General features: G+C 35.8%; 1 protein-coding gene and 2 long non-coding RNA genes across 4 annotated transcripts in view; 1 reads left to right on the top strand and 2 right to left on the bottom strand.

Annotated features, from left to right (window-relative positions):
- Positions 1–17,730, top strand: part of LOC310897290 (uncharacterized protein) — a 65,458-nt gene extending 47,728 nt beyond the window's left edge. Inside the window, exons 7-12 of the mRNA XM_083830728.1 lie at positions 7,874–7,944; positions 10,153–10,283; positions 14,143–14,260; positions 15,462–15,674; positions 15,755–15,869; positions 15,961–17,730. Coding sequence (XP_083686854.1) covers positions 7,874–7,944; positions 10,153–10,267 — 186 coding nt within the window. The 3' untranslated portion in view covers positions 10,268–10,283; positions 14,143–14,260; positions 15,462–15,674; positions 15,755–15,869; positions 15,961–17,730. The remainder of the gene's footprint in view (positions 1–7,873; positions 7,945–10,152; positions 10,284–14,142; positions 14,261–15,461; positions 15,675–15,754; positions 15,870–15,960) is intronic.
- A 9,278-nt stretch (positions 17,731–27,008) lies between these two features.
- LOC310897291 lies at positions 27,009–38,880 on the bottom strand. 2 transcript variants are annotated; one of them, XR_014582200.1, is made up of 3 exons: positions 36,651–38,880; positions 35,547–36,062; positions 27,009–34,657 (listed from the first exon to the last, which is right to left on the bottom strand). It is a non-coding gene; the product is annotated as an uncharacterized lncRNA (long non-coding RNA). The 2 variants fall into 2 exon arrangements; XR_014582201.1 differs by having other exon boundaries at positions 35,547–36,781; positions 37,471–37,614.
- A 5,799-nt stretch (positions 38,881–44,679) lies between these two features.
- Positions 44,680–51,521, bottom strand: LOC310897096. Its single transcript, XR_014582072.1, has 3 exons — positions 50,969–51,521; positions 46,245–46,326; positions 44,680–45,571 (listed from the first exon to the last, which is right to left on the bottom strand). It is a non-coding gene; the product is annotated as an uncharacterized lncRNA (long non-coding RNA).
- Between the last annotated feature and the right edge of the window lie 5,737 nt (positions 51,522–57,258).

Raw genomic sequence — 57,258 nt, forward strand, 5'->3', positions numbered from 1 at the left:
CAACTTCAGATGACGTTCAAGATAAGTACTACATTCTACCTTTAATCTTTCAAATACAATTAAATCTTTATATACTACTGCTTTCATAGCAATATTTTCCTGAAAACTCTTTCACTTTTTCCTCTGTCAAGATGAGCTAAGGTTACTACCTTATCTGCTTTTCCTTAATAATGGAATGTACGATTTGACACAGTGAAGTATAAAATAGATTTAAAGTTTTATAACACAACAAATTTTCTGTGTCATAACCACAATTACGCTCAAAGAAGTTGTGAACTGGAGTGCCAGAGTACTACCATATAGTCACATATTTTTAACTCCAGCAGCTGAGTTTGCATGTAACTCGAAGATCAAGAAGAAAACTGAATGTACTGTGAAGATACATCTGTGCCACAAAATGAAAACTTTCCTCAGCTTGCTTTCTGCAAGCTTAAATTTTTCCATATGAATTGTACAAAGGATAGTTGTAGCAACTCAATGTAATTTGTCTCTTCTTTTCAAAAAAATGAGTCATGAATTGTAAAGAAGGAATCATGCATTACATTTTTAGAAATATTTTTGATATTACTGCTATTTAGTATTTTTCCTTGCTAAATGCCTGTGTAATAAGATTGTAAATTATAATCTAGGCTAAGTGAAATTACAGCTGTAGACTAAACAGAATTTTCAGTTACTACAGAATGCAGATTCTTCATTACCTAAAGATGGTCTTTCAGAAGAAACACAGCTTTTTGATGGTTACTAGCTTTTCCTTAATTTCCAGATATCTTGGAAAGTTTTCTAGTACCTGATCCCAAAGTTTAGAAAACAGTATACAATCTCTGAAACTATCGTGAGGAGGTCCTAAAAAGGATGAGATTAAAAAATAAATGGTGCTCTTCACCCTTCACATTTCCTTTTATACCCTCAAGTATGTACTTGGCTCTTTTTTTCAAATGTTTCTCCAAGTGGTGTTCATTTTAAGTCCTGTAAACTGAGACAGCCACAGAATCTTTTCCTTTCACCACCTGTAGTTTAAGGAATAATGAAAAATAACTGAAGAGGAAAAACTGATAGAGCTCTGTGAAGCTATTTTGCAACTGTTGAGCATTGCTCCATCAATGAGACTGTCAATATCCTGGATGATGTTAGAGAGAGTTATAATTAAAGTCACAGTCAGGATCCTTAATGCCAGTGTTAAGGAATGAGTGAGAATAGGTACTAGCTGCCTTGAGGTGCAAAGTAAAGCATTGTGTTGTGATAATTGTGGACAGCTTTCATAGCTCTTTCCTCTCTGAAAATAATGCCATATAAACACATTTGGAGAGCTACGTGAAAGTGTGATTGCAAAAATAATAGTTAACTTCTGTTTAGCAAAATTGGTGATATCAGCAATAACTCAGGATCTTGACTTCACCTGGACTACAAGAGTAAATGCATTCGGAAAATCACCAGAATTATGCTTAATAATTGCTCATTGCTATGTCTTCTTTATTAGTGGAGCCCACAACTAGGGAGATTAAAGCCAAAAGAGTGATGTTAACTATGTTGTAGGCACAGGGTAGTGGGTTTGATAAGCTTAGTTTTACTCTAAAGAGCTCATACTCTAAGAAACGTTTACAGGAATCTCTTAGAAAAATGTTCCTTTCTAATAACCACTAAGGTGTAAGGGTAACTATGCCCATGAGACACCTACATAGATAATATTTAATTAGATTTAGTAGCCATTTTTCTAGTGAATTGAAATCAATGTATGCCATCTTTATTTTTCTTGAAATAATTAGTGCTTTGTTTATACAGCTTTTCTGTAAATACCAGTTTATAAACGAGACAAAAGTTGGATGTAGCATTCAAGCTCTGTCTGGACGTGACAGGAACTATTTTCCAAAGGTCTCAAAAGTTTTCAAAGAATCTTTTGATTGAACAACGCCAAAATATTTTCAGGACTTATCATTGTACAGATTTCTGCCTACTAGGACCAAACTGAATCAAAACAGTACTGTTTGGTTTTTGAAGGCTGATATAATAGAGTTGTCAAAAATGGAAATAGAACAGGCATCTGGGAATGTGATTGCATCTGGACTTGCTTTTTTTTAAAGATGCTGGAAATGAAAAGTTGAGTCCAATGAATGGGAAAATTCTCAGTAACTTCTGTAAGTTTTGAATGAAGATCTAGATTCAAGTTTACTTTTCTGTAGACACAATAACATTTTCACTGCATTAAAAAAAATATCCTTAGTAGGCCATGGTAATATATTTACGCTTTGAACAAGAAAATAAAATGCCATTTCTTGAAACTTAGCTGTGCTCAGTGTGTGTTTCAGCTTTCCTCAGGTTTATAACAGTGGGTTCCTAAAAAAAAAAAAAAAAAAAAAAAAAGGAGCCAGCTGGGCATATTAGAAGAATTACAGAATTACAGGGAAAGTCGCACTGAGGAATCTGCTGGGCAAAGAACTTTGCTTCTCTTCCACTTGTCTGCATCTTCATTCTTTGATTTAAACTAACAGGTGAACTAGCCCTAACATATTAATATAATCATTGGGATAAATAACAGAAAAACACAAAATAAGCTCTGCCCTTTCAGGAAAAAAATAATATATTGAAATACTTCATGTTGCACTGATTTTTTGAAAGCAGCACACTATACATGCTGTGTTTTATACTTAAAAGTTAGAAGAGAACAGTGAAAGGGGAGTAAAGCTTTAAAAGCTGTTTGAGTGACGGGCTAAATTTTGAGTTCTATGACATTGTTTTTGTAATTATATAAAAGATTTATTATAAAAGTAAATGGTATATAACCTTTGCTCAAAATGACATAGGCACTAATCCCTATGAGTTAGGTGCCCTTGTAGTGCTGGTGATGTGTTGTCCAGATTTGACAGGGTTGTCTGCTACACCCATGTTACTTTCTCTTTGCTGAAGCCTGTGCCAACTCTGGATGCTTTCGTGGCTTTTTTTTTTTTTTAACAGACTTACTAAATAAATGGAAATGATGTTAGAAAACTTTAAGTGAAACTTAAGGGTATCTTCTTGTTGTGATAGCTGTGCCATAGCTGTAGCTGAACAGCAAATCATCTCCTGGATTGCTTGTTTAGAAGAAGGGAACGTGCCTTTACATTTGCTGTTTCTCTGTTTAAATGTCATGTGTAGTGTCTCAGAGTTCAGGAAAAAAATATTTTTTGGACACTAATTCTGTAGATATTTTTTCAGAGAGGTTGCTCAGAGTGTGCAGAAGGTTATTAAGAATGTCTTGTAAAACTCTTTTTCTTACTGGTTCAGCTTTGTTTGCAGCACGTTTCTCTCTAATCACCTAGGTGAGTTCCAACTGCCCCAGACCCTGGAGTTTTTATTCTTCCAAAGTTAACTTCTGTTTATGTTGCTCCCACAAGCAATATCCTATCTGCAGTCCTGCTGCAGACTGACTCCTGTTTTCTATTAATTTAGTCAGTCCTTTCACTGACCTTCTAGATAAATGTCAGGCAATGCTCTTCTTGTGCTGGATTGCTTGCTTGTTCCCTTTTACTTAAGGAGACTTCCTTGTTCAGTTTTATAGTTTACTCCTTTTGATCAGTTTTCGTATTTTAATTAGTGAGTGAATTGCTCTTAACACGTTGCTTCTGGCACTTGGCTACTTTGTGCCATTACTAATGGGTCTGTGAAAATACTGATTTTAATTTCCACTGTAAAACCAAAAGAGTTGTTAAAAAAAAAAAGAAAAAGTCAAAAGATATTTGTTGATTTCATCTTTTTGAAGGAAGGCCATGAGATAAGGCACTTAATTTAATATGAAGTGTTCCATTTAACTTGAAAAGCAAATAAAATGGGTCTTGATTTGCCAGCCTTCTAGAGGAAGAGAAGGTTATAATTCTTTGGTCTAACAGCTAAAGCAGTCACATTATTTCTGGGAAACTCAGGTACCAAAATATTTTGTTGAGTTAAATGTTTTAAAGACTGTTCTAAAACAACACCGTCAGTCCTGTCTATTGGAAATGCTACTCTTTGAATGGGCCATAGCATGTGTATAGAGTAAAAGGGGGAACTTAAGTGAGATGAATAGAAATGTAATAGAGACAATTTTGGCTCATATTGCCTCAGATATTTTTAGATAGTGTGTATATGTAAGCATACATATATATATATATCTGTGTACAAACATAGATAAAGACATATGCACTTACAGTTACTTCTATGTTGCATGATAAGTAACATTTTATGACGATTCATGTGAAAGAAGAGAAGGAAAATCAAGTCCCCCTCTTCTGAAGTCAGAATTGCTGACAGCTTGGGAATGCTACTCAAAGTCTTTCCAAGGTGGGAGATGTAGGAGCTGACATCTGCACTCATACTGAGTGCTTTGATAAAGAACCTTTTGTAAAAGTGAGAGAACCATTCTTATGCTTTTTAAAGTCAGGGGGGAAAAAAAAACGCATTTTCAAATAAAGCCATGTCAATACTGCTGCACTGGAACATATCCTCAGTTACTTGGAAGGAACAAGAAGAGCTGCCACATTCTTTGTCTTTCATTTATTTATTTATTTAAATTTCATCTTAATCATTTTCCCTATTGCTTATTTTGGGAGTCATTTGCTGACCAGTCTTTACACACTCTATTTGTCCTCACCCACTACACTTGAGTTCCCACTGTTTCATCCTATTGTAACCACTCCTGTCTGAGTTTTTAAAGATCTTTTCTGATGGGAAAATCTTAGGTCCCTTGTTTTCTTTCCACTTTTCCTGATCTCCACTGTTTCTGTCTTTTAAGTTTCTTACTTTTAAGCATCCCTCCTGTAAATCTTCCTTCTGATTTGTTTTCAGAGGTTTCATCATCTTCTCTATCTTTAAAACTAAGAGAGTTATTTAGTAACTGCTCTTTGTACCTTCTTCTAGGTTTAAAATGATTTCCTGAAACATGGGACTAATTGCTTGCTTTCAATGTACCCGAACTAGAATGTTTCCTTTAACTGCAAGGTATTACAAATGAGCACTAACACTAGAAAATGAGTCATTAATTTTGCCATTATCATACTACTCTTTCAAATTTTTCTCTTTAGACACAGAATCTTTAGACTTGTGTGTATGAATATTGCAAGTGCCTCACATATAGTGAGAACTAACAGAATGGCATTAGTAGTTTGTAGTCACTGAACCTGTGCAGTTCAGTGTAATTTACCACTGTTGTTATATAATACCATTGAGTAGACTGGGAAATCTAGGAAGCAGAGTTTGCAGTAACATCTGGAAATATTACCCAACTTACATTACTTCTGTGAGCATGTGTTCATATAACTTCTGTGACAAGTAGTTCCAAAAAAGTACTGTACTGCCTAACAGTACCGGGTGATGGTTTGCTGACTAACAGGTGAATTTAAGAGAAATCTAACTGCCCTGCTATCTTTCTGGAGAAGAAATTGCCGTGATATTAGTTTTGCAAACACCATGAAAACAGAATATGCTCTGAATGAAATTACTACAGCAATTCATGACTCAGTTTTGCTTTTGAGGCAATGAACTACAGCAGCAGCACTGCAAGGTTACCAGAGGCACAATGCCTGATAAATTTCCAAGAAAATCAGACTGGAGATGTATGCTCTGAGGATGGTGCTCTGAAATTTGAAAGGTCTTGATTCAGTTTCTGGCTCTGCTACCGATTTATTCTAGTCATATCACCCGCATCTTGCTGTGCCTCAGTTCTCCATCTGTAAAAAAGAGATAACTTTTTCCAGCTTCGAGAAGGGTTTGTGAAAATCAGTTCATTAATGTTTGAAAGGTGCAGTGCTGGAGAGAGTATCACTGTCTAACAGGTTGGAATTACAGCCTCAGAAGTACCTCCTGAAGCTTGAGAAGGGGATGAAATTTTTGGGAAAAAATGCCCTGTTTTCTCTTTCCCATGTTGGTGAGAATATCTGCAGTCTTTCCACCTCAGAGAGAGCATAGGCTGGGGAGTACTTACAGTGAAGGGAATTGTCAGAACATTTACTTGAAGACTAGATATGAAAGGAATAATCTTTCCCATTTTCTTAGTCTTGATTCTATGAAGATTATGCTCTGATTTTGCTATTGAGACTTTTTGATATACAGAAATAAATGACTGTTGGAAGTTTATCTGCTATCCCTCATCTCCCCCCCATTTGTTTATCCCTGGAAGAATGCAGCAAATGTTGCATTAACAAACAAACAAATGAAAAAAATTCGCTTCCCTAGCACTATTTAAATAATTTTTAAATGACAGCATTTTTAGGAACTGTAAAACTGTGGAGAACAACAAGATTAATTAAATTAATATTATCTGGGCATGATGGCTCTAATATACCATATGCCCTGTTTTACATGCATAAATGACTAAGCAAAATATTACATCTATTATCTGTTTTTATGTTCCAAAGATGAATTTCCAAATCCCCCTTCTCTGTTTTAGTCCTTTGCCCTCAAAAGCAGATAAAAATACTTGATGTAATTTATCAGAAAAATCCATCCAGATGGAGTGTGAGGGATTGTAGGTCATGGACATTTGTGGTGCTTTATGACAGTGATTTTATACAAAGTAGTATCAAAAAATTTCTGACTTGTATTTGTCCAAAAAATGCCAGTGAGCAATGAGGTCTTTCAGTGCAGTATTTTTTCAAACTTCCCACTTAAACAATGCAAAAAATGCCAGGTAACTGTAGAGATGAACATGAATAGATTTTGACCAAAGTGTTAATTAGTTTGAAGAGAAAATTACTAGTAGAATGCCAGCACATGTGTTTTCAATGTTAGCTAGCAACTTCTCTGGAAATATTCCCTATTTTCCCTTCTAAAAGAAGTCCCCAGATACCCATTTTTCAAAATGTATGGATTTTGCATCTGTGGTTCCAAGAGAAATTACTTTAAGGAAATATAGTAAGAAGAAAATTCATTGTTATAGTTCTTAAATTCCTTGCTTTCTGTAAAAAATCTTCATAAACTATTATATAAAGAGTCATGTGCGAAGGTTGGAGAACATCTCCTGTCTATTTCATTAATCACCTAGAGGAATAAATTCTCCCAGAACATCAGTCTCCAGACCTTGAAAATGCAGTTCTGCATATAATTCTTAACTCCCCATTCATTAATAAAATATCAGTGTCTGCTGCTCATATTAGATGACAAGATAAATATCTATCAGCTACATTTCTTCCTCCTTTTTTCCCTTAACTTTAACTTTTCTCTAAAATGGTTTAATTAAAATCAATGGGAATAGTTGCAGAATGAGGTGCAATTCAATGTGATGTGAGAACTGGAGTTGATATAATAAGGGATAAAGGGATATCATAAGAACAAGCAACTTTTCTGTCCACCAGTGCACCAGAAAGCAAAAAGGCTGAAGAGCTGTACTGTGTTCCCCTTGCTTCTCTCTTCTGTAGCCACTAATCAATCTTTGTAAAAGTAAACATAATGAAATCATGTTGGAAATAATGCAGTATGGGATCCTTTCTCTGCAGCCTGGCTTCTTTTCAACACATAATTTGGCCACTTCCTATTGGGTGGGAGACAGGCAAGAACTCCATGTTTTCTTAGGAAAACAGAACAAAGACCCTGATGTTATATTTCTTCAGTTGACTTTTGTGTTGTGTATGTATTTCTCTGTTTTTATAACCGTTGCTAGTTACTCTCTTTAAAGTAAAAAAGAAGTAAAGTTTAGTCAAAAAAAAAAAAAAAGCTGTTACCAAGGTCTTACACAAACTACGTTAGACAATGAGGAAATGGTGTTTCTTAGATATAAAAATGGAATGTATTTGACATATATACATGTATATGTTACAGATATATAACTCCACAGAAAATATCAATTATTTGTTCACAGATGAAAGTTCAATATGAAACTCTAACATGGTGTCATAAAGCCTCCTCACTGGGGAAAATTGGTTTCATTTAGGTTCCAGGCAGAGGCATACACATGGGACCAGAACCACTGCCTAGAGAAGAGCAGGAGGAGCAGCCCCCCAGGTACTGTGAGAGCTATACTGAGGGCACAGTATGCAGCTCATCCAGTAACAGAGGACCTTGGCATCTATGAAGCCTACAGCATAGTCTTATAAAAAGGATGCCAGTTCTTGCTCTCAGCCAAGTGCTAAAATGAAATCCTTGTCAACAAAAGCATCACCTTATTATACAAAGGTAACAGAAATGTGTTAAATAGATCATGCCCATAAAGTGTCTTAAGTATTCATATGTTGCTCAGTTATCTATCTCTCTGTGCACCTGGGTCTCAAAGATGCAGTCAGAATTTATTTAACTCTAAACAAGTATCTAGCTAGTGCCCCAGTACCTGGAGATCATAAACAAGGCATATACTGCATATCTTTCCTGCTGTTCCATCTAATTTAGTAAAAATATTTGGAGAAGGTTAACTAGCTTGGGCCTTAGACAAGTCACAGCTAGAGTAGGGGCCTGTGGTGATAATCTTTCTCCTTACTTCCTCCTCAAATTCAACAGACCTGCTATTTGCATACTCAGTTTGGCTTGGCATTTTCTTCCATCAGACGTTTTGATCTGAAGTCCCCATGGAAAAGCTTTAAATGAAATGTAAAGGACTGGACACTACAAATCTTCTAAATGGAAAGTGTAATTGTAGCTAGATAAGAAAGAGGAAAAGAGAGTGTAATTCATTAGCTTAACAGGTTATGATGCCTACATGTGTTTTGAATATACAACCCAATGACTTGTGCCTGTCATTTTATTTATTTATTTTTCCTTAGGCACAATAGCTATATTTTTCTTTTGTCAATAGATGACCTTTACTTAATAGACATTGCTCTATTTCCTGTGTCTTTAAAGAGTCTCCAACTTAACCATTTACATACAGACCTGCAAAATAAAGAAGATAAAAAAAAAAAAAAGACAAATCAATCTTTCTTCTCTAAACCTTGATCAGTTGCTCTTGCATTTTGACAAATGAAGCTTCTACTGAACTTGGATGTATGTTGGTTGAACGTGTCCTAAATGGTAAAGATGTAGAAAACTAGGGAAGCAAATGTGCCTACTGAAAGGTTCCTGCTCACTCACTTTTGTCAGTTAAAAGTAACATCCGTTAATGTTCATTTACATTAATATTAGCCTACCTAAGTGGACTGTTTGGGAATAATATGTTGGAGTGTACAAGTCTGAAAGTGAGCTATTGTGTTTCACTGATGATCTGTGAAGAATTATGTCGAGTATTTAGATTAGCTCACTTGCCTAGAAGTCCGCTTGAAGTTCTAAACTCACCTTTTCTTCATTTTTAATTCATTATAATGGCTTAATCCATCTACTTGAGATTTCAATAAATGAGCTTCTCAAGCATCTATTTTGAGACCATGTCATTTATTATTTACATGTTCCCTATTGAACAAGTTATAAGCAAAGTATTTTTTCCAGTTCAATTTTTTTTATATTAATGAGTTATCACTTAGAGATTTTTTAAAAGTTACTCATGCAAATGTGGTTGTTTCTACTTTTTTTCACCATTAGTTTTTTTTTTTTTCTAAAATATAATATAATAGAAACTGTCATTCCTTTCCACTGAAACATTTTCCAGAGGATAAAATTCATTTCATCCACCTAAAAAATGTGTAATATAACATTTCAAACTTCTGACAGTTTGGAAATTTATCCACAATACATTATAAACGTCATTTTGCTCTGTGAATAACATCCCAGCACATTCACCTTCAGTTATAACCTTCGCCTGGCAGGAATACATAGCATCAATCCCTAAGGAGAAAGATGACTCCACAAAATAGGGTCTGAGGGCAGAGGATGGGTATCTTCCCGAAGGTTAACCACAAACAGAAACCCTAGGGGAACCCATTCTAGATATGTGTGCTGTTGGTGTGGCACTGAACTTGATGGACAGTTTTCACAGAAAACCACATTAAAGATGGGGAGGGGAAACCACTGCTGAAAACAATGGTCTTTCACCGGTAATCTGATGCAGATATGACAGAAGCAAGTTACTGTGTGAGCAAAGAGGCACAGAGATATCTGTTCCAGGCTGGACTCCTGTGTTGCTGTGCCTTTATGGGAGCTGCTGGTGGGGGATTCTGGTGGTGCAGGGTCTGTTACCCTATGAGGTGGGTGTGGGGATTATCTGGGCAAGGATTTGTTCAGGCTGCTCAGGGAGGTGTGGCACTAAGTTTTGGTGAATATATCTCTGTCTCTGTCACACTTTGCTAGAGCTGGACAATGTAAGTGCAACTGCTGGTTTCTGGGTGATCTCTATGCCACTGAGGAGGAAGGAGTAGAGCTTTCTGCTGTTTTTAAGGCCCACACAACAAATGAAGTTCTGTGACAACATCTGTTAACAGGTATGTCAAAAACAGTATTAACCTTGTAATAGAGGGAAAGAAATAAAAATCCCTGGTAGCAAGAGAAAAGAAGAAATGTGCATTGACTTCAATGGCTTACCAAACACAAGTGGGGCTAAAACAAGTAAGAGTGGTCAGACATAAAGTGGATACTCTGATGAACACCTGTTCCTCAGGTTAAGTGATCCCATTTACTAAAGAGAAGTAGTTTTCTTCATGTATTCACTTCATAGAAAGGTTTATTTACAAAAAGACCTTCTTCATGTTTATGATATAAATAATTGCTAAAAATGCTCAATCACTTATTATATAAGGAATAGATGATACTAAATATAGCTGTACAGTTTAATGTTTATATAATTACCCATCTAATACTTCTGTGTATTTAAGTAATTCTTTCCTCAAAGGGCTTATAAAACATCAATCTGTGAGATCCACGTGAATTTTCTTTGGAATATTTACGAAGTGGTTATTGCAAAACAGTAGGACTTCTAACTGGGTCAGCTGCCTAAGAAAGTCATGGGGAGAGTTTCAGATATTAGGAATTTATGCTAAGTCAATATAGCATCTTGATACTCTAGAAAAGAACAGAATTTGTTTATTTTCTACAAAGTAATATGTTTCTTTGTTATAAACAGTCTGTCAAATCTGGACCTTCCTCAGTCATTCCCAGAAGTTACGCAACTCCTAGAAGAGGAGTTGCAGGGTTAGACATGTTTTGATACAATGTAAAAAGTAATAAAATTTGCTGAAAAGAATAGGAACTTGGTCAGAAAGTCAGGAGCATAGAAAAGATAAATTCCCACCTGTATGAGTTGACAGTGAAGAGGGCATTACTTAACAGAGTTCAGGGAACACAAGGGCAACACTTACCCTTTGCTGTGAGCAGCCATGCAAATAAACAACTTTTGTTTCCATCCATGGAAGCGGGCTTCTTTTTTTACAGACTTCATGGGTATTCATCTCTGTCTATGACTCATTCATTATAGATATATAAAAAGCTTTAATCATCTAGTGAGGAAAACAAAGTAATGCTGTGTAATTTAAGTGACCAGTCACACATCACAAAAAAGGCAAAGTAAATAGCCAACTTTTTTTTTCTCCTCCCATTTATAGATAACATTTTTAAAACCATGAACCAAACACTTCTGGAAGAAGGAAACAAACTAAAAAGAAAATGCAGATCCATCGGTGCATGAATTAAGAATGGCAAACTGTGCAAAATATTTTGGAATGTTTATGCAAAATTATTCTGGAACAAATAAAGGTCCCCCTAGCAAGTTAAGATGCAAACTGTAAAGTTCCTGAGAGTACACATCCAACTATGTACTAAGTGCTAGCAGACAAAACTAATTTGACTACAGCAATGGGAGGTGCAGTTAGTTAATTAATTAATTAAACTTCTTGCTGTTACATTTGCTAAGTAAAGAAGATGATCAGCTAAACACACCAATTCTTCCCAGTGTTTTTGGTTTGGAATTTGAGATATCTGGGTTCTTGTATTGGAGCAACTCCATTCCAAACATGTCCTTGCCTCCTTACAAGGTGAATTATATCCATACTGAAGGGATTAAAGTCAACTGAGGACAAACTGTGAAACCTGATGTCCTATGATTCACAAGAATTTGTATTAAATTACTTAAAATCTACTGAATAGAATTCTAATCTCTTTGTCCATACTTGCTAACTCAAGAAATGAAGATAATAATAAGACTTCGAGGGCTTAAGAAATCGTACTTCCATGATGCATGGGACTTGGTGCTGGAAAAGGTCTTCTCTCACTGTGTCATTGTGCAGTCACTACACAGTGGGACCTTAGTTTTCTTTTTGACAAGAAAGCAGTAGCCCTATCATTAGGTCAAAACGTTATGCATCTATTTTACCCCAGCAAAACTTGACCCAATTTTAAGATAAAATAACTCTGACAGGTACTCACTACTAGCTACTAATTACAGTTAGTACATGTTACTAAAAGGAATTTGTGATTGAGTATCATACTGTTTCAGTTGTTGCATGATGCCTACAACAGAACAAATTTGTACAAAACTATCACAGCTGAGCTAATTGCCTAGATCACAGCCAATAAAAACTTCTGCTTCTACAGCCTGAACTGTATTTAGCCATTACACCATGGGTATTTGAAAGTGAGGTGCTCCTGCTTCATAGGATTGTGACTGGAGGCTTATGTTTAGCTGTGTCAATATAAGTCAGTCTTACAGCCAGAATGAAGTGCAAAATTCTTCAGATAAACTGCAATGCAGTAATTAAACTCATCTGCCTGAAGCTTAAAGCTGATAGTTTGAGATTTATGCACCTGCAGTGAATTCCTCACAGAATTTCTCTCTCAGTGCTCTGTTATACTCATGGCAGGATCAGATGTAACATGATAGAATGATTTCTGCCTGGTATTATAAGATCTGTTGTTACACAGAGCAAGTGTCTGTTGGGGGCGGGGGGGGGGAGGGGGGAGTACCTTTGCTTTTGTTTGTTTGCTTATTTGATTGTTTTGTTTTTTTGACAGCTGCTAGATACACTGCAATTCTTCATATGGAAAAGTTTCTTAGACACTTGCCTTTGGCTGAGCAGCAAAGAAAAGAACCTTAAAGACAAAGCAGGAAAATGTTAAAATGTTATCCAGGAAAGGAAAAAGGGAACAAACCAACAAACCAAAAATGGTTACAACCTGCATACTAATACTGAATAGGATTTTCTTTTTGTTCTAAAAGTAAAATGAAAATTTGGTGAAAGGAAATTTTCTGTAGCTGTTATGAAACATATTAACCTGAATTTTCCAGGAAAGTGTTCTACCTTCCTTGCAGTAAATGTATCTGAAAAGTGGCTTATTGTTTGAAGCGGTGTTCAGCTCTTCCCAATGAAACTTGAGTCTCTTGTCAGATGTGCTGGATATAAAAGTTATAAAATTAAAAAGGGAAAGGTTGACAGTCATTCTAAATTTCTTCAGGCTCACTTTGATCAGTATGAATGTTAAAGCTATGAGCCTTATGCTCTGTAACATAGAGTCAAATTTATCAGGCATAAAGCGTCAAGGTCTATAAGTTCATAAGGGCAGATCGTAGTTTACTGTAAACAAAGATCTAAGAGACATAAACAAGACCAATATTATTTCTGGGATATGATTAAGTGCCTAGAGCACATTCTACAAGAATATTTAATGAAATCTATTTTCTCCTCCAAAGAATTATGCATATCCATACTTTAGATGTAAACCAATCTTTTATTGGTAAGTCCCAACTATGTTTTCCTGCACTGCAGTTTTGAATACGTTTTGCCTTGCAAAAACAGAGTCCCTGAAACTATAATGCATCTGCAGTTACAGAGACAGATGCTAATAGTAAGGGGGATACTGATTAAATTGTATTATACTGACAATACTAAAAATGTGGTAGAGAGAAATTATTTTTGGAGAAAAATCAATAAAATCACTTACTAAATGGAAAACCAGCAACAAAAGAAGTCTTGTGAAATGATAAGGTAGTTTTATATAGATTTATCACTACCAATTACACAAAAAGCTTTAATTTAGATAGTCAAATATATTCTCTGTCAGATAATGTTAGAATAAGGGAGAATGCCTTTAAACTGAAAGAGGGGAGTTGTAGATTAGAACTTTGGAAGAAATTCTTCCCTCAGAGAGTGGTGGAGCACTGGAACAGGTTGCCCAGATATGGATGCCCCATCCCTGGAAGTGTTCAAGGCCAGGTTGGATAGGGCTCTGAGCAACCTGGTCTAGTGGGAGGTGTCCCTGTCCACGGCAGGGCGTGGGAACTAGATAACCCTTAAGGTCCTTTCCAACCCAAACCATTCTATCATCTTATGATTCTATCATTTGTGCATACAGAAAGATCTGATGGTTCAGGAATGCAAAAAGGAAGACATCACTTTCTCATTCAACTGTCAGAGCACTGCTCATCGTGTCCTCAGTTTTATCTGATTCTCTAAACTCAAGGATAAGTCAGGTAATTCATTTTATAAGGCTTTCAGATTGTTTGCTTTTATGTAGAGACCCTATAAAGCATTTATATGGAGGATTATCTTGTGAGAAGTTATCTTATGAAAACACCCAGAGTATCATCCCTCAGACATAAAACCTCCAAAAGAAATTTGATTTTCTGTCTGCTGAAGAATCTCTGAGTTCATTTCTGATCTGATTAACAGAACAAAATGTTGAAACAAAAGTCAGGATTTCTCGCTGAATTACTTGCAGAATGAGGCAGGAACCCCTCCTGATCATATTAGTATGTATGAGAACAAAGCTGTCAAAAAGAGAAAAAAAGGCCTAAGAAACATATCATGCCACAGCTACAGCTCTTCAGAGACCTCAGCATTTCTGGTAACTTGATTAAATTTCAAAGGCATTTTATATATTTAAAAAGTATATTTTAATAACAATATTTTAATTATTATTAATAATTCCACCTTGGAATGAAAACCTGTTTGAGGTTTGTCCAGAGAGGTTGTGGAGTCTCTTTCTCTGGAGATATTTAAAATCTGCCTGGATGCCATCCTGTGCAATGTGCTCTAGGTGATCCTGCTTGGCAGGGGAGTTGGACTAGATGATCTTCAGAGGCCCCTTCCAACCTCAACTATTCTGTGATTCTGTTTTCAAAATCTTGAAAGCAATGGGTGAGGTAAATACAGACCTGTTGCTTACCAAATCCCACAGTAAAAGAACTAAGGAGTAAGCAATATAATTGTTACAAAACTTACTTAATATAGCTAATATAAAGCAAGGTGTTTTTTCATGGTGAATAATGAACTTCCAAAATTTTTTGACCTGGGGGGAAAAAAAAGGCTGGAAAATGTTATTAGAGTTTCAAAAAGTATTAGGCAGATGGATCATAACCAATATTGAAGGGAATAGGCAGGAATGCATCCTCTGATATCCCTAATAAAACACTTGTGAATGCTGGAGGAGTACAAGAGCAATGGACCATGGGTAGTAGCTGGGGTGTTATCTTTCAGTTTTGTAAAGGACAAGCAGAAAAAGAAATTATATGACTCAGATGCCAGAAATTTACCAATGTTGTTTAAATATCTCAAGTTCTTAATCTATGATTCCATGTAGTATTTCAGTAGTTGGGCTGCTGAACAACAGTGTTTTTTTGTTTCTTTTTTTTTTTTTTTTTTAATTTCCTCTAAAAATGCTTCTTTTCATAGTGTATCATAATGGATAAACAAGGCTCACAAGATTGTTGACAATACTGGAAGTGGCTGGCTCTATTTCTGATAGAAAAGTAGAGGCTGAACCCCTCTCATGGAATGCTCTTCATCATGCTGAGTATTGGTGGCCGCTATAATCCGTATTACTTAGAAGAACTATCAAATCAGGAAAAAAGACATTCTTATAAGGAACTACAAAGAAGTTGCAAGGTAGGATTCTCTAGTGTGTTTTGCACAGCAAGACCAGTCTTAGTTGAAGAAATGAGAGAAACCACGCATGTTAAATCCAGGAAGGGTCAAGAAGAAGGATGCGAGCACTGATATGAACCAACACTCAGTGGCGTACACAGACCAAGAGGAGTCTTATACAGTGGAATTCAGGCATTATGAATATTGGATGATGAGGTATTATAGATTTGTTACCTCTATATATTAAAGAGATCTAACAGAAACTCTTAATTAAAACTTATTTTTGTTCTCTTTGCTTTCCTTCCAGCATTCACAAGCCTGTGCTTTATAGCTCTTCCAGACATTTCACAAGAGTTTCCACGTGGTAAAGGTGGGGTTTCCTCTAAGCAGTAATAAAGGAACCTTAAAACAGGATGATCCTGTCCCTGCGCAAAGGTCTATTACAGAGAAGGCACGTGAATATGCTTCACTGCAGGCCTTTGAACGGTGATGAAACAATTTTACAGTTATTGCTATGGTTTCACAGAAGCTCTTGCTACTGTAGACATAGAAATTTCTCTTTCACCTGAGTTTGAAAAGAGGATGTCAAGGAAGTCATCTCTTTAGCTGTAAATGCACATCCATATTACTGCCAAAACAGTCCTTTGGGTTTCCAGGGATGCCAGACATTATATGTAGCCCAAAGCCAGAGACGCTGCTGACCTCAGGAGTGCTGCCCCCTGTCTCTGCAGTGCTCCACGAGTTTCTCTTCATTTTGGCATTTGAAGGTCTGCGGAAGAATTGAATTTGGAGAGGTGAGGAGGTCAGTCCCAATGGCATTACTGAAAAAGGAATACAGGTTGAAAGCATTAAAGGCACAGGGAAGAAAGCCAAGAATCAACATGTTAGATGATATCTGCTCCTTTTCTAGGCTACAAGCAGAAAATTCATTGCTTTTGATGTAAAATCCACCTGCAGAAACTGAAGAGAGATTTTTCTTTAAGGAAAATAGCAAACCCTGCCTCCTATCTCCGTTGTTGTGACATACACCCAGATTAGATCAACGGGAGCCGTATAGTTTCAATGGAATAATTAGGTTTTTTGCAGGTATTGAAATGAGTCTGAATTTTCTCTACAGATTTTTCTTTTGTTATCATTGCAGACTTTTTTTTTTTAAATGAAAACAGCATTATTTAAAGTATTTTTGTCTTTTCCCTTTAACCTTACATTCTTCACAATTTTTTTGTTTGTTTGTTTTCCTACAGATGGGGATTTCATTATTAAAGATTAGGATGAAGCAGCAGTAACACAGAAATTAAGAAACAATGATAATGTTGCTGTAAAACTGCCTTTAGTGTTACAAATAAAGAATAAGAGAAATAGCAAAAGATAGGCAGATCTATCCCAATTATCATTTATTTCCTGTATTCTATTTACTGTTAAGAGCTCTTTCAAAGCAATGGTAAAATGATTAACATATTTCCACTTCTTACTAAAAAATTATCTTTATTTATTTATTTAGTAGCAAGATGAAGACTCTTTTGATCTATTCATGGCTAGTGTTAAAACTGGCAAAGATACTTACTGTGGAAAAAGTTTTATGATAATTATATCACAGAATAATAATAATAATAAAAAAAAATCTCGTACACACTTTTGCACAGAAGCAGAAATATGTATGTTCATATCAAATCTCTCTTAAACATGCTGCTCTGAAAATAAAACGTTACCCATGTTCCAGTCTAATGCCTGTTTAATGCACAGAATGCATCCAAGCCTATTCAGGCAAGAGTTTATAATATGCTGCACTGAAAAATACAATGCTAACAAAATTATATCTGGGAAGCTATTGACTTTTCTTCATTATCCAGGTTTTAATTGACCAAATATAAAAGCTGGCCAAGAACCCCATTTCATACAATTCAGTTGTGCCTGACACTGGTCTCTGTGAGAAAAAACCTGGATCCAAACAGCCCAAACCTGCCAGCTCCTATTTGTCATTTTTTAAATTTGAAAACATTACTTCTGAAATCATATAAGTCAAACAGTTGCATAGTCAAATGATTTATTCCACTTACTCTGTCACTGAACTGTCATTTCTATTCAAATGCAAAAGAAATTAAGTCTCTTCCTTTAGTAGCATTTCTGTGTTTATTTTTCCTGGTAAAAATAGGTGTTACTTTTAATTCAGGTTGTTTAAAACTTTCAGACAGTAGTTGTGATTAAAAGTTTCCCTGCTAGACTGATTTTACCTTCATTACCTGGTATTCTTTCCCATGAAAGAAACAATATCATCTGGTTTTACTTCACTGTATATGTATTGAATAGATTTTTCTTTGTTTGTTTTTTTTTTTTTTTGTCCCCCACCCCTCCAAAAAAAAAAAACAAACACAGAGCACACCTATGTATTATAGAAGCATGTGTGACAGCTTGAAAATTGTTCTTAGGGCTGCTTCTGGACCAGACTTCGAAGAGTTCCTAACATAAGTGACATCTGTTCACTGAATAGAGTCACTTGCTGGTTAATTTTCACTTACATCTTCCTTTAAATGGCTGCTCGCCAGTCCTCTGTTCACAATCCACATTTTTTTGATCTGTCTCCTGCATGTCTGGCTCTGTTGCTGCCTTTACATCCTTGATGGCTGCACCTTTTCCAGCTCCAGACACCACAGCACTCTCTCTGGGGAGAGGAACCTGTGAATGTCAGCTTGTTTCTTCAACTCTAGAGAAGTTGAGGGGGGAGTTTCCTGGCATCAAAATATTCGGTCATACATACAACTTGATGAAAAGGAACTATGACAGGAAGGAAAGAAAAGGAAGAAAGCAAGCAAGCAAGCAAGCCTGGCCCTAGCCTGCAGCCCAGCCTCTCTCATCTGGATGAGAAGAATCCAAGGGTCTCCTTTGCATAACAAGCAGCTAATGATGTGTGTCTTGCTGTTTCTTTTCATGCCTTGGTATATGTACATTATCACTCAGAAGTGAAAGTGATGTCAAAGGACAACAGTCCAGGAGTTTCCATACCATCATCTTAATATAAGACCAGTAAATTGCAAAGGAGAAGAAAAACAGAGAAATTACAGATGCGTAAAATATAATAGGAAAGGTTTTAAACAACTGCTTTTGAATGAGTGGACAAAATGCTTAACGGTAAGCAGAACATTTTGCATTTATTTCAGGAATATTTGGCAATAAAACGTAACGCAGGCAAAATGAAATGCTGATGGTTGTTCTACTCTGTGAAATTTTCATCTTAAAGATCTTGGTAATATTTTTGAGAGGAACATAAAGGATTTTCCCAAAACTGTGTGCTTGTTTGGTAACCCAACTCTTCCCAGAGACAGTGTTCTGCTTTCATTTGATGATTTATGACAACTTCTCTGCACATGATTTTGAGTAAATCACTAGCCAGCACTATGATATACTGCAGTGTCATATGCCCAAGAGGCAGAGAAGACAGGAGACTATGAAATATCAGTGCATATTGATAATTGGATATTGAAAATTAAAGGGATATGCATTGTTTGGGGTTCTTCAGGAAAAATTTGCATCCCAGAGAATGTGTGATATTGCCTGTCACTGTCCCTCCTTCAACAATGCCAAGAGGATTAGGAAGCACTGGAGAAAGAATATACCTGATTGATAGAAACCTTTTTGAAACTGTATCAAAAGGAGGAATCTTTTGATGCTAATCTTGTCAGTGAACCTATCTTTATCTTCTGTACCAAAAAGAAAACAAAAAGCTGAAAAATGTCTACATAAATCAGAACTACTTCTTTAGAGTAGTTTAAGATGAGGCTTTTCAAGTTTCACTCTTATGGATTCATCAGGAAATTCAAGGCAAATAAGAACATTCTTAACCAAAATTTGGCACACCAAAATTTATCCCTTAGAGAAAGACATTTCTCATGTGAACAGATCTCGAAAATCCTCTTTGAGATCCATGAGCCAGACTTTTTACTTCCACAAGAAGGTCTGGTTTTAAGTTATGGCTGAAGTTAAGGAAAGGTTTTACTGGTGTGGATTTACCAATGCAACTTCATGTTTACCTTGGGTATTTTTTTTTCTTTTTTTCCTCTTTCTCCTTTTTTTTTTTTTTTTAATCCACATATCCTAACTTTCAGCTGATTAAAATATAAAGAAGACATATGACACAGAAAATTTTGTTTCTCAGAGAATTGATTTCAGATTGTGGAAACTGCAGATGAAAATCCCTGTCACTAAACCTGTGTGAAAGGAAATTCAGGCATCAAAATCCAAAGCAGAGTTGTCCACACTCATGTTAATTGATCTCTCATTATGGATCTGAAGATGTAAAATATATTTTCTACTTCTAGTCAAGGAAATTCCATGTTAAATCTGCTGAAGTAGCAACTTGAAAAGTGGGGTTTCTGAATGACCACATGGTATGGACGGAGGCAGGACCCAAAGCTAATTCCAAAACCTTGGAAGAATCCAAAAGGTAACATGACTGCACTATAGTGCTTTCACTAAATAGCTACCGTGAGAAGCTTACAGTCCTAACCTGGCTGTGGTGTAACAAGCCAAATAGATAACCAAAGAGAAAGAAAGGTACTGATAACATTACTGGGAAAATTATTCCATAGACTTCTTGTGTAGTAATTAAAAAAACTAACAATTCCCTATCTCAATTGCCATTCCTTCAGAAGGAAGATATCAACATTGCATGTTATTTACATTTTATATGAACTACCGTAGTTGTAATTACTATACTGGTGATCTAGAAAGTACTGCAATTGTTAATCAGTGACCACTTTCTTTTTCACCATCTCAACTTTGAAGTTGTTTTACATATGTGACATCTGTCTCCCAGCTGCTTTCTTAGAGAAGTCATTAAGATTTGCCACTGACTTCAGGGGCTAAGAGCTGGCTTTTACTTCATTTAAAGCTCTGTATACAGCTGTAATATTCTTTCTTATGGTTACTACAGTGAATTATAAATAGTTGAAGTTTCTAATCTGGGAAAGAAGTGTTATTGGGGAACAAAATCTGTGGATTTTGAACAGATGAGCAAAAAATACAGCACGCAAAGAGCAGAGTGAAAAGTTTACTTCTCTGAAGAAATTTTATTTAATTCAAATACTCTGAAGTTTACAAAAAGAGAATGTAAAGGATTGTGTCTATAACTGCAGCTTCCAGAGCAGACCAGTGCTCCAACCGTTCCTTCTCTTTTCTCTAGGGGAAGAATGGCTGTTAGTAGCCCTTAACAGCAGGCTGTCAAATGGCTCCTTTGTCAGGGACAAAGAATGTAAGCAAATAGGAAAGAATTCTGCCCCTGCCCCCTGCTGGCAATACTTCCAGCTTCTTGAAACCTGTTCTTTACCTTAAAACCTAGTAGTGGTCTTCAAGGTGAATCTAGTTATTGCCCTGAAATATGGGTCCCCATTAAGTCAATGAATTAGCCTAATTTGCAGCTGCAAAAATTGTACCAAATGTATTTAGACAAAGTTATTCAAGGAAGAAAACTTTGCAAAAAATATTAAGTCTTTTGCTGTTGTTGTTACTATTTTAGCGGATGACATTGAGCAGTAGCAGATATCATATGGGCCTGTCAAAAGAGAGGGGGAAGAAGGGTTATGGCAGTAGCTTGGCACCAAAGTATGAATTATGAGTTACAGAGAAAAATATATGAGCTTTCAATTGTTTTCTGCTGGTAACTCAACATTTTCTACGGAATGAAAAAACTGTTTTCTGAGTCATTCTAACAAGAATGTTTACTGTTACAGAGTCATTGCATGATTTGAAAATGAATAGCCAGGAACTTTTCCCTGTGATTAGTTGTGAATATGAAGGATAAAAAGAAATTGTCTTGGAACTACTTCAAATATAAGCTGTCACCACCACAATGATGAGAGTCAAGTTCCCATTTCTGAAGGTTATATAACAGTTGCAAATGTGTTTTCATTTTGTCTTGTTATAGGAAAAGGCCTTCTGGGACCAAGGCATTCATTCTCATTCTTTCTGGTTAAGTTACTACACGCAGCTGAAAGAAAGAGCAAGGAAATGGATTTTGATAGCAAAGAATATCTTTGGGGATTCTGCTCCAATCACATTTGTAGGCTGCTAATACAATGTTAATTGCTTAAATTCCTACCTGAAATCTTTATAAATTCCACCTCTTGCCTTGACTGTTATCAAGCAGTAATGAGCTGATCCAGAGCTCTCTGAAGTCACCAAAAAAATAAAAATAAAAATCAGTAATGAGGTGATTACCTCTGGGAGAATAATTTGTGGGCTGCAAATTGAATGGGAAGTGACAGTTGCAAGTATTTGAGTTGGGTCGTATAGTCATTATTGAGCGTGCTTGTCACGTTGTTTGTTTCCATTCTGTTATTGTGCTGTAGTGTAAATATCCATGAAAACAATGGCAAATTTCAGATTGTTATTAGTCTAATAAGTGATTGAAACACAGCTTCTGCAAGCATTCTTGCCATCTCTCATTTCCTAAAATACAAGAAGAAAACAAGAAGAAAGGCAAGTATACTTGTCTTGCAGATTTGTTTACAAGTTAGAATTTCAGTATCTGTGGAATCCAATTGCAGTGCTCCATTGTTTGCTGACAGTGTTTTCTTATCAAGCCAAGCCAGTTGAATTATTAGCGACAGGCATGGCAGGGCCCTGTGGACCAGGAAATTGATGCCAGCTAGTATTAGCAGTGCTACCTATGAGGAGAGTTTACTGACAAATTCAACAATGAAGAAAAAGAGAGCAAAATGAGAAAAATAATCTAAAACTAAGAACTGCATTAAAACGTTGTAGTGAAACCAAGAATAATGAGCAATGACCTGTGGAAAGCTAGGGTTAGTTACAGCAGATTTTCATATTTGTGTCAGATCAGGCTGGTTTCATGTTATTTTAAATATATATAAAACACATGCTGTATCACAAAACACTGTCTTTCATGTACTGTAACTATGTGTTGTGACCATCTGAATTAGCCTAGGTGAAGAGACCAACATAGCTTAGTGAAATTTTGAACCACTATTAATATATACTGAAATTGTTAGGAAACAATGACACAAATTCATGGGTTCTGGGGGGTATCATACTTCTGGAAAGTCACACTTTGCCAAAGATTCCAAGGAGGAAAAAGTGATGACAGAAATCGTTTTTTTTTTTTTTTTTGTCTTTTTATTATAATTATTTCTTTCTAAGCCAAGCAGCTAAGTATCATTGCACAAGAAAAGATAGCTGAAAAAAAAATCAGGTTTCAGCCAGCTCTATGAAGAACAAAGCCAGCATAATGTAGCCAGTTAGAGAACAGACTAGAACATTCCCCAGAATTAGGAAGGGAACCACAGATAAATAAAAATGCTGACAAAGGGACACTTGTACATTGCTGTAGAAATCAAAACAAGTCAAGAAATGAAGACCTCCTACAGTGCTTGCCCATCATGTTATACTTGTAGTGTTACAAAAGACTATGCTTATCATTTGCCTGTACTAGGAAGAATCCACATTTTAAACACATCCAAGTAACAGTTTTAAATTTGGTGTGTAATGTCTGCTTTTTCTCTCTATCTGACAGGTAAAGGAAATCATTTTATATAACAAACATTCTCATTCTCCTTTACTTGTTATTTTAACTATCCCCCTTCAGCAAATTCCTGTCAATTTATCTTTGAATGATGAATGATAATCGGTTGACAATGCTAAAAAAAAAAAAAAAAAAAGGTAATTAGGTCACCATCTGTCTCAGTGTTGGACCACTCCAACCAGGTCTCTACATTGCAATGAGGGATAGCCCAAAGCAATGTGATTGCAAGACAGATCTTATACTTAGCTTTGGGCCCAGCATTGTGTCCCTCATCTTTTCTTCAGCAACATGGGCATAGCCTAGGAATCACCGCATGCTGACTGCATGCTGAATGAATACCATGCGGACCTGAAAAGGAGCTGAGACATCATAACAAAGCTATTTGATAAAGTCCAGTAGCAGTGACTATATCCTATGTCCTTTAGCTGAGGAATTGAGGCACAGCAGAGCTAGCACATGGTTGGTTGTTCTGTGGCAGAAACTGGGATGTATTTTCAGGTAGGGGAAGGGATGGACAGAATTGGACAAGACAAAAACAGAGTCATTGGAGAGTTCTGCTTGATGGGACTTTATGCTTCCAAAGCAGTTGACACTAAACACTAATCTTAGGCATGTTTTACAGTACATTTGAAAAATATGTAGGTTGTTGCTTTTAGAGGAATTCATGGTGTTCTCAGGAGAGCTAATGATGAGAGACAAAACACATTGTCCTTAATTTTGATTGTATTCCATCACTCAAAATCTGAGGTCATATTCATTTTTACTATGAATTGATGGTAAAGGAATGTCTAAATTCTTGCCAGAAAAAAACAGCCAAGGACCAAGAGTAAAAATATGGAATATCGTCTGTTTTCAGAAATCCCATGACATTTTGTGTGTGAATATAGTTGATATTTTACAGAGAGTTTTCCAAATGCTGTGCAATAACCCAGGAGTATTTGTGAGATAATTGAAAATAACATTTTAAAAATATACTTCATACTCTCACCTTAAATTTAAGACCCTTTCTAGAAGGTATATATTCTAAACTACTCTGTGTCACAACAAAGTGAAGAATTTCTATAAGGTTGTATTTTCTTAGCTTTGTTCTTGCTCTCTTGGCTTTTATTAACGTAGTTTATTTAGCTGCATTAATTCTCACACTGGAGGTACTGTCAAAACGTTAAGTAATGGTTGGATTATACTACTATCATTACACATTTGACATACATTTTTAAACTTACAAATGCCATGACTTGAACAGTATCCAAATCTAAACGTGAACAGAGGCAGTTTACATATTTCATTATGTCAGATTTCCACCCAACTGAAACAAGTGCTGACGGGATTCATCTTCTGACTAAAGACCTGACACATGGCGGAGTCTGAGATTACAGGAAAAACCACAAAATGGTATCCTGAATATAAACAGGCATAAAAAATGCTGTTCTTTTCACAAAAGTTAATCCATTATCTTCCATTTCCTGAAGTGGAGCTATTCAACATTTACACAAGAACAAGACCCAATTTGGGCTTATGTGTAAATTCAGTGGGCTTTTTGTCTATCCATGGGAAGAAAACCTACCTGAACTTACATTCAAATTTGTGATTGTTTCCTTTAAAGGCTGCTTATGAGAAATTTAGGGGATGTGGCCAAATGTTTTCTCATATTGTGGTGGTTTTACCCTGCTGGGCAGCCAAACTCCACCACAATCACTCTCTCACTCCCCTTCCTCAATGAAAAAAACAGGACAAAGATATAATGGAAAGGGCTCAAGGGCTGAGATAAGGACTATTCACCAATTACCATTACTGGCAAAACAGACAAACATAGGGAGATTAATATGGTTTGTTGCCTATCACTAGCAGACTAGAACAGTGAGAAGTTAAAGCAAACTAAAAACATCTCTCCCCCCAATCCACCCTCTTTTACCTCCTGCCTCCAAGAGGTGTAGGAAACTGGCTCAGCTCTGGCCATCAGCGGGTCCCTTTTGGAGCCAGCTGAAACTGGCCCATATCTAACATGGGGCAGCTTCTGGGCTTTTCTAACAGAGGGCACCCCTACAGCTCCCCTGTCACCAAGCCCTTGCTATTTAAACCCAATACGCATATGCAAAAAATACACTTCAATTCTAGCATTTGTGGAATCATCCTATGTGGTGTCCAAAGGAATGAGATTGTAGCTGAGTCTGCCAGAGCAGCATGCTCCCCTGTTTGTGTCTCTCTTTCATTTCATGATTTCCAGAGGATACCAAGCCAAAGCAATCTGGTGATTTCTACATGACAGCATCTTTGTACAACCTGCTACACAGAAGCAACTATTCTGAAACAAAATGAACAATCCAAGTTTCTAAAAAAGAAAGGTGAATTGAAAAAACAAACAAACAAAAAAGAATAAAAAAGGAAGTGAATGAATATGTGAGCCTTCCATGGGCTATGAATACCCACCAGAGCTCAATTAGGAAAATACTTGCTGTTGCTGAACTTTTATTTTAACTCAATTTAGTAGTCAGGTCTGTTTTGAGGGAAAGAGTATTTGGATATATAACATCATGAGAAACACATTTGCACTGACCTTATCCTAAAAATATAAGCTGTTAATTTTGTCCATATAATCTCTGTTTTCTCCTTCTTCTGAACCTGTGTAATCATGTATGGCTGTTATAATCATTCTGTTCATGATTGTAATTCTTCCCCAGTATAGAAGACAGTGAGTAAAACCTAGCACATTTTCAACTAATTAGATGAAAAATAAACACATGATAATGCTGTCCTTCAAATGACTTTACCTTTTTCCCCATGGCAAACATTTATTACTTTCAATCCTGCAAAAAAACTTCCTATGCTCCTTTGCTAAGTGATGCTTTTTGTGGTCCCCTGTTGACTGTACTCAGAGTTACTTTTCTTCTCCAACATATGCCTAACCAAACAACAGATTTCCATACTCTGAAGTGGGTGCCAATTTACACAGGGTGAAATGCAGCATGCCCTGAAGCGATTATATCCCAGCTATCTCAGCTAACACCTTTTTGAGTGTTTTGCACTAGTTCATGATAGGAAAGCTTTCTTTTCATATTTCAAAGGAGGAATTTCAAGGCTCAGGAAAGAGGACATTAAAAACGATGGGTCAAGCCCAATGTTTTCTCTTTCTCAGTGTTGCACCAAATGAAATTCTGAGGTTGTTTGCTTCTGAGCTAGCAGTAAGAGGTAATTACCTACATGCAGACACCATAGTATTTAATGCTTTAAAAATGTACTTCCTCCAGAATCAGTAATGCTGAACAACCACTGATTCGCTTCTTCTCATCACCTATTTCATATGTGGATTCAGTTAATCTCTGGATTTTCCTGGGTTAGAATTTATAGCTGTGGCATTGACCTCCTTCCCGTTTACTTCCTTCTACAGAGGTGGTGGCAGGCAAAATGCAGTAGTTTCTCGTTGGCATCAACTCAAAAGAATTTCAAAACCAAACAGATGAAGGAGAAATATACTTGTCCGTGATTGAAATTAGGGGATTAAGGGAAACTGGACAACTCATCTCTGAAGAAACTTCAGGGAGCTTTATTTTTGGCAGGTAAGACTCACTAACTATGCTTACAAAATGTACCTTTTAAATCCCAGAACATGAGTCACTCCTCCTGTCTGGCTTATGGCAAAAGGCTAGGGAGAAATAGTTTATGAAACATGAAAAACAAAGAGAGAAAAAATAACATATGGTTAGTACATTTACTAAAGCATAAGCATGTGGGGCATTACTCTGGTAGCACACAGCACTGTTAACTACTTGGACTCTGTGATTTCTTCTTTCATCTTCAACAACTTAAAGGGGGGGGGGGGGGGGGGGAGCGTGGAAGGAGGGAAGGAAGCTGCTTGTATTGAGCCACAATTTACTGCATTTGCTGAAGTACCATTCCACCTTGGCAGTGTGTGGCAGTAGAGTTGCAGTCTCAGAAGAAAAGCAGAATTGTGAAAGCCTATTTATTTTTCACTCACTTTAAATAAGATTATATCTTTTATTATTATTATTATTATTTTTGTCCTATTAGCTATTCAACTGCAGATGTAAATCCTAAAATGATATATTTTTTTTTTAATTAATTGTGTCAACTTATAGTTTTTGAAAAGAGCCAGGATTCCTACATGCAAAATCAACAGGACAGATCCTATTAAACATCCTAATTCTGTTAATGTTAAAATGTATGTTTTGTATTAGATCTTTGTTTTAGATTAGCAACACAGTGAATTGTGTGTGAGAGAGTTTTGACATATGTAAAAGAATAATATTTTATTTCTTCTTTCTCTGTTCTGAAAATAAGCTTTAAATTTAAGTTTTGACATAGCCACTTATGAATTTCAATCTCGGAATTATTTGCTATTGTATAGTTAGAGCTTGGCTGGGATCATTGAGATTACCAAGGCTGTTCTCATACCTAGTCAGAAAATACAAGTTAAACAGATAGAAATATACCTGTGATATGGAAGTGTCGGTGGCTGACTAACTTGAAAGTAACCTTTCTCTTTTCTTTTCATCCCCTTTGTTTTCTGCATAAATACAACACATCAATATTCTTTATGTCCTGAGATTTTCACTTTTGCTGAGGCTGAGATTTATTCCATTATATTTTTATCATAAATTATTGATTAATTTCCTAACCTCCCTTATTAAAAATGCAGAAGGAAAAATTTGAATCTTTTGAAGGAGAAGTGTGGTGGGGTCAGCACACAGGACTTATCTTACCCCCAAGCTATAGATTCTTTTATCATTAGGAAAGTCCTTTCATGCATGCATATAATAAATGGTTCTTGCTGGCCTGTCTCAGATGGGTAGCAAGAGGATTTTGTTAAACTCCAGCATTGTAGTTTTCTAGATGTGAAGAGTGGGCATTCATAGTATCTACAGTGTGAGCTAAAAAGAAATAAGTAAAGTTAATTTACGGAGAGAATAGAAGGAGGAACAACCAGAGAGGAAGAACAGAAGAGGTCTGCAGAAGTGGCTGCTAGTGGCTGTAGAGACTATACACTCAGACAGCTACTGCACTTGTGTAGCATTCCCTATGGAACTTGAATTCATCATTGCCTTGCTGGGACAAAGAGATATCATGAAGATCCTTTGGAGTAAAGCAACTGAAGAGCACCAGCTGATCTGCTAGGATGGGAAAAAGAGAGAAAGACAGGGTGGATGGGAAGTCATACCTCTCCCTAAATTTTAATAAAGCATAGAATTCAATGAGAAAAGCTATGGGTTTTCCTAGGCATTTAGATTTTTACACTGGAATCTACAGTTGCTGACTGTGGTGGACTTAAAAATAAATAAATAAATAAATAAATATGGATTTATCAGATCAAGGAAACATCACCTGGTATCCAACATCAATGTATTCAAAGAAAGATTTCACAAAGTTGCAAAGGCATTCAGAAAACTTCATGCCCTCTCTCTTGTCCTGACTCCTGACTGTACACTGCTCTCCAATTTTGATAATATTGCACATCATTGATATAAGGCACACAGAAATGCTAGTTTGCTGTTTCCAAAGATCTAACCAAAAGGGTAAGCTCAGGTTACTGCATACACTAAATACAACGAAGCATTGGATCATTTGGGAATTGTCACAGCTGAAAAGTACTGTTTTGGCTTACAAAATCTGCCCTGGCTTGAAACAAATATACTTATGCTCAGTTTGTTAATGCACCTTGTGAACTGTTAGTATTGACCTGTGGCTTGCTTGCTCCACTAGAAAGCAGATGATCTCTAGAAATACCTACTGTCTGACAAAAAGCTTATCTGTCTTTCATCAAGCTCAGTGCCTACTGGTGTAGCAGTGATTTATTCTTTTCTGTGGCCTGATAGTCCTATTAATCATAACCAAACCATCTGGCTTGGCTGAGTAGGCACTTGCCAGACAGCTTGCCTGAGATCCAGTGATAGCATACTATCACTGCCCTTTCTAGCATTAGTACTTCATTCCACTTCTGTGATCTTTGCTTTGGCATGTTTAGCTGGCTTTAGTACTACACAAAAATCTGAATATGCCTATTATGTAAAACTTCTTGCTGCTCTGGTAACTGGTGTCTCTGGCTGCTAAAAAGCACATAGCAATTAGTGCAGTTTTCAAAAACAAAAACAAAGAATCTGTTTTTATTTTGATTGTGGGGGAGAACTTGTGACATTTGAAGATAAGGATAATTAAAATTCACACAAAATAGAAACAAATTAATATGCATTTCTATTTGTATATGGTTTAAGTGCCACATTTGGTTGCACATATATGTCTGTGGAAGCTTAGAAAAGAAACAGAATCTGTCCCAGGAAGAAAGCATTTTTTAGCACAGTCTGTGGCTGCTACTGCAACAGTTGAACAACCTCTAAAAAATGTATGGATATCACACTGGAAAAGGGTCTAGCATGTAACCAGTGCCAGTCTAAGTTTGCCTAGCTGGCTATACCACACTTGCCTGAAGTTGCTACTTCTGCCTGGTTGTAACCAGTGAGGACTTCTGAGCAGGGGCTTGTTGACTGTAAGTAGCTGATTCAATAAGTAGTGACAGATTCACTTAGAGCTGGTCGTAGGTAGAAATGTTACTTTTATGGGCTCTATAATCTTAACAAAATCTCCCACGTTACAAACACCTAAATGCACAGTGTTTGTCATGTTCATTGTCTCAGTGAAACAGCAAAGAAAAGCAGACTGAAAAATAAAAGAATATATTAAATTGCCCAATGCTTTCTCTCTTCCGGCTGGATGGTTGTTCAACTGTGCTGTGTAGTGTTCAGGATGGAGGGGGCTATTCCCAGGTGTGACACCTGCTTTTTGCATGAGTGATGAGGGGATCAGCCAAGGCTGGCACAAGGGAAGGCTCACTCCTGGTCCACATGTTGTCACCTTGGCTTCAAGAGGCATCTAAATGGAGATTAATCGAAATTATGGATGCTTACAATGTATTCTATGCTCAAAATCTCCTTCTGTCACTTGAAATTAAGGCTTCACTACTGTCGTATAGCTGTGGGCTATGTATATATACATGTGGGCCCTTTCACCAAGAACCAGTTCCTGTCCCGATTAGAGAAGTAAATCCTTGCTGGGGGCTGCCGTTGTTGGGCATATGTACTTTTCAATGGTGCATCCTCCCTCCATGCTACACATGTGGCACACTTCCTGCAATAAATGTGAGTTTGGAAACAAACTAATAATGAACTTTTTTCTTTTTTTCCTTTAAGTAAATATCCATTAGGAAGAATTATAAAAATGCAAGGATTCCATGATTTCTACATTAATATCACTTCAAAATCACTATTTCATGTATAAACAAAGATGAACATCTCTTCCTAAATTGGATGTCAGCACAGGGATATGGGAGAAAATACATAGTCTTATTCAAGAGAGGTATAAAGAATTCAGGAGAAATCTGGGGGACTAGTTTTCTTTAATTCTATCATTAACGTGGCAGCTAAATTAGGAACCTTGGTAGATGTTAGGAACACTGTACTTTGTTTCCTTTCTCTGATTCACATTCCTTCACTGCAAAATATGTCCTGAGTTTTACAGTTTCTAAATGTCAATGTTACTGTTATTGAATTTAATAACAATTAATACATTACAGAAAGTATTGAAATTGGCTACTTCAATCCACGTGTTATGAGATTTTACAAAAAATAGCTTCGGAAATGTTGGTTTAAAATTGTCTATGCATCAAGTAGACCTGTAAAACTGAGGCAATTCTGCATTAAAAAAGTATTATGGAGATTATTCAAATAATGTTAAAGGAATTTTAAGTCAAAAGATTGGGTAAAAAGCATTAAAGAAGAGGAAATAGCACATAATCATTTTTTCCCTAATAATTTACAAGATTTCTTGTAACTGAAATTACTCTCTAGAGTATGCTTATTTTGCAAAATATGTAAGTAATTCTCTTAATAAAATCTAAAAAATTCTCAGATTTTTTGTGGTCCAGTATATTTTATATCATGCAATGCTCAAGTTATTTTATTGCAGATGAGCATCTGTTACTACTTATTGTGCAAAAAACATACAATCTAAGCAGTTCTGTCCCAGTAATTTTCTTATTTGCCAATTCAAATCTCAAGACAAATAATTTCAGTGTCAGTTGTGCAGGATGTATCCTGACACTACAGCTTGTAAATAGAGGGGAGAATGGACAAAACAAAACAGAACAAAACAATCCAAACACACTCTTCACTGATTGCAGAGTGAGCACAGAAGATGGCAAAAAATTAATTTTTGCCATTGTCCCCGGAGCCTTTTCCTGTGCTGCTAGGTGGAAGATCTACATGGTTTCCAGGTGCCACTCAGCTGTGTACCTCTCATTTCTGTGACAGCCCTCTGTCCTTTTGGGACAGGATTAGTCTTGGGGGAAATTTTGTTGTTTCTTTCCAACATTAATTGAAATTGACAATCGGATGTTGAAATAAATAGATCCATCTCAATTCCTTTTGCCAGGTGTTACTCTGGGTTTCTCTGGAAAAAAAGACATTTCATGGGCATTTAGTATTCTAGGTATATTTCACATATTTTGCTATTTTAAAGGGGGTTTCAGTAGATAGCAGCCCTTTTAGACTAGTATTTTGACATCTTTGCTTGTTTTTAACAGGTTTTTTATTTGGAAAAATACTTGACTTAGGATTTAAAGTCTTATTCTTCTTCCCCTGACACTTCTCCACAATATTATAATAATAATAGTGATAAGCACAGGACCTCAGTTTGGAGGTTAATGTTTGGCTCCTGGAGCATGCCTCCATGCAAGAGATGAATATCATAGGAGGAAAATCTGAGGGAATTATGTGCCAGTCTCCTATTCCCTTGGAGAGGGCTTCAGTCACGAGACTGTCAAAGAAAGAAATGTAATCTTCACCATCTCCTCCAGATAAATTTTGAAAGTGATAACTGGAACAGAAACCTGTGGTACTTTGAATTTAAATGTATTCTGAACTGAGCTTTGAAAAAGGATTTTGGCAGTGGGATGTCTTGTTTCTGGATCCTGTTTAGGTATTGGGATTTGGGGTGTTCTGCCTAATTAAGACAGAGGCTGTTGCGATGCATACACAGCAAGGTAATTTTAGGTTTTAGTTCTGAAAAGCAGTGAGCCACTGATGGATCCTGGTTAGTCATAGTTGAAAACAGTGTTTCTCAGAGTAGCAGACTGATATTGAGAGGTATGAATTCTACCTCACTCCCTCTTCAAGTGATTTGTTATCTGAGTGAGCAGCAGGAAATCATGCAGCTAATTCACTGTAGCATCCTGAAGAGGCTCATGGAATCTTTTTGTATTTTTCTGGGTTTTAAAGACATTCTATAAGTGACATAGCAGAGCTACAGACTACTGGCTGTCTCCCATTATGTTTCTACAGCAACTTAGGTCAGAGCTTACTCTATATGAAAAAAGAAAAAGCTATAAATCTCATCTTCACAATGGTTGTAATGACTGCCTTGACTTCTCAAGGGCGATCCTTACCGCAGGCATTTCACAACAGTCTCAGGCAACACTATGCAGAGTCTTTATATTCTCTGTAGTGACTTTTCTTCAGGGTCTGGTGGGAGAATGGTATTATGTGATGCCCTAGAAACAAAGATCTGTTTTTGACCTTTTTATGGTTTTCATTGGGAAGTAAACAAAAATATTTTTATTTATTTCTTTTTTAAAATTTGTAAGTTAGACTCAGTAAAAGCAGAAATAGTATTAGGAAAATTTCCTTCGAGCAGAAAATACATTTTTATGAAACAAATCTGAACATTTCTAGCTACTTACCAGAAAGCGAGGTAATCTACAGAGAGTAACAATGCAACATTTTTGTGAATGGCATCAGTACTGCTAATTTAAAATATTTCAGTATTTTTTTCCCTTAGTGGGATCATACCTGTGCTTAGATTTAGAATTTAATAATCAATTATTGACAGATGCAACAATTTGAAAATCAGTCAAAGAAAATTGTAGCATTTGGTTTGGTAATGTTTGCAAGACTTAATGCATACTTATTCATGTTAAGAAAACAATTACAAGGGCCTTCAAAACATGCAATGACATTTAGATGAAAGGAAAATAAGCACATTTAAGTAAACTAATCTGTAAGCCTAGTTGTGAACATTGAAGCTTTCCACAGTTTCTAAGCTCATTACCAACATTTCTGGTATACATGTGGTAGACAGTCAAATGAGATATTATAAAATGAGCAATGAACTTTTGAATCCAAAATGGCTCCCCAAAGGTATTGGTTAACATCCATCTGCTAAGCTAGAGGCATCTTTTCTTAGCTGTGCACGTAACTGAGAAACTGTGTTAGAATAAAGCATCAAAGAAAGAAGTCTTTGACTATCCAGAAATCAGTAATTTGTTTCTTAGAATTCTTAGGAATATTGGGATAAGGATAAATCTACAGGAAACTAGACTGAAGATGTGAAGTTTTCACTTCATAAGTCTGTGAAAAGCTACAACTATTTTATCAGAACTCAGCAAAAATCCGTTTTGCCAGAGTAGATGCTGAAACATATTGCCCTATCTCATATAAGTTATGGAAAGCCATGAAGAAGAAACTCCATTCAACCCAGCTTGCTTCATTAAGTCTAAGAAAAACAAACAAAAAACTTTCTGTGAAAAATGTTCCAAGTAGAAATTTGGAAATTTTCAGGAGTTGAGATTCATTTAAAAACTTATGTTTCCTAAGAAGAGTGAAACTTTGAGTGGGCTTATGGCTGCAAACAAGAAAGGTAAGTAAATAACTTTCATGCAGAAGTTCGTGGAACTTTTTCCTGCACAGAAGCCCAAAGGAGACTGTAGAATATTGTTAACACATTCAGAATAAAATATGAATTCTAGAAAAACAAATGGATTTGGCAGGGTCATGTCCAGAAATGAATGAAGAATAAGCAGAATAAATTAACTGGGTTATGGGATAGACAAACTCATACCATTGCAATAAAATCATAATCCATTTCATCTGTCTTTCCTGGATATCCAACAGGGAAAAGTTCACCTTCAGGACTGAGTCAGGATGAGAAAAGCTACTCCTGTGGTATTAATTAACTCTTATTTTATGCAAAAATGTAGTCTTTCTTCTCGTGCCAAACCAATTTTTCTGCTCATACCACATAATCTCACCGAAGTCATAAAATGCACAAAAATGTGGAAAAAGTTGATTCGTGATTTTGATCCTGGTTCAGCTGATGTTCTTTGTGACCTTCAACAAAATCTATGTGAGTGGCGGCCTGAGCATGGCAGTCAAATGCCACTTCCTGATGCTTCTCAAGACTTGCTGGTTAAAGTCTGAACCCCATTTTGCTACTTCTGGGTGATACAGCTGGTGTGGAAGTGGAGGCTCATCCCTCCTCATGCAGGATCAGGCAGGAATTGCCACTGCCATGCTAGAGCGTTGCATAAATGTAGCCTCCAAATTGAGAGTGGGTCCTCCAAAATTTTGCAATTTGGACCACCCTGAATGATGGTCAGTCACTTCATCCTTCTCTGCCTTGTCTTCTCAATCTGAAATATGGGAAGATATATAGCTTCATTGGTAAATGTTAGTTTTTTTTCACTGAGGTAGCTATATTAGAGGCAGGCAGCATGAGTTACTTCTTTATTGAGTATCCAAAGATTTTTTTAATGTACTCTCTTTTGGGAGGAGATTATCAATCTTGGCATTTTTAGATGTGCTTGTGGTCACTAATATGATCACAGGACAACATAATGCTTCCTAAATGTAACAATTTCAATACAGTAGTTTGGTAACCAATTATATGCTATTCTAAACATTTCATTTTTTTTTTAAGCTGTGCAAAAAATATTGGTAAGTTGTATTATGGGAAATTTCTAACACTCACATGTAATGATTGGTAAAGGAAAATGACTAAAATCATCCTGTAATGGTTTGGATGTGCAAAAATATTACAGTATCGTGAAATTATGTACAGTTTGAAAACAATTGACCAATGATTTGAAGTGAAAATCAGAGGACCTTTTGTTGCACAGAATTTTTGCTGATTTGCCAGAGAAAAAACATCTCCAGCACTATTTCTATATGCCATAAAAAATCAATGTGGGTAGCAGTAAATAATTCCTGATTCCAAATACCTTAAATGAAGCCACTGAAACTCAGTGGAACATCTCTAACAGCACTCAGCAGTATTTGCATGGAAATCTTGTGCAGTAGCAGCAAGTGAAAACAGCAATACTTAGCGTTAAAAGCTTTAACTCCATACAGCCATTCCCAGCCTGTTTTCAGAGGGAAAAAAACGGGGGGGGGGGGGGACAAAACAAACAAACAAACAAACAAAAAACATGGACTATTTGGGCATATATCATTCATAAAGAAATGAGGATGGTTCAGAGCATTATCTTCCTGACTCAAATGTAGTAAAATGTTATCTTTTACATGGACTCATTCTTCTGCTTGAAAGACATTTGAATGGGCAAAAAACCGTGGATCTCCTTCTTCTGGTCCTTCTGTTGAGGCAACACCTACCATGCACAAAGAGACTGCAAGTAGGATAAGCACAAATTTAACAGCCAGCATGATTACCAGTAGCTAGATGTAACACGAGGCTCTGCCAACAAACCTGTGTGAGCCCAGGAGCACAAATGAGGTGCTGAAGGGTCACAGTTGCTGGTGCTGCTTGGCATGGGCTCACCACCACTCTTGCTGACAACACCTTCTAGCTCCCTAGGTCTCTCCTTAGTTTTTGGATACCTCTCCATGGCAGCACTTTACCCCTCGAATCCCTGAGCTACAGGCAGTCTTGCGTAGACTGTCTTATCTTTGCCTGCGGTTTTACCTTTCTTCTCTCGCTTGATTCCTCTCTATATCTTTTCTCACAGCTTCTTCAGAAAGGTAGCAGTTTTCTCAGGGGTTTGAGTTGAGTTTATGCAGCTGTGTCAGATCAATGCTTGGCTGTGGATCAAAGAGCACAGATCACGTGACAGGGAGGTTACAAGTCTGACAAGCAGCAGTTAGGCAATGTACTCCCACTGCTCTCTGTGCAAATTTCTCACCTCCTTTCTCCCAATAAAATGTAAATCCTTGCTCCGTTATTATTTTTTTTTTCTTGGCATATTCTGAGATAACATACTACCTGTCATATATAGCATAATATTTATCTAGAGAGGTTTTTCTTATATTGTCACCTATAGGGACTATATCGTTGTAAGAAAAGTAATAAAAACAAACAAACACATTTATTTCATTGTAGGAGAAGCCTCTAAAGCAAAACAAGAGCCACGGTGTACAAGCATATGCCAGAGCTCTATAATTTTCTGTTAATTGTCTTTGAGGGAATACTAATTTGTTTTTCTCTGGATTTAATTTCAACACAGAATGTAAGGAGAAGGAAGAACAGCCCCGTTTATTTCTGTGCTTGCTGATTTCAATTCCTGAAACAATATCTCATTTCCATTAACCTACTAGCTTTCAGAGCTGAACTGCCAGGTGAATAGAGAACTGCATTTATTGCTGTTATAAGTCATTAGTAAAATCACTAACTTCTCCACTTCTGTTCTTTCTCCCCAGTACAGCAGGAAGCTGGAAACCACATTGCTTTTCCTTGGATGTTCCTGGAGAAATACTGGACAAATACATCTTTCATCTTTATGAATCATGACAATGCTGCATAACTACAAAAAATACATATAGTGATGTTAAAACTGATAATACAGATAAAACTATCTTCTAATAATACTTACAGATAAAGACTTGCATGGGATATGTGTTCAAAAACATGATTATTCACATTACAAGTAATATTCCATGCCTATTATCTGGTAGAATATGATTGATTATTCACAGAATCACTCACACAAATTTGTCCTAACCATCCTTTTAAATACACATCTCATTTATTACATGGGATCTGCTTTGCTCTGTTTTCAACTCCTGAGTTGTTATCTAACTATTTGTTCAATGCTCATGTCAGATTCTTAGAGAAAGACTTCCTATGGCATGTCTTACAGAGATGGGTTCAACTGTGTAGGCATCATAGGTTAAGTCAGTGTGGTGGTTTTACCGTGCTAGGCAGCTGAACACCACAACCGCTCTCTCACTCCCCCTCCTTAGATGAGGAGGGGAAGAAGTAAAGGAAAGAACAACTCACGGGTTGAGATAAGGATGATTTAATTAAAGGGAAGAAAAAAATAATTATTAAGGAAAGATTATTATTAATTAAACAATTTAACTAAACAATTTAACTAAACAATTAACAATTTAACTAAAGGGGAAAAAAAAGGAAAGAGGAAAAGGAAGGGGGAAAGGGAAAACTAAACAAAACAAGTAAAGGCTATGTGGAAGTGCAGAGGAAAGAAATTACTTTCTACTTCCCACAAATGAGCGATGCTTGACCATGTCCTTGAAGCAAGGCCTCAACGCACGTAGCCGGTGTTCGGGAGGAGGACAGATGTTTTCACAACGAGAGCCCACCCCTCCCCTCTTCCTCCTTTTTCCACCTTTTATTGCTGAGTGTGACATCATATGGTATGGAATATCCCTTTGGTTGGTTTAGGTCAGCTGCCCTGGTGATGTTTCTTTTCTCACATCTTTGCCCATCCCTAGGGGGGTTAGAGAGAGTCCTGATGCTGTGCCAGCACTGCTCAGCAGCAGACACAACACTGGTGTGATACCATTGCTGTTTTAGCTACGAGTGCAGAGCACAGCACTGTATGGGCTGCTGCAGGGAAAGTTAACATCCCAGCCCGACCCAGTACAGTCAGGATGCAAAATATGCCTTCCAATGAAATAAACACTATGAATTAAGTTGATGTAAGCATGTTAAGAAACCTTGCTTCTGAAACATCACGGTCCTAAGAGAGCTCAACTCTACCAGGTTGTTTAAAAATATTGAACAGAAGACTATTTAATTTTAATATTATTTTTTTAATGATGTTAATGTTGTCAAAGCTATTCTGTCAAAGAATGGTTTTAGTCTAGAGGTTTACAATCTGCTCTCCTTTCTGTAGTGTGGAAATTGCACTGAGCAATTAAAAACAAACAAAAAAACACCACCCCTGAAAACAAACAAACAAACAAAACAAAACAAAACAAAAAACACGTGCACAAAAAAAAAAAGCCACTTTTTTTTTTTTGGAAGTAGTTGTGGAAGAATATTGGGCATAAGGAGAACTACTTTCAAATGTAATATGAGAAAAACTGCTGCTGCTTAGTCCTGGCACTCCTACATACTGGCAAATCTTGTGATTAAGTCAAATAATCTGAGAAAAGTATGCCAACTAGCTCTTCAGTGTAATGTTATTGGAAAACTGGGCTGTGTGGTTGTCTTGTCCTTGACATTTGCAGTAGTTCTATTTTATTATTTCAGCTGGTATTAGCAATGATATTTATAATTTAGTTAAACTTCCACTGGTAAATACTCTACTATGAGGCATTGATACAAACTCTTAGGCCTTCCTCTTTTTAATTTCTGTTGCTATGTCCCCCTTGCTAATATGACATAGAAAAAGAACAAAAAATGAAAGAAGACTGCAGGAGAAAACAAACAACAACAAAAAAGCTAAAAATTAGTCTGAACATGTCGTCTTTTATATTTAAAAATTATTTGAATGGACATGCATACCATTTTCAGACTTCTTTGATTTGCTGTCATAAACTATAAATACGAAATGAATATTAACTCTAGACTTTACTGCAGTTTACCTGATGTCAGTCTTGCAAAATTGAAGCCATTCATGTTTAAATCGCTTAGTATTTGAAGCCATTTGGACCTGTTGGCCTTTGAGTTATATAGTAGAAGCCCTAAAATGGGTTATTTCAAATACAACTGCAGGTAACGAATAATTCATGAATGAATCTTAAGTGCGTTGAATAAATAAAAAATGATTCATTTAAAGAGGCTTAGATTGAATAATAAATACTGTTTGAGATTATTTCATCAACTATTTTTTAATGAATATTACTGCCAAAATTATCTCTCCAACTTGCAAGGAAAGAGGAAAACCCATGTAAATATGACTCATACAGGCCATGGGAATTCTTTTTTTATTTTTATTTTTTGTAAAGAGATTAAAAATGAATAAACTTTGAAACAGGTGTTTTCATATACTTATTCAATAAAAAACATATATACATAACTATTTCAAGGTATATATGATTTTTTTAATGAAATAATTTATAAATTTCTATGTATTTTGTTTACATAATACAAACACTGATGACGAGCAGCACTGTTTACCATGTTTTGAAATACAGTGCAAAGAGAAAAAAAGGTTAGCAGGGGACTTCAAGGAAATCAAAAATGCACTTGTTCAGAGAGCAACAACCTTCTATGATGTTTACAACAGAAAAATAGCTTGAAGACCTTTATGAAGAGAATGCTCTGCCTCATCTCTTTTGTAAATGGAATAATGTAATTACTGAGATTAAGAAGAACCATGTTAAAACAAAAGAAAGGGAAAAAAAATAGAAACAAGAAGTGCTTTTAATGTAACATGAAATCTTTACAGTGTTCCTTGTCAAAGCAAAAAAGCTTCTATGAGCAGAACATGGTCGCAGATACAAGCTGAGTGAAAAAACAAACAAACAAACAACAACAACAAAAAAACCCACCTACTGAATGACTCCAGCTTTAAGGAGGCAGATAACACTGTCATGAAATATTTTTTCTTTTCTTTTATGAATTCTAAAGCTCCAGTTGCAAAACATTCTGCTCCTTTTTACCTCCTGATTGTGTTGCACTGAAAACCTTGAAGAACTGACACAAGATTCCTGAGTTCAGATTTTCCATCCAGATTGCTAGCTGCCCACTTTTTGGATTCAGTAAAATAAACAGGATTTCATTTTACTACTAGTATATTGCAAAATCATCCTTGGATCTATCAATATGAAACTCAATGAAGAAATCAGGTTACTTTATCTCTTTATGATTCAGTTTGTTTCTTTTTTTATTTTTATTTCGTGTGTGTGCATGTGTTTGTTTGTTTTCCCACTAGAATTAAAACTTTCTGAGCAGAGAGGACTGGAAAAGCAATGTATAGAGTTTGCTAAATATATGTTACAAGAAACTGTAAGACATTAAATGATCTAATTGAAAAAAAATATATGCTACATCACCCATTATCTCTGAAACTGCATAAATGACTCTAAAATCTTATAACAGAAAGTTGTTGTTTGTCAAGACAGACAATCTCTTTCCAAGCTGGAATAGACTGAAGCTGAGCTGCTCATTCATGAAAGAAATTAATTAATTTCTCTGTTTCCAATATTTTGAAAAGAAATTTAGATTAAAATAGCTATAAGGCAGTTTGTGAAATGCTTTGCTCAGCTGAGGTAGTCCAGCGAGAGAGCAATCACAGGACTAAATTGACTATTTAAGACACTATGATGTTTTTTAATAGCCTCTGATCTCTTATACGTAATAGTTAAGGGGATTTTTTTTAGACAACTATAGATGTACAATCTGTAAAAATAAAAAGCATTCCAGTGATTCTCTTAATCTTGATATATAGTGCTATGTTTATCTTCTCCATTTTGATCTCATTATATAGATCATCTTTGATAATGACATCTCCACAAATGTGGTTTTACTATGTAAACAAAAGAATGTGTATATAGTCAGCAGGCTGCCAGATAGCTTGAGGAAACTTAGAGAAGATGGGAACACTGATCAGGCTTTAAAGTTCACAGCCCTAAATTCTCAGATAGACCTCATGGATGAAGACTGCTAAATTTTGTTATTAAAAAAGATATCAACTTTAAAGACACAGAGCATATGAGGTGCTGAAATCATTCAGATACTTCTAAGTGGGAACTGAAGGCTCTCCAAAATTTTTCAAAACGCTGTTGAATGAAAGCCTAGCTTGATCAACCAAATAATATTTTTAATAGTGATCTAAACAGTAGCATGGATAACTTTTAGCACATAAAACAGCAATTTAAATGAAAAAAAAATATTACAAAGATAATTTTTTCTCTTTGGAGCTCTAAAATGTTTGGGCTGAGATTCATATTTTCCTCTGTGCATTGCCTAATTTGTTGCAGTTTCTTCCAGAAGCAAATAATGAGCAAGGATATATCAATTAGAGCCAGATGGAAACATGAGGAACTATGTGTCACGTTGCTGTCAGCTCTTGTCAGAAAACCACAAAGTGCTCCTCAGATTCAATTTTCAAAGCTTCTATCTTAACTCATATTTTCAATGTGAATGTTACAATGGGAAGAAAACAACAACAACAACACACTTTTTTATGTAGTCCATTTCTTTAAAAGAAATATCCCTTCATAATATATTTGAAAAATTCTTCAGTAGAAAACAAGAAAACCAAGGTAGTAACTGCATGTTCAGGGAAATATTCACCACTTTTTAATATAATAAAAGATAAAGGATCAGAGCTTATTGTTTGGAAGGAAATATTTAGTCATACAAAATTGCATAGGTTCAATATTTTAAATTGACTGCAATTTTGTTTCTTGGTTAATCTACTCTGGCAAAGTGAAAGGCCTGAAAAATGTGTATGCGTTAAAGGGCTCCAACACCTTTAAAGTTCCTCATTTTGGCAGAGTGCTTTAATGCAACCTTAGTTTAAATGCGAATCAGGCCTTTAGGCATATAAAATGTCTATTTCAGTTTGTCAGGTCTTTATACTTGAGTTTCCCATGGCATAAATGATTACATTCACAACATAGGAAAACACTGAGACAGACCTGCACTAATTACACTAATGCTATAATAGGAAAAATTGGATGAACACCATATACAAAATAAACTCTCATGACTTTGCAATATTTTGATTACCAACTAGGCTGTTCATTTCGGAAAAAAAGCTGTGAAGACAAAAGCTCAAAGAGATATTTCAATATGTCAGTTCACTTGTGAGGCTTTTGGCTGCTTAGCCAACAATTCTTGTTAATATACAGTAATCAAAATATTATTTTTTTACTTATTAATTGGAATGCAAAGATTAAAAATAAGTATAGGATCCTTCTCCTGGTGTAATTGTGCCTACCCATACATGCATGTAGTAATTTTTAGTAAGTTTATAAAATCTGAACTTAATTAAAAATAATCTGATTAAATTGGGAAATAAATTATTCTCAGCAGGAGGTTTCAAACTAAGAATTTATATGCATGTTAATGTGATACATCCTGTAATTTTGTTATTCAAGTTATGGAAGATGTAAATTCTGTATCTTAATATTGCAAAAGTCTTGCTCTGCCAAAATTTTAAAGGATCTATTAGAACCTTTTGAATTGTATTTACTCATCATGTAAGACAAAATATGTACCTATCTTTAATGTAAACATTCTAAAACTGAATTCGTCAGTCTAATATAAGTAGAAATTTATGCATTTACTTTCATTGTAAAGTACTAATATTGATTTTTCAATTTACTTTAAAAAACACTTAGGATATGTTCGAGAGTTGCAGGAAGGTCACTGATATAAGAGTGAATCTGCACAGCCAATGAAACTGCTTTGAATCTTTTTCCTTTCCTTTCCTTTCCTTTCCTTTCCTTTCCTTTCCTTTCCTTTCCTTTCCTTTCCTTTCCTTTCCTTTCCTTTCCTTTCCTTTCCTTTCCTTTCCTTTCCTTTCCTTTCCTTTCCTTTCCTTTCCTTTCCTTTCCTTTCCTTTCCTTTCCTTTCCTTTCCTTTCCTTTCCCTTCCCTTCCTTGATACAAAGAATGTACTTTCTATTTAATTTAGTAGTAAATATTTTAGTAGCAAAATAGTAGACCTCCAATGATCTTATGTATCAACAGAAGTGAGGAAAAACAATTTTTCCATTTTTTTAGTGCAAAAACTGGAATGTGAAATATGCTGAGGATTTTTCCTCGTCATGAAAAAAAAGCTGGCTCTGAATATACTCTGATGATTTCGTGCTATTTAAGGACTGTGGATATTAGGAAAAGTTTTTTCACCAAGAGGCTGGTTGGGCACTGGAACAGGCTTCCCAGGGAATAGGTCAAAGCACCGAGCCTGCCAGAGTTCAGTGTTTGGACAATGCTCTCAGACACATGATCTGATTTGTATTTATTTATTTATCGGGGGGAGGGGTCTGTGTGTCCTTTGGGGACCCAGGAGTTGGACTTGTGGCTCCCTACCAACTCGAATATTCTATGATTCTATGACTCCTTTCTGCTGGTAAGTTTTCTGATGTAGTCTTTGGATTATTGTGAAGAAAAAAAAAAAAAAAAAGAAAAAAAAAAGATAAAGTGAGCCAAGACAGCCTAGTTTTTCATTCCTTTTTCATTCAGTCCCTTACACTTTGAGATACATGACAATCAAGACTGAAGCCAACCCCCTGCAAAGATACTAAGACACCTACTTGCTATGAGAATAGCATATGTTTATACAAAAAGAAATGGCACCTGCATTCTTTCCTTAAGAGAGTAAAGTGGAGTTTGTGTTTTGTTTTCATTCCTCTAAGTGGTTTCTTCATTTGCTTCCTGCCTTTCATGCCCTCAGGAGATTATTTTTGTTTTCACATTTGATAGCTTACTGCTCCTAGCACACTTGTCACATCTGTGCATTTTATTACTGCTTCTGCATCATACAGCTGTATCATTCATTCCTTTTATTCCTGTTTAACATTTCTCTCTACAGCTTAATAAAGTCCTTTTGAATTTTTATCATTTAGATTTCTCATTTTACTCTATTTGGCTTAACATGCTCTTATATTGAGAGTCAGACGGTCATTATTGCTCTCACTGATGACGCTGAAGTTCATTCAAATCAAGTGTAGTTTGGGTATTAAGAAAATGTACATGGGTATCTGGGGAAATTATGGATTCCTTGTAAGCAGAGGTTTTCAAGAACAGGTTAGAGAAATGTCTGTCAGGAGTGATCCAGGATCCTCATTCTAGAGGTGTGATGGAAAGCAGTGCAAGGCACAGGCTGCGTGATCTAGGATTTCCTCTCCCCCTACATTCTCTGAGGTATGTCCTCTTTTGATGCCAATAATTTTACAGATGTCTCATAATTTTATCTACAGAGTTGATCAGTACAGCAAACCTCATGTCTTATTGGACAATCCTTATATGATCAGGCAAATTCTATTACTGATTAAAACAATACCTGTCTGGACTAGTTCCATTAAATTCTAAGGATTTACTCACCATTATTCACCATAGCTGCAATGTTAGCTATTAAGACATGCTCGCACATATGCACAAAGCTGTATCCTAATGTGAGCAGATTATCCTTACAAGAAAGCCTCCAAGAAAACATTAGCCATTTGCTTTTGATATATTTTGCATTTCCATCTTCATCTCCAGCACTGTCAATCTTAGAGTTAGCTAAACTCAGCAGAGCAGGAAAAACCTCTCTTCCCCTTCTCTTTGAGCATTGTAATTCAAAACCCAGCAGAAGAGAAGGTATTTTATACCATACATGAAGCTGTCCAAAGCATCAGCAAAGGGGAAAACGGCTATCTTGACAATGTGATTTTTTACCAAGATGCTTGGTTCATAGTCTTTTTTTTTTTTTTTTTCTTCACAAATATGCCATTTTATCCCAGAAAGAAACAGAAGTGACAGGATGAGAAAAGACATATTTTAAATCTGAAACCTGTCATCAGAAAAGCGCTCTTCATAGACTGGATATTTCAAAGCAGAAGTTATACATTAGCACAAGTATATAGCATAGTAGGCCTTTAATTTTTAGTGAGGCCTCTGAACTATTTTGTTATAAATATTTAATCATGTGGCTGTCTCCATCTGTGTGTACTTTGCCTTCAAACCTGCAGGAAAAGCTGCTGTTTATCATGCCCAGTGGTCACTTAATTTGTGTGTCAGGGTGGGCTGTAGTACAGAAGTCTTAATCCCTCACGGATTATCCTCATGGATAATTTACTACTACCTTTCCACGCTCAGCCATTCTCTTAACTGGAAAGGGCATGGGGGGAACTTCCTCAACTGTAAGGAATGTATTTGTGTTAGCTGCATGAGAGCACAGACTCCAGAAAGGTAAGAAGCCCTGTTTAAACTTGTAGGAGAGTATTGACACCATTAAGTCAGGTGCCTGGACGTCAAGCATAGGCTCCTCGTATAATGAGTGGAGCATCCAGACTGTAATTATGTGCACTTTGAAAAATATGAATGCTTTGGATTTATGTTGTACTGAGGATTTCAGCAGTAAAAACTATACATGGATGCTCTCATCGTCTTTTCTCTACCTCCAGCTGTCCTCCAGCTGATGGTTTTGGAATGTTCTCAGTCCTGTTTGTAAAAGCCACAGGAAAGCTGCTCAGTAAGTCTACTGTACCAGGGAGACTTTCAACACACAAGGACGCCTGTGCAAGAGTACATAGTATCACAGAAGGCCTGAGGTAGAAAGAGTTCTCTCGAGATGGTCCAGCCCCTCTTCTAAGACCAGGGCCACAGAAAGCAGGTTGCCCAGGACCATGTCCAGTCAAGTTCTGAATATCTTCAAGGAGGGAGACTCAACAGCCTCTCTGGGCAACCTGTGCAAGTGTTCATTTGTAAGTGAAATTGTCGAAGCTATCTGCATGTAACTATTAAATCTTTATATTACACTTTCTACAAACTGTCTTAAAAAAAAAAAAAACTAATGAAAGAGTAGCAATATTAGAGTATTCTTCTGTACAGTACAAAAAAAGGAGCACCCAACTATAGTAAAGTAACATGCTTAGCTTGAAGCAAACAAAAAAGAAGCACAAGTCCTTTGCTGTGAATATACTTGAATAGTGTACTTTAAAAGATAAGAAAAAATGCTCTAACACTGGCATTAAAAAGAAAAATAAAAGTAAGACCCATACAAGATATTTTTTTTTTCACAAAACTAAATTTATTCAAAGCAACGTTTGTTGTATTTCCGACAGGTGAAGTAATGTTTGAAGCTACTATTTAGTGCATAACTTTGGTAATCAGATAAGACTTTTCTTATTCAAAGTAAAATTTGAATTCTCATTTCCACTTTTTATAACACTTTGCTAGTTTTTGGTAGCCTTTGAAGGGCCATATGTTACATTTAAAGTAAATTTAAAATCAGGTCAATTAATAACATTATATAAGGAATCTGTAAGAATGAGAATGAAACTTAAACGTGCATAGCAAAGTTACCTCTCTGTACTTAGTACACAGGAAACAAAAGAACAAAATTAATACAGCACATACCAGAGTCTTGGACTGCAAGGATCCAGGGTTTTCCTTTGTTCTTCTGCTGTTGTATGTGTAATACTCAGCATGATCTTTCCTTCTGTAGGGAAGAAGAGAAATTTAAAATGAACAGGATGAAACTAGGATTCATTTGTAAAGCGCAGAGATCCTTGATGGAAAATAATACAGAAATTATGGGATATCATTAACTATTTTTACATGCATATATATTATCTGTTTCTGATAGAAAGATTTTACATGCAGTGCAAATTTGTAAATTGATTATATTTTTGTTAAAACATTCAGTGGTTTTGAGCTATCAGGCTGTTAAACTAAGATGATTAAGTAAAACCCCAGTTATAACATTTAAATATTTCTCTTTTCTTTTGGTCCATTTGCTGTGACATCTGCCTTAGATCTAAAAACTACCAGCACAGAATTTATTGGTTATGTTTTATCAAAGCAACTAGAGTGAAATATCTGGGAAGGACTGGTCACATCCACCTATCTACTTATTCTCATTATCATTATGAATAGCATGTAGGCAAGAATTCCAAGAATATATTTATATACTTGAGAGTTTGTTTATATTATAAATAGAATGTTACCCTAAACCATGAAAAGTGTATTGCCAGTTTCTGACAGACCAGAAGATTATTCATTGCACATCAAAATTTGCACTTGCAGAGAGTGATAGTCACTGTGATTTCATGAGATATTTGAAAGAAGGTTGTGCCTGCAAAGCATTTGAAATATACGTATTTGAAATATATGTATGGATATTGCACATATATGTGCATACACATACTTAAATGTATCTCTCTATATATATATGTATTCTATATAAACATATTTGTATGTGAATATATATACATTGTGGTAAAAATGTTGCTGCCTCAGGGACTGCTACATTCTCCAGGGAAAAAAGTTCTCTACCACAACTTCTCTATCAGTTAATTACAGTGTTTGCATATTTGGTAGCTGATGAAATTTATAGAGTATTTCTAGATTAGAGAATTCATAGTCTTTGCATAGCTTAATTTACATGTGCTTCATATTACTTATGCTGTATTAGAACAGGAAAGTAGAATGGGAACAGGACAAATGAAATGAAAGCATATTCGATTTAATACAGTTAAAAATGTGTACACATTTTATACAATAAATCATCGACTCAAAGGAGACAGTGAAACTCCATGTCAAAATTTATTATGAATAATTGCCCAATAGGATGAAAACAATTGAATATATGGGAGTAAGTGTAATATCGTGCATAATTGCATTAACTATGCTGGTAATGTATAAGGGATATCAATACTCAAGCTCTGGGATCAAATATAACCTTTCCTATTTAACAGAGTATAAGAAACATTCCCTACAAACATGTGATTGCATAATCATCAGTTATGTACTTGGAGAGGCATAGATTGGAGAAGCCAAGAGGGATTGTTACCGATCACATCACCTGATCACATGTGCAGCACAATTCCATTAAATCATTCCTGGCCTAACCCTTAGTTGCTAGCTGTGGGAAAGGAATTCGCAGGGAGCTTTGTGCTGTTTCGTGGGAAAGGAATTCTCAGGGAGCTTTGTGCTGTTTCACACATCCCTGAGTTCGAGATAATGAGGAAAACAGCGGTAGAACCAAAAACTTGAGCAAGGTTGAGATAAAGTAAATTGGCTACAGTGTTAACGATGAGCTTTGGGCAGTGGCCAATTGCTGGCTGGCTCAAGGTGCATGTCTGAGGGTCTCTAACCAATTGTATGACAGATTCGGGCGCGTGGACAGCGCATGGGGTTACGGGGAAAGTATATATAGTAGTGAAAAAGGGCAATAAACATCTCCTGTTCAAGAGCCATCAGGAGTCCGTGTCTTGCATCCCTTCAGCTAGCTGTATTCTAGAAAGACGCTTTTAAAACTAAGTTTTCAAGTTTCATATTCCAACTACTTGTGAGAAAATTGCTTATTTTCTTGCTATGCCATTATTTGGAGAAAATAAATACTCTTTTCCACTTCCAGCTCAGGTTGTTTTTGTGACTATGATGAAGAAATCTTTTAACCTTGTATAATGTTAAAAACATACTATTTTCACACCATCAGCATTTGTTCAGTTTCAACTGAGACTGTAATAAAATTTAGTATTTCAAAAAGTGACAAAGACCTATTCAATTCTCAACAGAAATCCAACAAACAGTATTTCAACCACTACATTTTAAGAGCTACCCCCCCAAAAAAAAAAAAAAGAGCAGCACTGTAGCTCAATCTGTTATCTACACAGCTGAGAATTAAACAAAATTTTATTACTATTAAGCATCTTCAGACATAGATTATAAAGCATCTTTGAAAATCCACTTAAGTAGATACCTACCTTATTATAAGCTGGAAATAGGTACACACTTTTGAAAATTCAGCTCCAGGGATTCATCTCAGTGTCCTTACCTCTTTATTTGACCCTCTGCTCTCAGCTGATCTAGGATACATATTGACTCACTCAAAGAAACTGCTTTTTTCAGACTTGCTTTGTATATGATCGTGTAATATGGTCTTGCAGAAGCAGTGTTATTCTCTTGAAGAGAAATATTGATTATGTTAAGTATATGCAAATATTCTGATGGATGAGGCCTCCAAGATATATGATTTTATTTTGGTATCTCTACTTTTTATTCTTTCTCCCTTATAGATCTTTACTAATAAAATATTAATTCTATACTCTGTGTCCAGTTCTGTAATTTCTACTTGATTTTATACTCTATTCATAAAGAAAATATAAGAATCTAAGTGCTTTTGTGTGCCTGTGCTGATTTTTTGAGAACACAGAACTGAGTAGTAGGTATCATGGATCTAGCCTTCCATATCTTTCTTTTCAGTTTCTGTTTGGCTTATGACAAATTTGAAAATCTGAGCTACACCAAAGAAGTTAAAAACCTTTATTTGGAAGGAAATGACTTTGTTGTAGAAGTGGTTAAGATTTTAGACATAGATCAGTATTTTTTTTTCCAAACCATTTAACTTTCTCCTAAACTACAACCTTTGTCTTGAATTTCTTGAATACAGAAATGTTTAGGATGTTTTAGTTTTTTCATCCTCTTTGAAACAAATGTACAGAAATTTTCCTTCCCTTTCAACAGTCAGTACTTCATACAGCTCTCCTATGAAATAGATTAAATGTCTTTTTTGAGCACCTTGAGATTCCTTGGCATAAAGGAGCACTGTATGACTTGAAACTGGTGTTGAAGTATACTTACAGAAGAAACTGTTGTTACTATGATCTTTTACTGAACCTGTCTTGAACACCTGTAACTGCCTTCTGTTTTGTCCCAAATGCTCCTAATGATAAAAACTGGTTTTCTCTTTGGAGCATATCTAAAATACTGCTATGGGTGCACTGTGTAAAAGGACAACTAACTTGCTGCAGTAGAAGAAAAACCTATGGTCTTATAATGTAACAAGCTGTTTAAACTTTCCAAAGAGAAACCTCCAGAGATGCCAGAAACTTCAATCACAAACCTCTATGCTGCTGTTGATGCCACTTGTGAGTTATTTTACATGTCCTGTATTATTTATGTAGATTTAAGTGGATGATGACATATTTAGCTTCAGTAAGTTGCTTTGTAAGGCAGATTTTCCCTAGAGAATATCAAGTAGAGGCAGGGGTAGGTTGCTGACTCACACCAGGTGAAGTATTTGAAATGCATGACTTATGCCAGTCAGATGGAACATCTGGTTTCACCCAAATTGAAGAGGAGAAGGACTTCACCTACACGTTCCTCCTGAGGATTCCACCTACTGCTCATGCACTGGAGTTTAGCATTCAAGCTTGGCCCATTACACTGAACATTGTTACATGAAGAAATAAATTGAAACTGAGAGTCTACATTTTCTAATTTATTAATAATTAGATATATGGGTGGTAGAATTAGTGTCTTCAAGATATATATTTTTTCCCTCTCAGTTTTGTTCTTTGTCTTCTCTTTTGCTCAGTAAAGCTCACAAAACATAAGAAAACTGAAGGCAAAACTCCCAAGTCCACTCTTCTTTTTCTGATGCCTATAAAGTCATGCTACATGCCACACAATACATGTTCTATAGTTTGAGGTTCATCCAGAGCTGTGGGATGTCCTCATTCTGCTGCTCCTGTCAGGAATGACACCATTTAAGTCTACCGGAGAACCATACCAAAACTCAGTGTTTGGGGACATTTATCTGTTTCTGGCCTTATAATCATCATCTTTCCACTTTAAAAACAAAACTATTTTCTTCTAATCAATTTTTGCCATGTTTTGTGGGTTTTCTTTCCCTCAATCACTTTTTTTCCTCCATAGTTTTGTTTGTAAACAGATTTTTTTCTTTTTAACAAATTAATAATTTCTGTGTATTATATATTTTAACAAAAATGTCAGATACTCAACATTGCTTGAATCATACAATTATGAAAAAACAACAATGGAATGGAGAGAATGAAGTCGGAGTATTTTCCTTCTGTTTTTCATTTTTCTATATCAAATGCACATATAGCTCTATACCAATCTTAATAAAAAATGAATTTCCAGATTCATATATCTTAGAGTGTCTAATAATCTAGAAAGGAAGACAGCACCTATCAGCTATTATGGGCATTGGAACTCTTACTGGCAATTTTTACCTGTTTTAGACACACGTATTCAAGGATCACTATCACATTTAGCGATGCTCATCTGCATCTGCTTATATCTTTATTAACCATATTATTTCCTTTTCGTACCTTTTATGCCTTTGAAGAAACTCCAAACCCTCTTGCCTGCTCTTACTGTCCACTGGAATCTAGAGGGATCTTGTCAACATTTCTACTTCTTCCATCACATCCCTCTCACTGCCTGTGTAGAGGGGAAAAAAAAAAAAACAAAAAAAAAACCAGCAGCTTTTATTGACCTTCTTGCATTACTGCTAAACAATGGGCAGGATTATTCATGTTATTAAAAACTTGTGAGATGCTGACCACCTAGGCATAGCACCCTTTGGTGTGAAGATGAGAGGCAGCATGACACAAGAGTGTGGAAATGAAGGGTTTTGTGTTCTTCTGGGATTTAGCGAAAGCTTTGATCACTGACCAGGCTGTAGCAAGGAAAGAGTCAGCATCAGATGCTCTTGCCGGTAGACTTTAAGACACTGTGGGTGGATTAGAAACATTGGCTCTGATGCTTAGATCTGATATAAGGTCAATTTGGTATTCACTTTATCTATATCTACCTAAGATGAGATATTCATCCCTCTCTTTAAAGATTTGCTTTCATATTGCCTCCACTGAGAATTCTTTTTCCGCTTTCTTACATTCCGTCTGTCCTACTGCTTTATTTTATTTTATTTTATTTTAAATTTTCCTTCTTCCTGACTCAGGATTGACATTTTCAGACACAGTCTTCTGTGTCATTCTAATTTGTCTCTCTCTTTCTTACAGTGCTGAGACGTGGTAACTGCTGAATTTTTTTGATTGTCATGTAGTCCAAAAAAAAAGTTTTTCTTTAAGTACTAGGGGAATGATTCTGATCTCAAGCTGCTTAATACTAATTCAACTGAAAAACTGAAAGTCATTCCTCTAGCTTTATGCTTACTACAATGAAGGCAAACCCTTTGAATAAAATATTCTTGCAGCATTTTATTTTCTGTTTCAAATGCCCTTAAAATGCATTAAATAATACGACATTGAATTTGTTTACTCTTTTGACATTTTACAAATGAAAACAAAGGTTGACAATTTATTTTTTGGGGCTCTTATCAAGGCTACTATTAGTTACCAGACTCCAATGATAAAAATACCAACATCTATTTATCTATCCCCAAATTCTTAGGCATGTCCAAAATACATTTTGCAAAACAACGTGAGTTAAAGAGTTTTGGATAGTTTCCAATTCCAACAAGAGTACTCCAAATGGAAAATACTTGAATTGCTATGCAACTCCTTTCAAAGATCTCTGGTGTTCACAATGCAATCACCTGAATTTATTTGTTCGTACATAATAGTTATAAATTTGGTGAGGATGTTTTTAATGAGTTCTTATGTAGATATGTACAATGAGTCTCATTGTAATAGTTATGTATCACATATTAAATGTGGTATACTAGTGACAATATACTTCAGGGACAAAGCTGGAGCTATATCAACACGGTGCTTGTTTTCACAAAATTTCTCCTTGTATCCCAGAGGTGGGGAAAAGAGAAGACGTTTAGCCGTCTTAAGAAGAGAAAAGAAAGTACAATGTAAAAGAGTTTTTCTTTCACTGATTTTTCTTTTCTGAGACTATTGATTTAAATAGAGGAAAGAAAGTAAAAGTAGAACAATGCAAAACAGATAGGAGTTAAAGTGGTTCTTTGGTTTTGTTAATTTGTTGTGTCCCCCCACAGTAAACAATTTTACCAGGGAGTTTTAACTGATAAGATGCTAAGGCCTAATGCTTATCTAGTCTCCCAAAGGGCACACTGAATGGACGGCAAGATTAACCTGAGATGCAATAGTTAATATTAGAACATTTTCTAAGATATATTAAGCCTCGAGCCTGAAGGCTTAGATGCAACTCTAATAGGATTAGAAAGAAATGTAATGTGGTGGGCATATTTACCTGCATAATTGGTTATTTAGTACTAACCTCTAAAAAGGCGATATTGGACTGGATAAACTATGAGTTGGAAACTCAGTGACAATTTTCTTAATTTATGGCTGTACTGTTGCTGCATCCTATGTTTGAGTTTGCAGTGCTGCTTGGAACAGGAATGGAATTATCAGTGACAGAAAATTGGATGCATATGCATGCTTGAGAAAAACTGCCTGATTCTAATGAGCAGAAGCAATTCATACTTTCATTTACAAATGACCTGTTTTATGGGATGTGATTTAGCTGAACAGCGAGATGTTCTCCATCCTGCTCACAGCACTTGCTGTGTTCCAAGGGGAACAAGTTGATTTTTCCTATCAGGATGATTACAGGTTCCAGAAAACCTATTTCAACATAAGCAACTGATTATTCATGTTCCAGTAATAGAATGGATGAAATGGAGACTTAGAACATCAGAACGGGAAGCCAGAGAAGGAGTGGAGCCAAGCACTCTCTACCTTCCTGTTATGCAGAAAATCTAATATGTCTGTGATACAGGAGACTTCTACCTCAAACTGTGAGTCTTCTGCAAATTGCATCTTGGAAAACAAGTGCTCCCTCACCAGTGCAAAAGCTAAAGGATTTCTCCTTTAGCATTTATGAATAATGGCCTTGAATACCATATATCCAGATACGAGGTATATATTTTCATCTTTATTTGCAAAGAGATCAATTTGAGACTTTTTTTTTGTTGTTTTTAATCTAGAGGACTTGCGAAAAAATATTGAAAATAGAGAAGACTGGAAAATAAACATATATTTTCCTCCAAAATAACCTATGTGCATTGAATGGATATGTAATTAAACTGAGATTACAATATATTCTTTATATTATAATAGAAGTCCCATGCTGTTTCAATTTACTTTCTGATTTGGGGGGAAAATAATCTTCAAGGGCACTCAAGCTTCTCCATCTAAGAGCAACAGGATTCTCTCCTAGAACAATCGGCACTAAGGCAACAACAATGTTGTCACTGGGTTGTAATTGGACTGAAGAATCAATGAGCCTCTGAAATAAGTGGGAACCACACAACTTGCTTCCCAGTCTATCAGTCTCATCATCAGTGAAACATATGGTGACAGAATGGTGTTTGAAAGCTTTTTTCCAGCCACAAGACTAGAAAGTCTAGATAGAGTAATATCAGACCTTAGCATGAAAGGAAGATTCTGATAGCACCAGAGAGCTGGCTGGTTGGACCACTGAATGGAGTGCCTGATCTTTAACATTTTTTAAATAAATATAATAAAAAGAAATAAATTAAAGTCCCTCATATGTTGATGTCTTGTGAAAAATGTGTAACTTCCTGCTTATTAGAAAGTTGCACTGTGGAAAAAAAAGACTCAATTCTAAAACTAACACTCAAAAAAAAAATTGGAAACCAGAAAATTAATCTCTTTTATACATCATATAATTTTGTAGAAACTAGAGGGAAAAAAAAAAAAAGTAAGAGAAAAAAAGTTCTACCAGCCCCAAACAAACCCTGACTTGTTAGATATACAGAACAAATCATAAAAAATATATATATATTTTCTCATGCCACTGCAAATGTTTAGAGAATGAAGGTTTTGTGGAAAGAACAATAAAACTGACAGATCATGGAAGTGATTCTTAGAATAATATTCTGCTTTAAAAAAATATCACTGCAGATATGTAATGTAACTATGTAATTTGTTGTTATAAAGTTTTTTCAATGCCTTACTAGAAAAAAAAATCAGTGTATAAATATTTCAAAAATCTCTCACTGGTAAGTAAGAAACTTTGACTGATAATGTAATAATCTTATTCACAAAAGTGATTTTCCTACATGTTTAGACTACAATTTAGCTTTCTTATATGAGTGATTTTTAAATTACTGTTAAAGAATTTTACAATAGCTAATTATTAAAGCTCCATTTATACTGCAAGGTTTACATGAAAGTCAAGAAAGTAAAAAATGAAATAAAGCATCACAGAAAACACAGCAAAAGTTTTCAGCACTTAGTAAATCCTATGTTTTTTAATTTCTTTATCAAAACTTCTGTTGCCATCATATACAAACCTGGGATTAAGGCATGACTATAAAACACTTAAGTTATCAAGAATATGAACACCAGTAAAGATAATCTCCAAAGACACGCACAAGTGTTTTGGTGCAATTGGAGGTCCGGGATTACGCTCAGGTAAGAGTTTAGAGAATTCCTTCTAAGTATATAAAAATAAGTCAAGCCTTAGGAGATGGATATATATAGACAATGAACTTTTAATTATTTTTCTAATTTCTTTGTTTCTCTAAATTACAGCAGTCAACCACTGTTATTTTTGAAAGTAGTTCTATGGTAACCATACAGATCAAAGCATGTGTAGAGGAGCAACATTTGTAGAGAAAATTATACCTCCTGTACCAAAGATGAAAGACAAAAAAAAGCAGAAAAACATCGTGTCTATAGTTCCTTCCTTAAGTTCTCCCGTGTCTCTCAAATTTCTGATTTCTTCTGTCTCAGCTAATCTAGCAAAGAGATACATTTTCTCCTTACATATCTTGCTCTTCCATTTTTACTTACTGCATACAGACTTCTCCTTGTTTCCTTACACTCATTTTGTTGAATGGAAGAACTATAAAACACATCTGCAAGACCAACTTTAGTGTTAATCACATGCTTCATTGTGCATAACATCTGAAAAGTCATATCAATTTGAAGAGTGACAGGTGAAGAGTTTTTTTCAGGAAAAAAAAAGTATAGAACGAATCAAATCTTGAATTTCTAAGATCATTTTTCAGGTAAACTACACAAGATAAATTAATGGGCAACATATGAATGATTTATTTTGTTCGGGTGTTTTTAACATAATATAATTGTATTATGTCTTATTAACTCCCTGGAGACTCATAAGGCTCTTAATTTTGTTGTATACCATGAATCTGTGGGAAGGAAAGGAAGAGATCTCTGCTCCTCACAGGAGAAGGATCTCTTCTCCCTAATCTCTTCCATTTTTTACAGAAGGTTACCATATCCTGATGTCTGAGCCTAAATTTTAGGCTGCGAATCTTTCATCTGAAAAATTAACATATTTAACATTCTGTAGAAACTTCCCCCAAGACTGCAAAAAGCATGAAGTGTTTAGTGGCCTCAAGAAAGGATGAAGAGAAATAAATGTAATTGTGTGTGGATTTGACTAAAAGTCCAGTCTGACAGCAATGTATGATTAGAGATATCTTGGAGAAGAGTTTTCTCAACCTTATTTTCTTTCTGTTTGCTCTTAACATTGTACACTGCCCTTTTAACTTGTAGTACTTGTGGGATACAAAACAGTCTGCAATTTCAGATGGAGCAGCAGGTCTCTCCTGAGAGGGCTTCTCAGGCCACATCTGAGTGAGCAAATGTAACACAGCTAAGGCTTATCCATGGCTCTGAAGGAACTGGAACCGTAGAAATAAATGTTCTTTACCTACAAACAAGAAAGACCCCCATTCACCGTGTTTACTGGTGGCTGTCCTTAGGCTCTTAGCCTCAAGGAAAAGCCTTGTGCTGTTCCTCCCAAACTGTTCCCAGCCGTCTCAGGCCAAAACTCATGCAGAGGAAAGGTTGCTGAGGAGGACACTTAAAGTTCACATGTCGAGGGCTCAAGTCCTTTCCTTCCTCTTTGGTTTACTTGCCACAGACTTTTAATGTTTCAGTCAAGTTCTTTATACCCTAATTAACTGCCAATAAAATTATGGAATGTAGTTTACATTATTACTTATTTTCCTTTTCTTAAATGATGTCAGCATTCCAAATCTTTTTCCTGGATTGCATATTTTAATAATTTTTACCTCTGTCCATAAATGAGTATGGAACAATCAAGACATATCTAATTTTGACTGTGTTTTTAAAATAATATTGCTACATATGCAAAAGTAGCAGACCACAGAAATCAGAAAAGTGAGAAAAAATCATTATAAAAGGAGTATTTAATTTACCAGACTAAATCTTCATTTAATCCTTTGTTGTACAGAAATCACTCCTCATCACTGGCCATAATTTCTCCTTTCTTATTCTTATTTATCTTCTTCCATCTATCCTTTTCAGTTTTCATGTGCCCATAGAGATTCAGGGAGCAGACTCAAATCCAGTATTCAGGGTATTCAGTATGTGGGCACAAGTATGGACTATGTTTTGTTTTGTTTTTCTCATGACTTTCCTATGAATTCCTAACATTTGAACTTCTGACAAGTAGTGAAAATACAGGAGACCTAGTTTACAGTCGCAACACAGGTTTTATAAAAAGACCATTGCACCTCTTCATAAACACAGAGAACGGGATGTGTGTATGTGGTGAGGTGAACATTTTATATTAATATTCATTTGGCTGTTAAATGTAAGTGCATAGACAAAATAAACCAGAAGAATGTGGTCTGCATTTTCATTAGTGTAATAGAAGGGGAAAA

Source organism: Anser anser (genome assembly GCF_964211835.1).
Source record: "Anser anser genome assembly, chromosome: 3".
NCBI lineage: Eukaryota > Metazoa > Chordata > Aves > Anseriformes > Anatidae > Anser > Anser anser.